This window comes from Pygocentrus nattereri, chromosome 21 (genome assembly GCF_015220715.1).
Source record: "Pygocentrus nattereri isolate fPygNat1 chromosome 21, fPygNat1.pri, whole genome shotgun sequence".
In the NCBI taxonomy this organism is placed as follows: Eukaryota; Metazoa; Chordata; class Actinopteri; order Characiformes; family Serrasalmidae; genus Pygocentrus; species Pygocentrus nattereri.
The window spans coordinates 13,855,897-13,920,207 of record NC_051231.1 but is presented as its reverse complement, the minus strand read 5'-3'; the positions used below and the strand labels follow the sequence as shown (position 1 = coordinate 13,920,207).

Sequence of the window (64,311 nt, the reverse complement as noted above, 5' to 3'; positions counted from 1 at the left end):
TGAATTGCGGCTGTAAACCCGCACGGGAGCTGGAAAGCACAGTCTTGCTCCCAGCTTGATAGTTGAGGAGCACAGGCCTTGGGAGAGCTTATGGAGAAAGGATTGATAGGAGACGATTTAGGATGACTGCAGTACCGCAACAGGGCCTAGTCTGCAGGTGCGGAAAATTTGGGCATCAACTATTCTTTATTTTCCTGAAATGATGTATGAGCTTTGATCTGTTTGACTCTTCTAGGTTTGAGCACACTAGACTAATCCCCATTAAGTTTTCAGAAAGACAGTGTTTTGATGAAATAATACATCGTTGTAATAACCATTCAGTGAGACTTAGCGACTCGTTTTGAATCATTATAAAATGCGACTGCTGCACATTATTCTTGATCCGCTTTTGCTTGTAAAATTCCCTCGATTGTGTTTTTCTTTAGCGCGTTTATTATACTTCCCCTCACAAAGAGAATTGATCGTGCCTGTGATGTGAATAACTAATCCTTGATCACTGATCATGAATGCTAATTTAAACGTAATGAATAGTGATTCATATTTAAACTATATTTACTGTTTAAGGACACGAGGACTTTTGCACGTAAAACTGAAGCTTTCCAGTAAAACGAATACACGACCAAATCGAATTATTCATGTACACTTTCATTTGCAAGCCTCCCATAAAATATATATTTAAAATATTTGTACGTGAAATCATCGGCGCTTAAGTGCAGTTGATGTTTGATGAATGCTGGAAAAACATTTAAGTTTGTATTCATTATTTTACAATCCTGCCTTGTTGGGTATTATTGACCAGTCCAATTTTTTACTGAATTTATCACAAAAATTAAGGATTTCCCCTCTTGGCCAAATTTGAAAAAACTTAATAATCCCTCAACACGTTCCACAATTTCAGCTGTGCTCTCCCCGTTTCCAAATAGACTTACTAATTATGCTCCACCGATGCAATTCCCTCATGCCTAATTCAACACGTTATATAACGTTGCAGCAGGATTGCGGTCAAACGAAGTGCTTTGGAACAGAGACTCTTTCAACATGTTTATGATTGTGTGATATTTCTCAAACAACTCATACAATAAACAACATTGTAAAGCCTGCAGTTATGAGCATTCCTGGCATGGTCTGCAATCATTATGGTGAGCAAACCATTTAAAATCATTTGCTGTCTTTGACAGAAGAAAATTAGAGATTTGCACAGATTTAATAGATTGCAACGGAAAGTGATCAGTTTATTTACTTTTATCTCTTTGCACAGCACTCACTCTGCATCTCAGAGCCAAGACACTCCCTTTTTATGGTGAAAATAAAACTCCCAAATCTCTAACAATAGATATTGCGGCTGTATGCTGTACGCTTCAGCCTGTACAGATGCATTTGTTTTCTTTGTTCTCTTTTTGGCTTCCAGACAGGTAGCATGCGCCTATGTCAACAGCTAACACTCTGTGTTGTCTACAATGTTAATATGACGCTGAATGTTGACTAAAATCACTGTATCCTTAAGAACAACATTTTTTATCGGCCGCAATTTTTGTAGTGCAGTGTGACCATTTGAACGATTATAAAATACTGGACGAAAAACTGCCTGTCGCAGTGGCACTTACGTCATAGTCTAGACCACTTTTCAGCCAAATGAAACTTCATGCACTTCTACAAAATCAGCTTTTTGGCAGTAAAAATTCTCGTAATAGGTCAGGGATGTTCAGAGTCAGAGATGAGTATCAATGACTCATATAGAAGTCTTCATTTATCAAGTGATAATATGTTTTCTCTTCTGGTTAGCGGGATAAGAAATCATGCCGCTCAAAATTTACTTTGCTCAGGTGTGAAACGGTTCATATCAGCTCCAGAAGGAGGACATAAAATCGCTGCGTTGAGATTTCACCTCTGACGTGTTCTGAAACTGAAGCTGCGTGTGCTTCATTTTATTCGAATGTCGGTTTTTTTAAAATATCTTTAAAAACGTTTTTATTTCCATTCACATCTTCGTTTCCCTGAACGCACAGGTGCTGATGTGGCTTTCAAAACAAATTTCTTGCATTGGCAACAATGAGTATTGTTGCTATTGCAAGCTGACCCCCTTTAATGAAAAGAGATAGATAGATAGATAGATAGATAGATAGATAGATAGATAGATAGATAGATAGATAGATAGATAGATAGATAGATAGATAGATAGATAGATAGATAGACAGACAGACAATGTCAAGCATGGTTAACATTATTGTTTTTTATTTAAAATACACATGAAACAAAATCCAATCCATCAGCTTCAATCCAGTGACCCATTTTATCATGTGATGGATCATATGGATCTTCATCTTGAAGTTTGCAAATTTATATAATTTATCTACTGCTACATCATATTTTCATAAATATGTTTCATCAGCATTGAGACATGAGGCTGTCATAGACTATCGCACTTAGGTCACATATTGATTGATACTGATATTGACCATTCATTTTTACTTTGACTGAGGAACGATGCCATCAATACTCGAACTAATACCATGAGTAGAGTTTCTTGTGTGGGAGTTTTATTGATCATAACCAGCGGTGCTCTGGCTGAAAATCAAACACTGTTCAATCACAGAGCTACTAAATCTGTGCTTGCATTAATCATGGATAAAATATATTGAAACACAGTAGCCTACGACTGGACTGTGTTGCTTTACACCACCTTTGGGGGAAAAAAAAGACATGACCACTGGCAATACTAACTGAAGTTCAAATAATGAACGTAATTTTGTGATAAAGCCCAACACTGATTTATTGATCGATTATGTCGTATAGCAGAAAACCAATAAACGCTCCAAACTATTACTTCTACTACTATTACTACTACTACTACTACTACTACTACTACTACTACTACTAATAATAATAATAATAATAATAATAATAATAATAATAATAATAATACAATAACACATATAGAGTCTAAAAACATAAAGTTTGCTCTATAAATTAATTATATTAGCAGTTTAGACATTAAAACCATAGAACTAGACTCTTTCAACGCAAAAATGAAACATATATACTAAAATCCTAGAAAAAAACCCTTACTTGTGTATGTAAATCTAAATTACCTGACACATTTTCAGCTGGCCTAACGTGAACAAAAGCACTGATACAGGGCCAGTATTACACTTAATCACTGTCGTATGCACCTCCGTTTTGTTGAAACTTTTCCGCAGCCAACATTTTATGTTTTATTTTTTCGCATATTTTAATTAATTTTTTTTTTACAGCAAATCAACTGCATTCAAAATGTGTAGACTGTGTGTACCTATTTTCAGTCTAACAAAGCATGCATTATTGCATATTAAATGCAAGATTGGGGCTTGAGCTGAAGGCTTTAATCTTGCCCTGCAAAAATATGTTTTTTTCTGTCTTTAAAATGATGTTGCTTGGCTGCTTCAACAATTGAGTTCACTGAACTTCTAATGGCAAGTTCAAAGAATGATCATTCGTGTCTCTCAGTTTTGAATTCAGTAAAATCTCAATTTTAAGACAATCAGCTTAACTAAGCTTTTAACATGAGAACTTCGAATCGTTTTTAATAATGTGGGATGAAAGGTTGACTAAAAATGTATTAAAAATGTAAAATTTACTCGTAACATTATGAGCCACATTATGCCTAAAACAGCACTATTCGAACACATCGACCACTTACATCTTCTTTATGTATTTTTTATGGTAGTCTGACAGAATTTAAACCCAATATCACTAAGAAAAGGAGCAACATCAGTGTTCAGTGTTGACGGTACGTCTAAGGTGGTATCAGCTGATCAGGTGTAAAACAAAACGTTGTTACAATTCTTATTACATTACCACATGCTTGTGTGTTTACATATTTACATACAAGAGTCGTCTTTAATACGGGCTTGGTAGAGACTGTGATTAGAAAGCAGTTAATAACATAGATGAGGGCTTGTTTTGCTCATTTCTAGGCTACACACAAACTTGTTATGGCGAATGGTGACGCCAAAACGTGTAATTACAGCTTACAGTGTTCTCTTCGCCTGTCCTCACACGAATCAGCACTTTCTTTTGAGTCAATGAACAAGAGCAGTCAGCCGTTTAAAACTGCACTTAAAACTAAGTTGTGTGATTTGGAAACCGATGTATATATGACAATATCTCCAAACAATAGTCTACAGGTGATAGGGCTAGTGGGGGCAATTTCATCTACAATTTACGCAAATTTTAGACTTTTGGATTTTTGTTAGTGAAGTATAACTGTAAAGTAGAACATTCGGTGTCAATCTAACAATAGAATAAAACAATAATCTTTTTTTGTCCACTGGATATAAACTTTGATCTTGAAAACCAAGTGCAAGACTATCTTTACAGTCGTCATTGAACACAGAGTCTTTGGGAAATGATGACTAAGCGTATTTAACCAACTGTGTAAGAACATTGGCCCTCATTCATCAACCGTTCTTATGAAGAAATTTCTTCTTAAAACCCACTTATACAGTTTTCACTAAGATTCTTATATTCACTAATGCTTTCTGATTTTGGCGCTTGTTATCAGGTAAGAACAAATATTGGTGAAATAATTCTAATAAATATGAGAAGATGGTGGTAAAAGAGGTGTCGTTCTCATGAACGTACTGAAGTTTAGGTTAATAAGAGCAAGTGCAGCCCTTACACTTTACAGCGTAGGTGAAGAACAGCTTTGACCTCGCTCATGCAAAGAGCACAGAAGTGCGACCGTTAGAAACTGGCTACTTTTTATTAAGATTTTGTTGTTTGTTTTATTGAACAAATCAGAGATATAGACTGGAAGCACATCTGTGGCTGCGGCGGCTTCCTCCCGCCTAACAGTGTTTGGGTGACAATGACTGTTAATCAGGCAGTCGGCCACCGCAGTGCGGAGCTGGCTGTGGTTCCAGACGCTCCTCACGTACACCACAGTGGAAGTTCACTTTCACACCGCCATCCAATAATGATCTAAATGAATTCTTTCCGCTGAGCAAAACATGCAATATGTTAATATTAAATGTGATATTTTCTGGAGAGACTACTTTTCTTATCTTGTTCGTTTAAGACGTACAATCAGAGTAAGCAACCAGGGCTGAGTTTCTCAAAAGCATCATTCTTATCGATGATGATCTTATTTATAATCGGGATAAAATGCCGATGACATCTACGCCTTGTTTGTTTGTTTGTTTGTTGAACGCTGGTTGACTGAGCTGCTAATTCTAACGTTTGTTTCACGCCAATAAGCGCAAAACATTAACCCCTTAAATGGCAAATAAAACCCAACGTTTTATTTCACACTTCTATAAACTAAAAAAAAAACTCAACAACCCTCTGTAGTTACTGAATTACAGGCCTTAGTATATAATAAGCCTTGGATTTTGAGAGCTTAAACCTACATGATTCTCCTAACAAGCTAACAAGATATTCTAGGAAATTTGGAGGAGTGACTTGACGCGTTCTACTGTCCTCTGATACATGCATTCGTGTGTCCTGTGTGGTGATTTTGTCTTGCTGGTTGTGACTTTTAACGAAATCTTTAAAAACTTCATTGAGAGCCATAGCGTCATGAATTATCACCGTGCAGGCTTTTCAATGGGGTATGCTACTTTCTTCAGCCTTTGAAGTAATGTTTTAAGCTTAGTTTGCCACACGATATCTGCCACACGAGCTTCAAATAGTGTGCTTCATACCATGCATTCTATTCATGTCGAGATTCATTTTCCTGCCTTTGAATTCATGGTGTGATTCAGTCAGTTTAGTTCATCTATTTACTTCATTACACGTGTTTGGACTCTTCGGTTGACATTTTAATAACAAATTAAGCCAAAAAATGTCAGCAAAGGCAGTTGACGCCAAGAAATAGTGCCTGAGTGAAAAGGCCAACGTACCTTCTGCTTTAGCAAAGGCTCGAGCGACTCTATATTGGTCAAAAGAAAGAGAATGGCGACAGAGTCGGTCATCGGTCATTTGAGCGGTCAGTATATCAGCAGAGCACAACTTGAGGACCGTTATTATCCAAAGCAAATTGGCGCATTAATCGATGTTTTTTGGAGTAAATATAATCACGTGTCCACCGCCAGCCAATGGCAGCAGGAGCCCCCGGGAGAAATAATTACCTGCCTTGATTGTACTATGAGCACATCAAAAGTACACTTCTGCACTCCATAAAAATCTGATACATTTTAAGGAGGCTAGAGACGTCGCCATGTCGGCCACGGGTCCTATAAGCAATTATTACGTGGATTCTTTGATAAATCACGAAAGCGAGGACGTCCTGACTGCGCGTTTTTCAGCGCCGGAGATGCTTCCACCCGGCTCGCGTCCGTCGCCCCTCGTTGCAGAGTGCTCGGATTTTCCTTCTTGCAGCTTTGCACCAAAAACCACCGTCTTCACCTCGTCCTGGGGACCCGTGCATTCCCAGTCATCAGTGGTGTACCATCCCTACGCCCACCAGCCACATATAAGCGCAGAACCGAGGTATGTGCGCTCGTGGATTGAACCAATCTCAGGGGCTGTGTCTTTCACAGGCTACCCGAGCAACAGCAGACACTATGGGCTCAAGTCTGATGGTCTCCCAGAGCTCAGAGCTGGCGAATGCATTGCCGCTAACGGACGCGCCTACACGGACTATTATTTTAGCCCGTCTGAGGATCCAAGAGAAAAGCCTCTACAGTCTATCAACTCTTCTGTGGACTCGGATGCGTTGGTCTCCGACAAACTTAAGGAGGATAAACCCGAGTTAGATCCAAGTAAGTTAGCCCCCAGTTTACTTCTGTGGTGGTGGCAATAACCGCTTTTCTATGAACTGTTTGAAAAGTCTCATTCAGCTCAGTCTCCTTTGAACGAGAACGTTTCTTCCTGTCGAGACCATTTTGGAGCAAACGCCAATGGCTTTAAGGTTGTAAATAGACAGGAGCCATAAAGCGGCTATAAAATGAACAATCTCGGGAAACAGTCCTGAGATTCAGCAGATCCGAGAACGTGACAGTTCACATTTGGTGAATTTGTTCAAATTCCACATCTAATGTTTCAATTAGTGGAAGCGATTAATTAAAGAGAGTTATATTTAAGTACTAGCTGTAAATAAAAAACTATAACCTACCAATTTAATTGTTATGTTAATATGTAGCAGTAAACAAGATACTTATGGAAACATAACATTCAGCAATCAAAGCAGTTACATTAAAGCATAGATTGCGATCAAGAGCTTAATGTTTAAATTAAGTGTTACATCAGAAAGTAAGGCTTGACCAAGACTAGTGGACACACGAAACTAAGGGCTTTAAGAGTCCTTTTTATGAGCCAATAAAACCAATGGACATAGTCACTTTTTATGACAAGGTCTTTTTAAGCAGTACAAATAGGCTTACTGCTGCTAATGAAACATTCGCGTGCGATTCCTTTTGATTGTAAATACATAAACGCGAAAAATGTGCACTGCGCAGCCAGGATGAATGCAGTAGGCAAAGGAGGAGCTGGCACACAGGCTTACGTAGGGATATGTACACTGTAAAATAAATAAATGATTGCATATTAAATAGGTCAGATTAAGAAAACCTGCATTTTACCTCAGTTCACACAAATTCGACTCAATTTGTTGATTTTACATAATACATAATACGTAAAGGAAAAAACAAATAACAATTGTAACCCAGATTCCATTCTTTTTTTTTTTTTTTTTTACAGATAACCCAGTGGCCAATTGGATACATGCGCGGTCAACGAGAAAGAAACGCTGCCCTTACACTAAATACCAAACTCTAGAACTGGAAAAAGAGTTTCTATTCAACATGTATCTTACAAGGGACCGCCGGTACGAAGTGGCGCGCGTCCTAAATCTGACAGAGCGACAGGTCAAAATTTGGTTCCAAAATCGACGCATGAAAATGAAGAAAATGAATAAAGAGAAGACTGAAAGCAACGAGTAGTGAACGCGCTGTAGCCACGGATCTGGAGGCGCTTCATCAGCAACTGGACATAAAGGCCATCTGAACCTCTTTTTGCTGAAAGCGCGCTGCTTAGGCCTACACACCCACCGTCCCTAACACCTCAGCGCGGACAGTAACTCTGTACTCCGTGGTGTAGTCAGCTTTGAGTCTGTACATAGCCTGTTGCTCTTTTTTATATTGTACAGTTGAAGAAGTGTATCCAGTGAGAATTTCTCTGTGGACGACCGACTAGCTAGAGACATGTCGCTATTTAAAGAACTGTATTTTTCTAGGTGTTGTATCTTTTATGTTATACATTATGTCAATATTTTCTACGAAAAAAACTGAAAGTCTCTAAAGAAATCTTAAATAATAGAACTGTTTTTGTCTCATTGGTAATATATATTTTTAATCTGTACACTGTGAATGTTATTTCTACCATTTAGGCTGGGCATTTTTTTTGGTTTAGCGGTCAGTATATAAGACATCCAGTATACAAGAAATGTGTAGTGCCATGTTACAAATAATTAAACTTTTAGATTCAGTAGAGTGCACAATGTACACGCTTTATTTGCCTGTCATGGCACCACAGAGTTTGAACTATTGCATGCTGACGTGAAAGGAATAGCGCCATTTCCGATAGCTTGTAGAGATTAGACGCTGTAGAACGATCTTTATTAAAAGCAGCTGTGATTTTGGTTAACATCCCTTTCCATTTCCTCCTGTCCATGTCCAAGCTGGTTCTAGGCCCACTGAACAGGCTACAAATTCTCTGTGCCTTCATTTTATATCGCATCATTAATGTTTAGCGAACAGAGTCGCTAAAATCAGTTTTTGAATGCAGAGAAATGAGGTGTCTGGTTCAAAGTCTTTCAGCTGGTAAGCATAGAAAGAATTTCATAAGGGTGAGATATTATGGACTTATGTTATTATGATGTAAATATGTATGGACTATTTCAGTAATGGGCATAACAAAACAAGGGACATTATATACGCACCAAACATGAAGTCAGTTTTTGATTAAAAATGGAAAATATCTTTATTAGACATGAACAAAAATAAATGATTTAACGCTAAATGCTGTTAGAGTGTTTTATGGTGAAGAAACCCACAAATAAAACCATCTCTGAGTAGCAATGTTGCACGGCGCAATATCTGGACAAATGTTACTGCTTTCTTCTTTTCGTTTGGAAGCAAGACGTGAATTAGGCCTGGGGTTCCAGAGACAAACTAGTTCGCTTTTCTCCTGAAGGTGTCACAAAACAATGCTGACAGGATGCAAAGGGCTTTTAGAGCGCAATCCTGGACATTTCCGTTGCGGGGATCAGAGCAATGCAGGTTTACAACCCAGAGAGTATTCGAACAAAGCGAGCCTGAAGAACTGGCTAGACGTCTGGGCTAAATTACTTTATTGTTTTTATTGAAGGCAACTCCTGCGCTGCTTACAAAAGGGGTTATTACACTTGTTTTTTGGTCTAGGGTCCACTACAAACGCGTCTGTCCTTCCGTCTTATCACACCCACGCCACCGGTCAATGGAAAAAGGGTCGCGAAGCCCTTGAAATGCTTGAATCACAATCCAGTCGGTCCACAACATAGTCCCCCTCCAAGAGCCCATATTATTACTTTTTTTTATGTATTACACGTTTCAAATCCATTTAAATAAATACAGCTTTAGATCTCAACTTCATACACACACACACACACACACACACACACACACACACACACACACACATATATATATATATATATATATATATATATATATATATATATATATATATATATATATATACGTTTAATTAATAGTGACAGATAAATTCAAGGTATGTGCAAATGAAAATAAACTTAGACATTGATTAGCATAGACAAACCGAAAAGATGCACAAAAAGTGGTAGAATTTTAAATAAAAGCAAAATTGAAGAGAAATGCTTTCAATAATTTCTTAAAAGCGTGTACCGAGCATTTCTGCCTAATTAAAAAAAAGTTAGCAAGGTTTGGAAATTGTTATACTTATTGGTATGGAGGGCTTTTGTTCCACTAGCTTCTTAAAAGAAAAAAAAACTTCTGGAAGTCATCCAGAATTGCTACCTTCTGTTAGACACGGTCATTTGCATTTGCAAGCCGTTCAAATTGTTTGGATGTTTTAGGGCATTCGAGGAGCAAATCACGCTGTTCTAGTGAATACGTGTTTCTCATCCTAAACAGAGAAAGACAAAAACTAAAAAATCTACAAGTAGTAAAGATGCAGTGCAATATTTCCGTATTTGACAAGAAGGACATTATCTAAAAGTAACTGACTTTTAAAATAACTTCCTTCAAACCATGTGCAAATCTTAAACCTGAGTAGTTCTTCACGTCAGCATAAAAGAAGTGCTTTTACGAGACGTCTAAATGGCTCGTCAATAAAACCGTCCCAACATTGCCTTTCCTCCAAGAGAAAGAGGACATTATTGTGAAAATTAAATGAACGCTAGAGGTCGCTGACTTTCCACCGTTGGCCTGTTGTTCGTCTCAAAAGACAGAGAAGCTGAAATGCTAGCTCAATAGCCAGAGGTCATTGTTGGTCCTGCTGTTAGCTGAACCTGAGCATGCAAGAGCAGAAATCGTGCGGTATATATGTTCAGGCTCTAAAGCTGTTCCATAATTTAATGAAAAAAAATCTGAGGCTAAATGTAAATAACATGTACTAGAAGATGAATGTTCCAGATGCACTTCACATAGATGTGTGGGCATTGCTCAAGTGAAAAACATGAACGGAGAAGCTGAATCACTTGCTCTTTTTGAACAAAATACAACGTGATGCATTTATAACGCTCATTAAAAAGATGGTTCGTCAAGGGTTCTTTAGTAAAGACAATGCTTCTACATAGAGACATGATGTTAGGACCCCCTTTTCACTGTCCACACAGTGTACATCTACCAAGGCTCTAATCTAGGGTAATGACATAAAACAAATAGACCAATTCGATTTGCATGCTTAAACGGTTCTTTGCGTTGTGAAATGGTTCTTCAGGTTGATGGAGAATATGTTGTACAAGGTTCTACAAAGCACTCTTTTGAAAGTGGTTCTATGTAGCGCCCCTTCTGTATAAAAAAAGTTCTGTATAAATCCATATACAACACTGTCTCCATCAATCTGAAGTAAAGACAACTTGAATGTTTGAGTGGTTCACCATGCAAAGAACCCTTCAAGTACTATCTTATGTAAGAGTGTAGATAAATGTACTGCTGGGTTGCACTTTCTCATTCTGTACAGACAACAATAACAACAAAAACAAGAAAAAGAAAACAAAGATTCTCTGCAGAAAAATAGTTTATTTACATTAATTCAGAAACTCACATTCAGAAAAATACGGACACTTTTGTATCAGTCAAACATATAAACCAATAGTTTAGTCTATGCAAAATGCAAATTATGCAAGAAACAAAAACTACCATTTGACTTTATAGCTAGTCTGGCAATAGGAATGTCATTATCACACATCATTTTTGAGTGACATTATTTGTAGGTTTATCTCCAACCTAATAACACATACATAAGCATTGAGTGACATGTTTATGAGCTAACAATAAAGAATGCTTGAATATTTATGACACATTATGTTTTATGAAATAAATAACATTGTATTTATGAAAGGGGCCTTACACTAAAGTGAATTTGTTCCCTATAAAGCTTCATTACTAATTACAGTTGTTATAACATTTATGTATGAATAATTTTTGATAAGAAAAGATGTACTTTTGCATTCAAACACAATATATGTAAATGTGATAGTTTTTATTTCGGCATCTGCTTTTTAAACTGAAAACAATTCATGGAAAATCATCAAGTGTAATTTATATATGACTTTATAAAACCTATTGTAAACCATAAACCATGTACTCTTCATAAATGCTTAGTTATTGCCTCATTAATGCTCCATTCAGTGCTCATGTTTGAGGTATGAAGTCTTTTAGTTGGTAGGCTTCTGATAAACTTACCAATTGGTGATTATTCTACGCTACTCACAAAAATGTAGCGCGCAGGCAATTGAAACTAAAGATATACTGAACAATGTATTCAAATGTACTTAATTTATTAGCATAAATAACGCTCTCAGAGCTGCTATTTCGTTTTGCTTGACTTGTTGGACTTGTTTATCTTGGGTGCACTATCACACATCCAACAGCAGGGGGCAGCACGCCTAGCTGGGCCTCCTGCAAAATCCACAAACAGGGAGCAACGTGGAGAAATATTGCTTGTTAGGTATTTGGCTATAAAATAAACAATTACAAAGACAACACGTGCTCATGAAAACAGTGCTATCAACAGAGCATAAACAAAGTGGAGCTTTAATCTAAATGAAATAAGCATGACTTCAGTAAAATTCTAGCCAAAAGTAAGAAAAATCAAGGACAGTAACTTTGTTCGAATGAGACATTTTATTCATGTGGAACCAATAAACACTTTTCAATCCAGTAAATTCAAAGATATAATACATTTCACTAATCGTGTGATTTATTAAAATTCGGCAAAAACATTCATCAAAAAGGATAAGAACATTCTTTAAAAGTGGGGGAAAAAAAATTCACCTTTATTATGATATATCAGATTTGCATTTATTCAGTGCAGGCAATAAACATGAATACAGGTTTTTCAGCACAATGACAGCAAAAAAAAAAAACACACAATGAAAGTAAACACTGATTTCGTTTGCCAGATAAAAATGTATATTCAAAATTTTGAAAGAGTAGAAAGTTTTGCATTTTTAGTCAGTATTTGCGTTTGCAGTCTGACTGCTAATAACATGAGCTTTTACGAAGCCTCCTCACAAGTTTATTTGTTGCTTGTTGTGTCTCATAGAAGCCGACATTTCTCAAGAAACAGAACATTAATATTACTATTGCTTTTATCTTTAGCCTCAAACATTGAGCTAACTGTAAACAGTGAGCAACTCATTGTAAGGTTAAATACTTTACCATCCACTTGATAAGCACTGAAAGAGTAGCCACTGCTAGTTTTTCACCTCAGATTTGACCTCTTTGTTCGTGTGTTATTCGCATTTCATTGTAGGAAAAGGCCTCGCGCGCTTGTTTTTCCGTCATCGGGCTAAACGTAAATTTACGTCGCTGATGTGCCTGAGCGTATTTTAAGCCATAAATCATAAATCGCTTGATGTTATGTCATATAAACGATGAGCCGAGCACCTCTCCCTCTCGATGTATTGTAAATTTAGTACGCTGATATGTAGGCCTGAGCAACTACAGGGACCCACAAAAGTGTTTATTAAATGAAATGTTTAACAACACCGCGTCCCAGTAAATCTATTATTAAAGCCTCCATTGGGGTAAATATTACGTGTTTACTGTAATTCCACACATTTCACCCCTTTAACAATGAGGAAACAAGATAATACCCACTCTTAAAAAAAGATGATTCTTCAAGTGTTCTTTAGTGAAGACAGTGGTCCTATATAGAACCACGAACGCTCAAACAGTGATTTGATTCTTTGCATGATGAAATGGCTCTCCGGACTGATTGAGCATTTGTTAAATAAGGTTCTATCTAGCACTGCTTTATACAGCTATTGTGACAATGATAAACCTGCATAGGAAAGCCCTTGTTGGTGCAATAACACACAACTTATCAATCTGAAGAACCATTTGAGCATGCAAATGGTTCTTTGAGTGTTCATAATTCTTTTTCTTTAGTACAGAACCACTGAGGAACCTTTTTTAAGAGTATATGTGGCACATAAGCGAAATATGTTGAACTATAACTGTTAAAAGAAACGGCAGAGACTGATGGCTCAAGGCTCGCGCTGCTCAAGGTAGACGTCTAAGAACGCAACGAGGAAGGGAGGGGGTTGAAGGTTGGCGAGGAAAAGGAGGGGGGGGGTGGTGGTTGAGGGGCGCAGACACCGTTTGTGGCTGTCTGAAGAGCTAACCAGACCCAGGAACCATTCACGACATGAACTGGATTTAAGATTCCAAATAGAAGGCAAATCAGAACCGGAAGACAGGAGGGAACTGCAGTACAAAGAAAGGAGTAGATGTGTTTTTTTTTTTGGAGGCTGAGAGCTGAAGACTTCCTTGACTCACCTTTATTTTCTAAATAGGTCCACATTTTTGGTGGCACGTCTGGCGTTTTGGGGTAGAGTTGAGCTCGAAAGTAGCGAATGTCACTTGTTTAGCAGCACAAACACCACTATCCTCGGAGGAAGCCCAAACGAGACATGAGCACCTATTTCGTAAACCCGTTGTACTCCAAGTATAAAGGCAGTGAGAGGCTGGAGCAGAGCTACTACGACTGCAGGTTCCCCCAAAGCGTCACTCGGAGCCACGCGATAGTTTACGGGGCTGGATCAACAGCGGCTCCGGGATTCCAGCACGCATCCCATCACTCGCAGGATTTCTTCCAACCGGGACTGTCGACCCCTGGTTATCAGCAGAGCCCCTACGCTTTGGCGTGCCACAGCGATGCCACCACGTTTTATGGCTACGAAGCATTTCCGAGGCAAACGCTTTATGGGGCTCAGCAAGAGGCGAGTGTGGCGCAGTATCCAGACTGTAAATCTTCCTCTGGCACCAATCTAGGAGAACGACAAGGCCATTTGAATCAAAATCCGCCCGGTCTTATGTTCCCTTGGATGAGACCCCACGGTTAGATCATCTATCGCTTTACTTTATTGTCCTTTTCTTTTGGTTTTACTCAACATAATCTGTTCTACTCATCACCAACAATACAGGCTGCATGCAATCAGAAATAAACTCTCGTATGAACACTGAAATAAGCTGATTCCAACGCGTATAACGGTTCCACACAAATGAAATACGTCATTTATCCATAGTGTAACATTTCATTCATGTAGAGTCAACGTGCACACCCGAATCTTATATATTTAAAGCAACCTTTTGGCGAACATAGTTCAGTTAAGCCACACATTTCCATTCAATCCGTTTGAGCACACATATTTTATTACTTCTGCATAAAGTTTAACTATTAATGGAACAATACTGAAACATTTCGGTGCCGTTTTCTCGGGTTTCATGGGAACGGAGTTCTTTTTGGAACAGTTTTCATTCATTGAAATCTACTTTCATTACATTTTGTCTTTGTTTTGACATTAACCAAGTAGTTAAAGTAGGACAATAGAATTTACTCATTGCATGTCGACATATTTCCAATTTTTAAGTAACACATCTCTGTCGGTTCATTTTTCCGTCTGTTTACGCTAGCAGGGAAGCTTTGCATGTTTATTAGCGCAGATGTCTTCTTCATTCAGATATGATGACAGTGAACAATTCACTAGTGCAACTGGTCATATCACCACATAGATGACCTTAAAACCTCTTACAGTTAGTTCCGACTGTCCTGACAAGTGGTGTGGTGATATTTTGGTAGGGTTAGGTTTGACTTATCACTCTCTCTGTGAGTGTATGCTTGATTATATTTATAATAATATCTATGTCTATGTGAATCTTAAGTAAACCCAGACATATCACTATGGATTTTGGCCATTTTTCCAACTTCAAAATTGAGTGAACATAGTTTACTTATAATTTTGAGCCCATTAAAGAATTTATAAGGATGTTGGATATTGGACGGTCGGTCAACTCATAAATTTAAGTCCCCCAGGTTTAATTACTTTTTTTGGTTAAAAAAATTACATTTTTAAGTGGAGATCCACGTTTATTGATTGACAGTCACAAGAAAGCGTTTCTAAACGTTGAAACCTCTCCACCCTTCCATCCGTAGCACCAGGTAGGCGTAGCGGCCGGCAGACATACAGCCGTTACCAAACCCTGGAGCTGGAGAAGGAGTTCCTCTTCAACCCTTACCTTACACGCAAACGGCGCATCGAAGTGTCGCACTCGCTGAAGCTAACGGAGCGGCAAGTGAAGATCTGGTTCCAGAACCGACGCATGAAATGGAAGAAAGAGAACAACAAGGATAAATTTCCGGGTCAGAGAGACGAGACAGAGGCTGAGGGTGAGGGAGATGGAGAGGGAGAGGGAGAAGGAGAGAGCGAACCGAAGGGGGATGAGCAGCGACAAAAAAAGGAAACGGCAGAAGAAGAAGAGTCAAAAGAGTGATTTTATGGCCTGCTTTTTATGGTTATATGACTTCAAGTTGAGCCTCTGTGTGCATGTGTGGAGAGAGAGAGAGAGAGAGAGAGAGAGAGAGAGAGAGCGCACTTTTTACGAGCACGGTGGGAAAGAAGTAAAAAAAAAAGTTAAACACACAATAAAAGCTCTTTCCTTCTCACTGATCACCACCACAATGCGAACATCCTCAGCCAAGTGCTAAGGTGCATTTTCCAAAAACTCCTAATATGTAAGCCACTCCTAAGGATGCACTTCAGACTTTTATTCTTTTATTCTGTAGCCAGATCTGTGCGAAGTTTGGTGGGGGAATCGCAAATTTGGAGCATGATAAAATTAAGCCCTTGGTTAACATGTTTAAAGACTTCTGCATAAACATTGGTCTACATACTCAGATTAACCTTGAACCAATATGAGGCTTAAATCAGCCCTGAATGTTTAGGCCTGTGAGCTTTGTTTGTGTACCAAAACATTCGCACATTACGATTGAGTTCGACCCACAATGTGTTGGAACAGCTAATAAGCTGAACAAAATCAAGATTTTACATCAAACCAAACCTCCAAAACCTCTGCCCTGTTTCACTTTTTACTGTGCTGTAAAATGATTATTTTTCCGTACTTTTTTTCATAAGTTAGCTGTAGGCTGTAGAGTGCTTGTGTCTTTTTAGGAAAGTAGTTCTTATAATAATCGCCTAATCATTTTTGCATGTGATGCTACCTAACAGGGGGGAATTTGCAGTGCTTCTTTTCAATGTGTTATTCGAAAAATTGACGCAAACATCCAAAACAATGATCTAAACGACCTCATGCATCTGGTTCTGTGTGAAATGTTTGCCACCATTCATCCATTTCTCACTTGCTCATTTCACACTTTCTCATATAACCACTTTAACTCAGATTTATATAAACCTTAGCTGGTAGAGCTGACTTTACTTGATCTGTGAAATTGACCACACTATTTATATAGCAAATGAAGGAGTTTTCGCGCTGATCAACTTCGACTACCTATCGACATGCGTTTGGTGTAATGAATGTCAGTATTTCCAAAACGTTTCTATAACATTATGATGTTTGTGCATTTGACAAGTTGTCATAAAAGATAAAGGGTTGTTTTGGCTGTATATGGAAGCAATGATAACATCAGTCACTGAAATATTTCTGCAATTGTTTTCTATATTTTATTAGAATGTGTGTCTTTCACGCTGAAACATAAATAAAGCTGAAAAATTACTGTTGACGGTTTTCAATCAGCTCACTATGGAATGTCAAATCTACAGTAAACACGTGCAGTGATCATCTGTTCATGCATTCGAAATAACAGGCGTGACTCTACATGCGAGAAATCCCTCAGTAATATAACATCAGCAAATTTATTCTACACGGTTCGGTTCTATCAGTGATGCTATACTTTGCAGCGCAAATAGAGAAGTCTTGGTAATTCTTGGTAATTCTGAGCTCGTCTCGTGCTAATGCACACTCACTGTTAGTACTGTACGCGGTAATGTGCCCATGTGCCAAGTGACATGTGCTCGCAGGAAACGGCAACCGTATCAAAAGCAGAGCACCATAATCATTGCAAGTAGTTTTATTTTTATTGTTTGTATATTACTGTGCATTGTTTGATAGACAGTAACAGTTGTATGTAGTACTTCTTTCACAAATAGATTATCTAAATAAATGGAACATAGCAGTGAATACCAAATTTCAGCACAAGAAACAGCTACATTACATATCTAATATATATACATACATAGATATCTATCGCATATTATTTACAAAACGACTTTTACAGCGCTGTCCTAACAACCGTTAATAAAAGCACAAGAACCAAGCCAGTACTCTGTATTTGGACACGCGCTCATTGCCTCACAATATTCAATAGAAATAGTACCTAAATATATTAACCAAAAATAAAGATTGAGACTTCTTTAAATAAACCAACAAACCAAAACAATGTGATGGCATTGTACACGTTTCAAACACATCTATAAGAAAAGCTTAGGCCTACCTGCAGAGCTCCGGCTCAGGAGGGAGATGGGCGAATCGAGCAATCTTCTGGCAAATGCGTCTGTGGTCACGACTGACATTCCGGAAGTTTTCTGAGGAAGTGGCAGTTGTATTAGAGTATTGTCTACCCGCCAGACCTTTGTACTTTCATGTTGTCAGTGAAGGAGAAGTCCTAAAATGGCTGTAATCGCCTGTAAACTTTATTGCTGGCCAATAAACCCATTAGCGTCTTTAACATTCTCCCAAACAGCCTATTGCCCTGATTCAGACAGCGCTCTTCCCATGCCAGCTAAAGTGTAGCCGGAGCAAGCCTGCAATTGGAAAACAACTTAGGAACGTTCTTTGGGAAAAACTCGTGAAATAAAATGAAAGACCAGGCTAATGATTTGGGGAAGAGGCTGTGGATTGTGTTGTTGTGTACTACTGGCTAATAGCGATTTTATCAAGACGAAAAATATGTCGTTAGTACTTTTCAATCTTGCTAGGGCTATTTTTTCCACAATGAAGGATTTCTCGTACAGATCAACTTAAGCAGTTCTCAGCACACAGCAGGTGAAGAGGTAAGGGCTAAGCTAGTGGACAGCCACGACCGATAAATAGGTCTACTTTGGGGAAAGATTCAGTTCACATCGTTAGAACAAGAAAAGCAGATGGATATTTTCAATTTTTTAGAACAATACATAAAACAACCCTAAAGAATAAACAGTTTGTACCATCATTGTGGATTTTTTTTTACATAGTGATCATTTGAGATTTGAAATAGGAGGAAATATTAAAATAACTGCATGGTTTAAAAAACGAATGATTCGTGTATGAGATCTCGAACATGTTTGTCTGTCGTTTATTTCTTAGTGAAAACTTAAATGTGTGCTTTTCTGCTCTTTTTTTAGATCACCATAACTTTTTTAAGGTGAACGTAATGGAAAAGATAAAACGTAAAGTAGAGCAAAACATGAAATATAAAATTTGCCATAACTTTTGTACATTTTATGTTTTGCTTATTTTTCCCACAATATGTTAAACTCAACACATAAATAATAGTCGTGCATTAAAATTTGAAAATGTGTTAACTTATTTTCACAATAACATGTCATTTTACCACATATTTGTGTTTTTTTTTATTATAGTACACATTATATTTGTTTTTAATTCAAGTTTCATTGACAATCCCCAATGTGTTGGCACGCATAAAAGGACGCAATTAGAGATAACGCTCACTTAAGTATAGTACAGGTTCATTTTCATTTTACATAGAGCGAGGAAACTGTGCAATGTTCTCCACATAGGCCTATAGTTTTAGAACTACCGTCATTTTATTGAGTCTTCGGCATCATTAATGGAACAGAGAGTGTAATTCTTGGGAAATGTGTATTAACTGTCCTCTTTTAATGTTTTCTTTTGATTCAATTGCATTAATGATGGATTTAAAGCATGGTGGGTTCAAGTAACCTTCATAATGCTACAAGTCTCAAAGTTTAGTCCATTCCACGAAACTCCGAGATACCATTCCAACCAAAGCGCAAATAAAAACTGTAATTATTTTGTCAGTGATTAATATCTTCACTGAACACATAAACAACTTAAACCTAAGTTCTCCGTTTCACGTTACCTCAATAAGAACGTTAATATAGTACGTTGATGGTACAGATGACGCTCCAAACGTTTGGGTGAAGCAGGCGCAAAGGCAAAACCAGACAGAAGAAATATTTGTAGATTTGTGAACAAAACAAAAGCTTTTGAAAGGTGACTGGAACGTTTAGATGTGAATCTTGAGATGGCTTCCTACACTGAGATCCATGGGTCGAGCGGGGTTGGAAGGGGGTGCAACACATTCTTGGTTGTTTGGTGGGAAATTTACAGCTGAGCAATAAAAGTTTACGACTAGGCCGTGGCTGGGATTGGCTGCGTCGAGTCACATGGCATGCTCCATGAACATGAACTTTATACTGTTGTCTTTGCTCCGGTCATATTCGCTCCCCATCTCTCCAGACGCGCGGAAAATGGAGCATGGCGTCCCGCAGCCTTGCACTGAAATATAATAGCGAATAAAAAAGAGCAGGGAAGTCTCGGTCTCCGTTCTAACGCGTATGTGTGCTCCTCTCTTCCTCCCTGCTCCCTCACTTCGTCTCGCCGCCCGTCACCTCTGTCGTGCACGGAGGGCTAGGCTAAAGTCGTTGCAGAGCATGGGACACAACGCAACCGGTCTAGAATACTGGGTTCCTGAACGCCACAGAAATCAGACAGGATATGGAATTTCCCACGAAGTGACTGACTTCACCTCATGCAGTTCAGCGCCACCCCGCCCTCCTTTCAACTGGGCGCTACACTTACTGTGTAGCACAGGAGCGGCTTGAGAAAGCAGGTAAGCTCGCGGTTCTATGTGTTTCTAATTGGTTCACATGGCCATCTAAACTCTAAAAAGATGGTTTTTCGAGGGTTCGTGGGTAAATGCAATGGTTTTATTTAGAGCCATACATTTGATAGAAAACCGTTCTATACTATAAATTAGTATTTGAAATGGTTCTGTAGATTAATGGTTCTATCTACTACCAGAAAGGAATGACGTCGTAACGATAGCAGAACCCTTTTTTTGGCGAGACATAAAACCATTTTCAAAAAGCTTCCATATAATACAACATACAACACATTCACCACCAATCTGAAGAGCAATTTCAACAGGCAAAGAACCATTTAAGCATGAAATGGTTCTACATAAAACTCATGGTTCTAAATAGGAACATTCCCTTTATTAAAACCCTTTATTAAATCTCAAACCCTTGAAGAACCATTTTAAAGAGTTTACGTGGTTTAAATGGACATCTGTCTAAGCAATAATATATATATATATATATATATATATACCCTAACGCGAGCATATTATTTTGAATTTAGATGTTGGGGAAACATTGTAAACACTTTGTTTAAAGCCTTTGTTGTATATTTTGTATATGGACCCACGAGGTGTGCATATGATTCTTATACAGCTGAAAGCAGGAGAAAAGCGAGATATGGGTCGTCAATGGATGTTTTCTCATTATTGTGATTGATAGGCGAGAAATATTAATGAGAAGTTCAACTTGTTTATTCACTTGGAGCGTCCAGGACATTAGAGGACAGTGAGCTTTATTTAGACCATGAATTTGTATGAAATTGGGCAGGCAGACAGATTTCAGACATGAACTGACAAAGGAGGTGACCTCTCTGACATCAGCGTCACAAAGTATCCCATAATAGACTCCAGATAAAGTTTGTTACCTAGGAGTCTGATATTCGAGTACAAGACCGACTATTTCATTCAGATCTACTGATTAGTCTACACTCTTAAAAATATGGTTCTTTAAGGGTTGTTTAGTAAATACAGTGGTGCTATATGGAGCCATGGATGCTCAAAGAACCATTTGCATGGTTATATGATTCATCGCATGGTGAAATGGTTCTTCAGACTGATGGAGTGTTGTATAAGGTCACGATGCCAAGAATCCCTTTTGGTGCTGTATAGAACCATATACAACACGTTCTCCTTTAATCAGAAGAACGATTTGGCCATACAGAGAACCATTTAGGCCATTAAATGGTTCTATATAAAAACGTGTGTTTTTACTAAAATGCTTTAAGAACCATCTTTTTAAAAATTGCACTGAAGAAAAAAAAAAGGTCAAATGTGGAAAAGAGCCAGATTTGATTAAAAACAATCTGTGTATAATTTTAATGAAACATGTGAAATTTTTCACTTACCATGATGTTTATATTTAAATGATATACCAGACTTTTGATGTTCATCTTTAACCATACATAATTACAAAATAAAAGTTTTAATGCAGGGTGGTATGACGTATGTGCATATTTTTTTTGTTATTTACTTGTGGCCACACAAAAAATGTGTATTTAGCTCTGTACTAGTAATTTTTGCCTTATTTTAATAAAGTTGTCTCAAGACTGTAAGAAAAGAAGGACAGCTCGTGGTTCACCTGGTTTTCATTAATATTTCATTATTAAACATGCAGACTATTCTAAGACGTCTTCTACGTGCTTTGTTCAGAAAAGCAATCAGTAAAAACCGAAATCAGATCAATTGTAATTCCGTTACCACCAACTGACACTGACGAATGGAGTCCCTATATTGCTGATATTGCAGAGGTGGATGCTGCCATCTAGTGTTCAGCTCTATGCCATTAGCCTGCCTTCATTGTGTTTTCACAAATCAGACGTTTCTCAGATTAAATTTAGGCGCAGTGTTTGAGCTGAACCCCAACATAGTTTTCTTAAAAAACGTTCTGCAATGGCAGGTGAACGTGCTTAACTTTGAGACACTGTTTACAAATCAGACGCTGATTTTTTTCATTCAGAGTTGGCGTTGTTTGCATTAGTACACTTCCGGAGGATGTATTTGTTTTACAGGAGTTTACAATGGACAGATCAGTTGAATAAGCTCGGTTTGCATGTTTACAGTGGACATATTTGTATCAATTATCCTGAATTAACCCAATATAATGCATACGGTTCAGCTGTTATCAACAATTGTTTTAGCTATCACCTTCATAATCTCCAGTATAATAAAAACAACAAAAACAATCATTCTCTGTGAAGCTGAAGGAAGAAGCTCCAAATACAAAAACTGCATTCAACATCCAACACTTATGAATGTTTCTTTGAATTTTTGTTTTTTTATGAAATTATAAGACAACGGTCTGACATCTTGTTAACTCAAGATTGCGTCAGAACGTATCACTGTTCTTGAAACACCATTGCAGTACAGTGAAGGTTCTGACTTCACTTTGCCTTGAGCCACGTGAGCAGCCTTCATATACGTCATGACGTTATTCCAGGAATTCCTGTGGTCTTTAAAATACCCTGTTTTTTAATCTGGCCCTTCGCGGACATTCACTGATTCATCTCCTTCCAGTTTCTGTAGGCATTCGTTCTGATGTGTTTTTTTTTTTAATCTAATTCCTCAACATTCGTGGCTTAAACAAAGTCGATAACACTGTAAATTAAAGACGGGCTACTTCCAGTGGAACTGCAGCCAAGTCGCAGTGAGGCTTAAGGTGGAGCTGTTGCATTCATGGTCGTGTCAAATGAGTAAGTGAGGTTTATGGTTGTCCCTGGTTTGGGAACACGCAAAACGAAGCAAGCAGAAGTCCCCATTCTCCTTAATTACCAATCCGTTTCTTAAGTTTCCAAAACTGAAATTTAAAACAGAAATTTTAAACTGAATTGTACCATCCAATTGCAAGACAGGCTCTCCCTCACTGAAGTTAGTCTGAATTCATTGAAACTGAATTAATTTTCTGATAATTGTTCACCATCAAACATTAATTCGTATCATATTAATGTTTGTTCTCAAAAGACAATTACAAAGTCTCCGCAGACTGAGAACTACATCTGAATCTCCAGTGAACTAAAGCAGGTTAGAGCTCATGTATTTAACAAGCAAATAAATGCACTAAAATACTCAAGTGTGCAGTGGGCAGCTGATCAAACATTGAATTGTGACTAACTAGTTCTGACTTCAATTTACAAGCTTTAAAAATGACTCCGTGATTAGACGCAATGTGTTCAGCTGCCGAAGCAAATGTGGATCAATTGTGTCTATTTTACAGCCCCCCAAAAGGTCGTCAGCGGAAGTCTCTCTAGTCTTGGAAACATCAGCGACACCTCATAACCATCTAACTGTGAAAGCAACACGAGAGAAACCTCTCTGACTCTGCTAGAATATAAAGGGGCAGAAACATGAAAGGCATTAGAGCTTAAAGAACGTGGCGTCATACCGAAGAGTGGTTTCAAATAATAATAATAATAATAATAATAATAATAATAATAATAATAATAATTCCCCCCAGAAATGAACTGTAGCTGTGTTAGCATAAAATGTTAGTCAAAAATGTTTTGTACTTTTAGTTCATTAATTATAACTGTGGCCTACATTGTAAAAGATAAATTTACTTTTTACTTTAGAAGTTTAAAGAAGTACTTTGAGAGTTATTTAGTTAGTTCCTGTGTTTAACTTTAGTTTTTATACACATACATACATACATACATACACACACACACACACACACACACACACACACACACATATATATATATATATATATATATATATATATATATATATATATATATTTATATATATATTATATATAAAATGTTAGGCTGGTGTTAAAGTTGTAAAGTACGCAATACTGTTTTTGACTGCCAAATGACACATCTTCGGAAACATGTTCTAATTCTCATGGCCCTCGCCAGAAGGACTCAATAAAACACTTCACAGCGCTTCTAATTCAGATCCACCAGAGCTCTACTTTCCCTTTCCAGCTTATATTCACATTACAAATTGTGCAGCGGTAGAATGTCTACTGGTCAGTTGTGATCAAGTAAACGTGTTTAAGCGAGTAGATCGCCAGGAACTCCGTTGCCAGTGTTTGGATGGCTGTTCGCAGCTTTTGGCTTGGCGCTGGCTCAATCGCAGAGCGTGTACAGGATGCGCTCATCACAGTCTGTTTTGCTGCCAACTCAGCAGCGCGACTCATGTGGCCTAAATTATGTTAATAGGCTTCAGAGTTCAGGATCAAAGTGACATGTCAGGTTTGTATCCGACAGCGTGCTACTTAAATGAGAAGCTCGCCATTCAGGCTCAGTGCGCTACACATGACTTCCCTTTATCTTCAGCTGTGCCCTGCAGTTATGCTTGTGGTGAAACGTATTCAGACTTGTCAATGGCCGTTTGTCCTCTTCCAAAGTTTTTTTTTTTCTTCTATATAGAATTGGGTTTAGACACCAGCGTGAAGACAGATGTACTCATTTCTCAAGGTAGAGTGCGGTTTGTTTTATTATGTTGTGCTATGGCATTGAAACGCTCAAAATGAATCAATTTCTGCTCAGCCCAGTCGACCGCATGGTCTACAAGCAGATGAGAAACATACTAAACCGCATGTGGCTAAACAAGTTTAGCGCCGTTTTTCATATTTTGAAATCTGAGCGCAAATCGTCCAACACACCAAGGCAAAATCTTCCATCTCCAGAAAGATAACTTCATGAAAGAAAAGAAGAAAAACACATTTTAACCTTTGAATGGGAGTTAATGGAATCAGATTGTTTTCCAGCTCATTTTAGAGCATTTCAATCGGACCGCTCATCATGAAATGCTAATGCAATGTAACGATCAGCTGGTGCTTTCAATTTCTTTCAAAGAATGACAAGGCTTCGTCTCGACAGCGACGATATGCAAGTAATAATGACAACAGTAAAAGTAAATGTAAATAAAATGAACAACCATTAATAGAGTTTAGTCGCTCGTGCTGCTGCTGAACACGCTGTTGCTGGAAGCTGACATTTGTCTGGTTTTATGACTTCGGCGGCTCAGGCGTTAAGGCATTCTTTAGCAGTAAAACTGCCATAAACGACCCCCCCTTCCCTTTTACATTTCACTCTGCACAAAAGGACACAGACACACAGTAAAGTATGCAGCTAGTTTGAAGAAATCATACGCTGTGAAGCGCTTTTTGGGAAAGTAAAAAAAGGTAAAAAACCGCAAAATGCATGTCAAAATTACAAATTGCGCGACAGTAACTGCCTGACAAGTGCATTTTTTGGTTTCTAAATGGAATACATTGATCAGACTGTCTGTAAATTAAGGAAAAAATAAATAATATTACATAGATCTTGCTACGCTATTATACATAATGGTAGTGAGTTACATTTGAGGAGGTGCAAATGTTCAAACTTTCTACATTGGCGAATTTTTTCCTACATTCGTGATTTTTTCCTAAACTAGAAAGATGTATGTATGTAGTCATAGAATAGGAATATGGATAAAACAATCTGGACATGGCTTTATGAAATCAGGCCACGTTGTAGGCTACTATAACTTAGCATTGACCACGAGAAAAAAAAAACATGAGAATTTGCGCGTGCAGTTTCCCTAAAAGTAAAACAAAAAGTGAAATTATTATCGTTCAAAATAAATATTTGAACACGAGCCAATTGTGTTTTTTTATTCCATTGCTATTAACAGGTCCTTATACACAAGGACACACAACACATTTGCAAAAAGCAATTGTTTGAATTAGTAGCATGATGAAAAACGCACGCGAAGTCCGTTTCTTGAAATCTCAAAGTTTTTTATTGTTATTATATTTTTTTATTGTTTCATCAGCACAATTCTCTTCTGAAATTGGTTGAAATGAACGCGACATATTGAACGACTCAAAAATCTGGTGAAATTGTGTTTTATGGTTGTTGTATTTTATTTTTTGAGAAGTGCTTGGAACCTTTAGGCACTAAATTCAGAAACGTCCTTTGTTTGAGAAGGATCAGGCAACGACAAGCAGACTTCGTGTGTGTGTGTGTGTGTGTGTGTGTGTGTGTGTGTGTGTGTCAGCGAGAGAGAAAGAAAGGGAGAGAGACACTAAGTTACTGAATAAAAGTTTGTGGATTTCCATCCAAGCGCGGCGTACACTCTGACTGGGTAAGCTATGCAGTTACTTGGGCAAAGAATGAAAAAGTCGACTTCATTTTTTCCCCACTTTCCTCATGATGCCCACGCATTTGATTGGACAGAAAGTGGTCAGCTGACACTGTCATCTTTGTCCAGCTTAGAACGAGGCTTTTGGAAACACTCGCCTGCGTACATGGTGCCTTTTATTGTCGTTGCCGAAATAAATGACATAGCGGTTCTGTGTTTTGGAAGAAAAAAATATTAATACAAAGACTGCCAGAGATAGGAAGAGTTGAGCGAGCGAGGGAGGGAGCGAAATAGAGAGAAGGAGAGAGAGAGGGGAATCAGAGAAGGTAAGGGAGGGAGGGAAAGAGTGGGAGAGAGGTTTACAGGGAGAGAGGGACGGTATGAATTCCTATTTCACGAACCCGTCGCTCTCGTGCCATTTAACCGGCAGCCAGGAGGTTCTACCCAATGTGGCCCTGAACTCCACCAGTTATGACCCCGTTCGCCATTTCTCGTCCTATGGCGCCGCCGTGGCCCAGAACCGGATATACTCCACGCCGTTCTACTCACCACAAGACAACGTTATGTTCGGCTCCGCTCGGGCACCTTATGACTACGGGTCCAATGTGTTTTACCAGGACAAGGATGTGCTCCCAAGCTGCAGACAGAGCTTGGGACAGAGCGCACAGGGCTCCCTGGCGCAAGACTACGCTTCAGAACAAGGCAGGAGCGCATCTCAGGAACCAAAGAGCGCCGTTCAGATTTATCCGTGGATGCAGCGAATGAACTCGCACAGTGGTGAGTAGTTAAACACAAGAGATTTTTGGGGGGCTGTTTTTTACGACTTCAAACCCACGTTTTATCACCCCATAAAGCAATGGAGGAGCTCCTCGTCACTCCGCAATAAATGCCTTTTATCTCTTGGGGAAATCCCTTTTGGCCAAAATACACGCGCTGTCAGAAAGAAGGAGCCCATTCAAAACAAATCCCAAGTTCTAGGAGCTTTTATGGATTTATGGGAGCTTGCTTTGAGGATGGAGGTCGATTGGTGAAATGTAAAGTTGTCTAAACTAATTAATATTGAAGTGTGTATATTCTGAGCAGTTATTTTGGATTGAAGCTGTAAGCAGTTCCCCGAAATGTGTTATTAAACCTCTTTTTCCTCTATAGGGGTCGGCTATGGGTCTGACAGGCGGAGAGGTCGCCAGATCTACTCCCGTTACCAAACACTAGAACTGGAGAAGGAGTTTCATTTCAACCGCTACTTGACGAGGCGCCGGCGTATCGAAATTGCCAACGCGCTTTGTCTTACCGAACGCCAGATCAAAATCTGGTTTCAGAACCGCCGCATGAAGTGGAAGAAGGAAAGCAATCTCACCTCCACCCTGAACGACAGCGTCCCGTCGGTTGGCAGCCAAGAAGAAGGCAAGGAGGAAGAAGAAGGGGCGACAAATGAAAAGAAGGAATAAGGACTGGAGTGTTCATTCTTCATGGTATCAAACCGCTGTACGAGTAACTACCTATAAGAAATAAACTACCTATTGAAGTTTGGCACAGTGCTTTAAAGACAAAACTGTTTTCAATGAAACAAACTCTTTTGTGCCATATGCACGCCGGAGATATGTGACCTCTCCATGTTTTCTTATGTTTAGGAACCAAACACTTCATTCCACACTTCATTCCCAAACGTAGCCTCTCAAATTGAGCCCACCAGTTGGCAAAATTTCTGCCATGAATGTATGTTTCATATCACGCTAATACTTAGCTAAGCAAGGAAGAAAAATGTCATGTTGTTTGAGTAAATCAGATCTTGTCTATTTGGCTACGACTTGTGGCATTATAAAGGTTAAAACTTGTCCTTTGTTTTGTTATGTTTTTACGATGTATTGTTTTCACATGGTTTAACTGTATGAAGCATTAAAACGATGCAAACATGAAGTATACTGAATCTGAATTGTGAATGTGTCTGGACGTGTTTATGAATATAAAAGTGTGACGCAACATTCCTAGCATTTGTGTAAATGCCTCAGCTTTCAGGTGCAGTGTTATTAGCCTTTAGATGGAACCGTGTACAGTGAGACTGTGACCACATTGGTCAACATGAAAACAATGTATCACAATAAAATACTTTTGAAGGTGAACCCGACGCTTAGTATTTTTGGAATTCAGGCCAAGCAAATAATCAAAATATTCTCTATACATTACAACATTTAAGAGTCTTTCATGATAACCAATGAAGAATCAGCACATATGACTAAATAAAGCGGCGCAGTTCTTAAACAGCAACAGTTTATAATAACGTAAAATGGGAAAATGCAAATCGCAAAGAGAAGGGAAAACAAGTCTAAACTGTTCCATTTTACAAATATTTATGACCTGTCAGGTTCTCTCATTCATCCCCTGAGCACTAGAGCTACACTGCATGAGACTGAGTCATATCGTAGCCTGTTAATAATTTGAACACTATTAAGCGAGCATACTGTAAATGAGAGTTCGCAGGCAAAATTATAGAAGTAACCATTAAGTTGGAGGTAGCTGTTTGTGTACTGTCTAGTTCTAAGCAAGGCGTGAATTACAAAACAACAGAGTCCAGAGTTTTTGGTTGTAGGAAAAAAGCGAGCGTGACATCAACACAATAACATTCACATGCTGTTCAACCAACAAACTTTATTGACATGTTCAAACTTTGTAAATTACAAAAGGTTTTGTTAGACATGAGCTCTGTAAGTGTTGTCAGAAACGCGTAATAATGCTGTTATATCTCAAGCTAAAGAGCTAGATTTGTTCAAAAGAGTTTACCTCAATGAACTCAAGTTCTCAACTGCAAAGTTAATAAAAGCAAACAAGATGTAGACACTTGCTTGACAGATTTGTGTTCTCTGTGAGTCACTATTTTTGACGGTGGTTCATATATTTTGCCCTTATTAAAAAAAGTGTATTGTGGAGAGTGATGTAAACTTTGTATTTCGTAAGCACGTTAGTAAGTAAAACAGGACAATGTAAATAACACAAGCCTTTGTTTGGTTATAGGGCATGATGCTTTGTTTACTTTAAAAAATTATCTCCTTAAAATTACATTTTTTTCGTTATTTTAACCAGGTCAGAAATCTAAACGCCCGCTTTTGTGTAAAGCCTTGATCCCATCGTGCATTTTTATTAAGGCCCATTTCATTTTATTTTTTTTACTGGAAAAATGGCTGAAATGGTAAAAATAGTATCAGTAGGACGAAAACTTATCTTAATGTAGGTTGTGCACTCTTTAAAAGGATTATTCTTCAAGGGTTCTTTATTAAAGACAATTGTTCTATGCAAAACCACAAACATTCGAAGAGACACCTGCATGATTAAATGGTTCTATGCATGGTGAAATGGTTGTTCAGATTTGAGAATGTATTCTTTATGGCTCTACAGCACCAAAATGGATTCTTGTATGGGTACAAGCTTGACACCGACACAGTAGAAGAACCCTTTTTGGTTCTATATAGAGCTATTTTCAAAAGTGACCACACACAACACTTTCTCGAAAGAACCATTTAATTTATGCCTTCTCAAAAATCACTCCATAACAATAGAATATATGTTAATTAATCTGTTGCTCTTTGCGCTAAATCCTTAATCCTAAATGTTCTCCTTAAAAAATTATATATATATATATATATATATATATATATATATATATATATATATATATATATACATGCTTCGCACGTTTGCTTTCATTCAGTAAATAATCAGTAACACTGGGCTCTGCATTCTGTCTCGAGAGTTAAATGCCATTTCTTGCCCTGTAAAGTCTTGAGCAGCAGGTGACGCTATTGGCCTTCAGTCCCGCTTCTCCCTGCCCGTGCCTCCCCACCCTCCTGTGTCCCTTTACCAACTTATCAAATGTTTTGCCCACCTCCATCAATAACCTGCTGGTACGATCTAACCAAATTTATGACTGGACGACACACGCACGTGATTCCCCTGAAACAATCCATATTTGGGCAATAGAAAAGAAGAAAAAAAGAGAAAAAAACCTTCACCTATAAATCCTGCTCGTTTTAGCATATAAAGCCCTCACGACGTTCAAAAGAGCTACAAATCAAATACATTTACAATAACAAAATTATCGGCTCCGCGCAGTAATTCAACTGCGTAAATGTTTCTCTTCTGCAGCGCGTCGCATGTGAGATGATGACCTCTTACGTTTCCGGTTCGTGGTTCGACAAGTCAAACCACGAAGCGCCCGCCTTCGCTCGCGGCTCCTCGGCGTCCGAGTCGCCTAGTTGTTTCTTCGGTCCGCTTGAGCACCGGAGCGGCTCGATCAGGGGACCGTCAGCGTGGAGCTCGAGGCCCGCGGAAGGCACAGGCTCGGGTCGGTCGGGTAGCGCTGGAGCGGGGCCGCCCATAGCGTCTCCAAAATTCCAAAATCTGGGCGCCCTGAATCGCGGAATTCGCCTGGAAGATCACAGCGGAAGGAAAAGCGCGACGGAGAGCGAAGCGGGAGCTTCCCGATCCGTTCCGGCAACGCGCGAAGCTCGTCAGGCGCCACTAAGCGCGCAACAGCCTCAGATTTACCCCTGGATGACTAAACTGCACATGAGCCACGGTAAAGTTTTCCCTGCAGTCGCAGCGAGCTGTAGCTGCTCACTTTCACTTGCTCCATGTGTTCGTCGACGCTTTTCTCCCCCAACTCCATTCATTGTTTTCTTTTTTCTTTTTTTTCCGGGGTTTTATAGACCGCGTTCGGAAATAATAAAACTGGCGGTCGTAAATTTTATGACAAAGGCTTCAATTGCTCGTAAAGCTGTCCGCTTACGACGAAGAGACGATCTCGGGCCAAATTTATGACGGTGTAATTGGATAAGGGAAACAAACCACCTCCAAAAACACTACTGTATCCGTTTAAAGGGAAATAATCAAAATTTGAATCAAATTTGGCTGAAATTGAGATGTCAGATTAAAGATCAGGTTTTTTTCATAAGAGCAGACGTTCTTTATTTATTTATTTGTTTGTTTGTTTGTTTATATTTCTCATTTCAACCTCTTGTCTGCTTTTCTCATGTGAAGTCGCATGTCAACTCTTCTTCCCACATTTTTGTTAAATGTTTAAAATGTGCTTGACACCACGTTAAAATTGGATTTTGTACTAATTGACAGGACTGAAAAAGTCCATGTAGGCTATATTTTGGGAAGATGCATACATTCTCCATGTATGAGCATTGTATGGCACTCATAAGGCTCCAGCTACTGCATGTGGCCTAGTGTTTTTTTTTTTTTTTTAAGGATTTGTCTTTATCTTATTTTGGTGCCGCTCCAGAATCGGATGGGAAACGTCCTCGGACGAGTTACACCAGATACCAAACCCTGGAACTGGAGAAAGAGTTCCATTTCAACCGCTATCTCACGCGGCGGAGGCGCCTCGAGATTGCTCACAGCCTGTGTCTGAACGAAAGGCAGATCAAAATCTGGTTTCAGAACCGTCGTATGAAGTGGAAGAAGGATTCCAAGCTCAAAGTCAAACAGCAGTTCTAAGCCTCGTCTCCAGTGACCCACACGCGATATTAGATGTGGTTTCTCTTCTTTTTTTTGGTGGTCATGTATTATGTTTAAATTGTGGACCATTGAAGGTGAACTAATATATTAATACACGAATGTACATATGTACAAAATCACTTTGTCTTTTTAGACTCATTTGCTGAAGACTCAACATCTTTGCATCTGTTATGACGATAATTCAGCTGGCCACTTCACTGCGACTTTGTTGTTTTGTTTGATTCTGTGTTCCGTGCCTGTGACTGCGTGTCAGGAAGTTCAGTGGTTTTTGTAAGACACTGATCATGTTTGCTGTACGTCTGGTTGAAATGTTGAAATTAAACGTTTGAGAAGTCTTTAGCACAAAAGATACAATTGTTGAGTGCAATTATTTAACCCAGATGACTTCTTATTCATTTATTTATTTATATTCTGAGGATTCCACTAAGCAAGTGTGCACTAAATGTCCAAACTGGGCTTCATTTGAATGCACTGAAAAAAATACTCGTGTCACTCAGAAGGAGAACGTTTCCATGTTGGTGCTGGAGCTGTTCTGCAGAAGGCCTGTTGGTTTAGTGCAAAGCCTGAAGAGTGCTTTCCGGTCGATGTCACTTGTCCAAATGGGCAATGGCATCCGCAATGCGTCAGGTTTCCCTAAATGTATGTATGTGTGTGTGTGTGTGTGTGTTGTTGTTGTTGTTGTTGTTGTTATTTTTTAGATAAATTATTATTATTATTATTATTAGTAGTAGTAGTAGTAGTAGAAGCAGTACAATAGTCTTAATATGACAGCAAACTACATAATTTATTTAATCATCAAATTTACATTTACATTAATCGCAAAAAATTACATTTATTCTCAATTTCTTAGTCGCAATTTTATACGCCTGAGCAAAAGATCCTCACTCATTGGACCTTATAGAGTCCTTTTCTACTTCTCAGTTTTACTGTTCTCTTAGTCCTGCTCTGATTCGGCCTCACTACGGCTCTTCGTTCCCCTGTAATTGTTTACAGTACGGACGGATGCCTGTAAAACTTTTACGGCCCTGACGCGCAATAAAACTTTATGGCTTCGCCTAGCACCTCCAAAACGACGACAGTTGTTTCCTGTCTAACGAAACAGATGGGAACTGAGATAGCCTTTACCCTGACACATTGCCATGTAGCCTTTGATGTGTGTGCAACTCGCTCCTGCGCGCGAGGTTGAGCCTACAGTAATGAGAAATTGCCAAAATTGCGGCAATCAAGGTAGATCAGACAATGAGACTGTTTGTTTTGCAAGTTTATAAATGTAGTCCTAACTACGGGAATTTGTCAGTTTTAACAACGAATGAGCCATTCCCAAAGTTTCAGTGTTCAATAAGTAGCATTATTACTATTATTTTTCTTTCAAAATTTCATCTAGACAAAAGAATATGCAAGTTTCCGTTCATTCTCCTCATTTGAAATGAGGAAACGAAATGAAATGTTAAACTAGAGTCTTGCACACTGTGTTAAATTCTCACCATACCACAACAACCACGAGGCAAGCATCTAAACTCTCTTACTGACCAATACGATATTATTCAAACTGGCAGAGGATCTCCTCTCATGAATCCATCAGAACATTTAGCACAAGCAGGCTACCACACACAGGTAACAACGTTAAACTCTTAAGCTACTCACCATCTCAGCGTTGTAAACATCTGCAAGGCTCTACTCAAACCAAACCGCCTACAGTGTCGCAAATTTACCACTGACCATAAACTCTGTTCTCCAGAAAGCGCGTGCTTTAATCTCTTTTTGCACACTTTTTTCAACTTTTTTGGAGGTTGAATAAGACGCAGGGCCTAAGGGCAGTGGCCATGAGTGGCTCCCGGCCAGCACGTGACGCTATTAAAGTAAGTTTTATGGTTAGGCAGAACTGACAAACCCCTCAATATATTTACATCAAACACGTTAATTGTCGTAGAGCTGCAGCTTATCTGAGTGCCCCAGTGTCTGGTGGGGATTGTGAAGGTCCAAATGCTCCGCGTGCTCTGTTCACTGGACTCCGGCAAATGGCTCCCGCTCGGTGCAGTAAGTTAATAATCTTATTTCTCAAGCTTGTAATGAAATAGACACCTGCCGCTCTGCCGCCCAAAGGGGGCCTTAATTAATACCGTAATTTAATGTTTCCTTGAGAACAAAAAAGCTCGGGTGTTCTTCGCGCTAATGGGTTTCAATCAGGCTTGTAACAGGGTTTAATCTTATTAGGCTCTTTAGACTTCTCGAAAGAAGAGTGTGCAGTGGTTCTGCTTTAAGGAAAGGGGGCTTATAGCGGTTTGACCAGATCGCCAGAATTTAGCGCTGTTAATAGAATTGTTCCTTTTTGGTGTTATAAAGCGAATCCATGTGTTTTGGTTCTTGCATTGAGAATATCATTTACTACATAAAGAAGCTGACAGCCTGTGCAAGCAGACGCACAATTCCATTCCTAAAGCATGACGTGCTGAGCTACTTTCCAGATTCTTTTGAAAAGTAATGAGCAAGTGAGGTAACCAGAGGAAAGCAGAAGGGGCATTTAGGTCATCCATACTGAAGAAAAATGAGCTCGTTGTTACTCAAACCAGTTTTGATGTGGAAACCTTCCTGTTGCAATTGACTGATACTTTAGTCCATATTGAATGCAATATATTAATGATTTACTAATCATGACTTGTACGACTATTGTTGTTAATAATGATAATAATAATAATAATAATAATAATAATAATAATAATAATGGCCTGTCTTTTGGGGCATCAATACGAAAGTGAAAAGGGATATCAGCGTTAAAAATGACATTTTTTTTTATTTTCGAAATGTTTTTACAATGACTAATGTACAAAAAAGAAGCACTGGTTTCATGTCACCTGAATTCTAAATTCTATATCTATTTTTTTGCAATTTTTCAAATATCTCAAGGGTTTAAACTTGACTTTGTACAGTAACATGTATAGTTCTGAAAAAGGCTCTTTGGCTCGTAACAATAGTTGAACCATTTTATATAGAACCGTGTCTTTAAAAGCTGGTTTTCCATCATAGGGAAGAACCATTTGACCATGCAAGAAACCATTTATGCATTTAAATTTGTGAGCGAAGAACCATGTTTTAGAGTGGGAGCAGGAATAACATTAGCAAGCAGGCTTTGTAACATTTCTTTGACGTTGCTTATTAATGTACGGCCTTCCGAGTTATTGATTCTCAATGAATTTCTGTAGCACTAAGCTAAAATCATGCTGCAGACGTTCTCGTTTGTAAATACTTGTTTGGAAACCCGCAAAAAAGTAGAGTTTTATTATGGTGCCGACAACAGACTTTTCTGCCCACATTAAATGCAACTGTAACCCAGGTGAAGGCAGCACTGAACAACTGAGTCCACTCATCTAGCCTGAGAACACGATGCTAAATGGACAATAGGCCATAAGACAAAAGAATATAACAACTCACAGGAGCTAAATTTAGTCTAAGTTCTCATTTCATAAGCTTAAAACGAAACCTGCATGCCTCTACATCCTCTATGCTGGTGAATAAACATCATGAGCTACACGCGCATGAAGTCTACATTCACCTTTAGCGTAAAACCTCTCACTGATGAGCGCAGGACAAATGGCATTTGTATTGGGACAAATTTCATTGACGGTGTCTCATCAATAACTCCTTGGCAGTGAACTATTGAAACAAATCTTATGCCGAGGTGAAACGCCGGTCAGGCTGTCTAATATTAAAATATGCCCTCAGCAAGAGAGAGGGAGGAGAGAGGGAAATGGGGGATGGGCTTGCAACTTCCTTGGCATCTACGATTTATGGCAGCATGTATGAAAAAAACACTTGGATCTGATTTGAGAGATTTCGCCCTTACGGGACACATTCGCTGATTAAAATGCAGGTAAATATGTTACGATTACATTACTATTACTACGACAAACAGAAGATGTAAAATCTACATCATACACTCCTTAAAAAGATGGGTCTTTAGAAAAGACAACATTATAGAGCCACGAACACTTAAAGAACCGTTTGCATGCTTACATGATTCTTTCTGTAGTGAAACGGTTCTTCAGATTGATGGAGAATGTGTGGCTTGTGTGAAACTTTTTTTGATGCCATAGAACCCTTTTCATAAAGGTTCTATAAAGGACCGTGTACAATATGCTCTCCATTAATCTGAAGACCCTTTTAACGATATGAAGAACCCTTTAAGGATATAAACGACTCTTTGAGTGTGCAGCTTCCTATATAAAACTTGAAGAACCATCTACTTTAAGAGCGTGGTTTAAACACAGGAACACTGTACGAGCAATGGGAAATAGCTCTCTCTCTCTCTCTCTCTCTCTCTCTCTCTCTCTCTCTCTCTCTCTGTGGCGTGCGTGTTTGTATCCCTGCAGGGTATAGTCTACAACTCTTGTGAAGTAGATGTTTGCTTTCACGCTGATGTTATTTGTATTCGAAGTCGTCTATATGCACCCTGTAGAACCGAATTTGCGTGACCGCATAACAACCGCAAATTCGCGTCTACGGGAATACATGGGCGATTCCAGATCCCCTGTTTTGCTACGTTTGTAGGTCCACCAGTGGTCTATGGAACAGTCAGTGACATAAGGCCATGAATGACTTGGACTGGTGGGGGGTAATGAAGATACTGTATAATGCACAGGAGAAGCATTTTTGGGCAAATTGCAGTTGTTTTTCACTGACTACTTGCACCATCAGTGTCAGGCCTAAAAGCAAACTGCATAAACAGAGGCATTAAATTCTGTTTCTGGTCCTGGGCTTTGCAGATACTCACTCAAAAAATGTACTGTCAGGAAAAGGAATCAAGTTTATATTAATTGAATTGACGCGTTTTAAAAGCGTATTGAAACTTACTGAAAGAAGGCAATTATCCGAACATTACATCAGTCAGTCAAAACAAGAAAGGGTTAATTGTGTTTTCCCTGGTGTATCTCCACCTAGTATCTGGAGACGCATGGAGACGCATCATCTTCATCGCCATCAACAGCTTCATCTATTTACAGATTGGACGCGTTTGCCTATATTTTATTAATTGTCTCTATGCTGATTTGGAAATATGATATCGTTAGGGTCAATTTGACCCCAGCAATTTAAACTCCTGGGAAATATGAAAAAGGTCAATTGGGAGTTCTGTCCTCTCTTCCCCCGTTTGGTGTGATCTACCAGTGGTTCTTGCGCTACTACAGGTGTGGTTATATTAGGCTATCCCATAAAGGTGGTGGTGGGGGGAGGGTCTTTTTTGAACATCATAAAATCGCATGTTAGTGACCTCAATATCAAATGTGTATAAAGTGTTTATGTTTATTCTGTTTCATACAGCTAAAACTGTACTGGGTCAAACTGAACCCAAAGAACACCAATGATGTATACAAAATGTACACAGAACACTGAAAGCATATCAGGTTAATTTCATCCTCATGCAATTGTACCAACAAAATTAAAAAAGTCGTTAAATGCGAAGCAAAAACACGTTAATCGTTCATTTTGAGACGGTAAACGTTGAATGGGGTCAAATCCACCCCAAAGACAGCAGCGAGGTTAATTACTTAAGCAAAACATCTAGAACCAGAAACTTCAAAGTCTTTCGGTTTTAAGGTAACTTTAAGGTCTGAATTTTAGTTTATGCAGTCTGCTTTTCTGCATAGTGTTGATGGTAAGTGGATCTTGATGACCCTTATGTATGGGTCATTTGAAGAGTGGCACTAAGCGGGGTTTTAATGAAGACTCATTTAATGAGCCTGGTCTATTCCTCATCTCAGTATAGCTGTTGTTTCAAATCTAAAGGCTTAGTTTAACATGGAATATGCTAACCCGTTGTATTCTCGGCATAGTGCAGGATTCCGGTTCTTTTCAAATGTGCAAAAAGAAATGCTGACAATATTCCTATTAACTAAAACAAGCTAAACTGGGAAGCGGAGTAAAATGGGTTATAATGCATGTTCTACACTGTCCCATTGCTTGATGGTCAATTTATCCCACAGCCAAGCACTGAGAATAGGTGGTTGGCCCTTCTTTCAGATTATAGTCAAGATTATGAGGATGCACCAAACAAATCTAAACGAAAAAATACAGGTAAACATTGGCTTCCGTATCCGGGAATTACCTCACCGCCTGCCATTGGGCTATAACGTGATCACGTGGTCCGAGTAACTTTACGGGGTCCCCTCGCTGGTAGGAGGGCTTTATAGAGCAGAAAAACGACAAAGGTGGGAAAATTTATTTCTCCCTCCCGAAATTAATGACCATGAGCTCGTATTTGATGGAGTCTACCTACATCGATCCCAAATTTCCTCCTTGCGAGGAATATTCCCAAAATAACTACATCACTGACCACAGTCCTGACTATTACAGACGTACACGGGACGCCGGCTACCAGCATCACCACCAGGAACTATATCCTCAGCGCGTGGGCTACCAAGAGCGCCAGTATGACTGTGAAAGCATCCCCGAGCCCGAGCCTCAACAAAGGCATGGACTCGTCCACGGGGGGGACCTGCAGGCGGCTCCGCCGACAACGACGTCCCCTTCCGCGCCGGCGACTGCGCCACCAGCCTGCAGCCAAGCTGCCCCCGACGTGCCCACCGACCCAGCTGGGACTAAGCAGCCCGTGGTCTACCCCTGGATGAAGAAAATTCACGTCAGTGCGGGTAGGCACGGTTGGGGTAATGGTTATTGCGCAGAGGATAGCGACTTAGCGACAGCTCTCCTTCTCCATCAATCCCTCTCTCTCTCTTTCTCTCTCTGTCTTGAGCGTTTTTTTTTGCTCCAGTCCCTTCCCATTACTTTGCCTCAATTGTGTGCCATTAGCAGTCGCGTTGGCCACAACGTTGACGGTGTAAGAGAGGAGCCCTTTGAAGCGACGCATGCGAGGCGGATTTACGACCGCGCGCTGGCAATTACACCCGCCATAAATTTTACAGAAGAGGCAATAGTCTGGGCAGCCTGTTCCGTTATGTATGTGTCGGAGGAGGGAGAGAAGGTGGAGAAGGAGACCAAGATGTGACAAAAACAAAACCTCCAAAATGAGTTTGGTCAACGTTTAATATTTTGGCGACAAATTTCAGTACATATACCACGACTAGCACAAAAAGTCCAAGTGCACAATTTTGGTTCAAAAGATACACATTTTGCAATACATGCCAAAGCGTTGATTACATTTTCAGGTACACTCTTAAAAAGAGGGGTCCTTGGCAAAGGGAATGGTTCTATTTAGAATCACTGGAGTCAAGGGTTTTTGCATGGTGAACTGGTTCTTCAGATACACGGAGAACGTTTTGTGGTTCTGCTATGTCACGTTTGTCACATGCGGTGCTTTTTTAAAGTTTCATATAGAATCATATACAACATATTCTCCATCAATCTGAAGATCCATTTCACCATGCAGAGAACCATTTGCATACAAAGAATCTTCTAGTGTCAATGGAACCTCTGTCTTTACTAAAGAACCCTTGAAGAAACATCTTTTTACTGTGTACTTTATCAGTCTGGGTCCTCATCCTTTTCCATTTTCATCTTTTTTCACCCCCCCCCCCCCTCTCTCTCATCTCCTTTTCCTTTCTCAGTGAACTCCTGTTATAGTGGATGTGAACCCAAGCGCTCGCGCACCGCCTACACCCGCCAGCAGGTTCTAGAGCTAGAGAAGGAGTTCCACTACAGCCGCTATCTAACGCGGCGAAGGCGGATCGAGATCGCCCACGCGCTGCTCCTCTCAGAGCGGCAGATCAAAATTTGGTTCCAGAATCGCAGGATGAAGTGGAAGAAAGATCACAGGCTGCCCAACACCAAAGTTCGACCATCCTCCACTGCTGGCTCGAGCTCGGCGGCCGCCACAGCAGCCCACAACCCACCCGCGAGCGGCAGCGACTCCCCCAACGCACGAGCCCAGGATATTACCAGACTATAGACGAAGCGATGCTTCGTGGACAGAAGGAAAAATAAATAAATAATATTTATACAAAATGCATTGTTTTTATACATCGACCAACACGAAGACATGATGCTCCCCTGGCGCTTTTGGGTTTCATTAAGTTTCATGGAATGAGAATAATCTCTGAGACTGTTCGGCTAGCAGGGTTAATTTATTCAGCGTATTTATTCTTCTTCTTTCTGCTTACTTGAAATCATGGGACAGTTCAGTCCAACATGCACAACGTGATGTATTTATTTAGGCTGTAACTAATTCGTCTCGTATTTATCTGACGTTGTTCGAGGTCTAATGTGATGGGAAAAGATGCTAACATATCTGGATTTTCAGAAATCTAAAATCTGCTCACCTCAAACAAAATTAGAGTTTTTACATTTTTGGTGGTAGGCCTACAGGCGACTATCTCTGTATATTAGAATGTGATTTTAACTTGTAAAGTGTAAAATTCAGTGCCTGTTTTGTAATGTAAGTGATTGTGGTCAATAAATAAAACGGTGTCGAAGCAAAATTGAGGGAGTTTGATTCATTTCAAAAGACGTTTAACGCATTTTTTATACACAACAGAAAGAAGGGGGGAAAAATAAAACCAGAAAAGCTGTATCAGCTTGGAATAAAACGAATAAAATGGAAATGTCAAATATAAAGATCCAACATTTGTTTTATTATTATTATTGTTATTACTATTATTATTATTATTATTATTATTACTACAGTTTTTAAAAGATGGGTTCTTTAGTAAAGACAGTTGATCTACATGAAACCATGAACATTCAAAGAACTATTTGCTTAAAGGTTTCTATGTATGTTGAAAAGGTTCTTCAACTTGATGGAGAATGTGTTCTATATGGTTCTATAGCACCAACACGTGTTCTATTACTGCAGACAGGCTTGACATCGTCTCAGCAGACTCTTTTTTTGGTGCTATATAGAACCACATTCTCCATCAGACTAAAGAACCATGTCGCCATGCAAAGCACCATTTAAGCTTAAGAATGCGCATACGAGTGTTCATTGTTCTGTGCAGAGAACCAGCCTTTTTAAGATGCTGTAAGAGTGTTTGTGTCTGCCAAACGTGTTTTTGTCAAGATGAACAGTCGTGGAAACTCAAGCGCTCAGCTCAAGTTTTAATCACAAACGAAACTCTTTCTGATCATTACGTCACGTAAACGATGTGAAAAGGGGGGCCCGTCTGAGAAATTCTTCAGAGAGCCCGGGTTCAGCTCGAGGCCGAGTGTCCCTAGCTAATGGGTGTTGACCTTTTTTTAAAGATGTAATCCACCACACTGGCTGTGGTATGTGCACGCGTGTGTGCGCGAGTGGGCAACAATTTCGTGTTTTGCTGGGAAAATGCCACACTTTGTTAAATAGCTTTGCTTACTTTTTGCATGATGTGCACGCTTTTTTAAGGTAAGGTCAACTTGAGGAGGTAAGGTTGGAGAAATAAAACGCATCAAAAACAAGTTGCTAACATTAATTAAACAATGCCACACGTTTCACTCAGACTCGAATCTGTTCACGCAGATTTTGTTACCGCAACATGACATTCATCACTGTTTGGATGGAACAAAACTGAAACATTTTGGTACAATTTATCTCAGTTTTGTTGCAATGGAATTTTCTTTGGCTCAACCTAAAACACTTTCTTGTTATTGAAATACGTTTGTTTCTGTCCATTTTATATTAAACAGTTGCTTAAGGACAACATATTCAATGCATGCACTGCCGAAACGTTCTTAGTTTGTAAGTCCAGTTTTTTTTTTGACTGACCAATTTGTGGCCATTTGACTCACAGCAGCATTTTTTTGTGCGTATCCACACTTTTGAAACGTATCTTAAGAATGACAATAACGTTCATGTTAAAGTTAATTTGCAAATTCAACGCATCTTAATTGTTTTCCGAGATTGGGGCTTCGCTTGTAAGCTACTGTCTGGGGTTGTGACCCTGCTTGAGGCAGGAAGGCCGCATTAGACAACAGAAAAGAAGTGCGCTGGGACACAGGCGGCTCCACCTTCCTTCACTTGAGTCCAACGCTTGAGCTGAAAGTGTTATTAATGACATTTTGACTAAGTACTATAAGGTAACATAAATAAATGGACAGGGCCATATTCAAGCAAGTCATAGTTTGTAGACAAATTAGACTGTGCTTTTTAAAATGACTAATAGCCCTGTTTTCATAAAGATGATCTGCATTTCTAATTTTACATGCTGAGTCATACCATCAGGAGGTGATTTCCCTGTAATAGTTATAAAAAGATGTTTCATTTGAAAACCACTCAAACGATTGTGGGTGAATATTTGTCTTTTGACAATCTATAGCCTAACCAAAAATCATAAAAAGTAGGTGGCACTGGTACCAATTTATGTCTTTCCATAAGCAACCTAGAATATCATACATTACTAAGATATCAATTCAGTGTTTATAGCATAATTATTATATATTGCGTTCTAAATTACTTTTTATCACACTATAAACTATTAGGATATTATCTATAATGATTTAAATTACTTAGATGATGTTAATTATATTAAATTAATGAATGAATTATATGATGGGGCTGAAAAATCTGGGGGTAATAATTTTCTGAACAATACTGTGACTCCAATTCAAACTGCCATGGTTATTTCAAGGTCCAGGTTTGTTATTTTGGCCAAGATGACCAACTGATTAGTCTACATTCTAAAAAAAGATGGTTCCTCAAAGGTTCTTCAGTAAAGACAATGGTTATATATAGAGCCATGAACACTGAAAGAAACATTTGCATGCTTAAATAGTTAAATGGTTCTTAGCGTGATGTAATTGTGCTTCAGATTGATGAAGAATTTTAAAAATAGCCCTATATATCAGAAAAAAGGTTCTGCTGTTGTTATGATGTCAAGCTTGTATGCAATGGAACCCTTTTTGGTGTTTTATAGAACCATTTTCTATTTTCTATACGGAACCATGGTCTATGGAACTACCTCACAACAACATTCTAATGACCAGTCTTGTTGGCCTCCGAGAATGTAATGACTGATCTTTCAGATAGACCTATTGATCAGCCTACAAGAGGTCATTACATTCTCTTGTCATTTCCTTCTCATTCTTTTGCCTTTTTTTTACCGCGTACCATACATTCCAGTCCGACACGTGAACTCAGGATCCTGAATGAATGGCTATCTGTAGTTTTCAGTCTAGTGCAACTATGGTACGTTTTTAAAATGTTATTTTTTTTGCCTTAAACGAATTAAGTTTTGAATCAGTTTTTCAAGTTGTTCGAAATCATACAATGAGTTGAACACAATAACACGCATGTTTTCAAAGTTCGCTCTCATTGCTCGTCTTGTTGAGTTAAAATACACTTTTTATAGCACGAGCAACATCCTTAGTTTGAGTGATAACAACTAACTGCGTGAAAAAGTAATTTTATCGTCATATAAGCATAAACGACGTCAGGGCTGTCAGTGTATAAAATGCAAACTCCACATTTTGGGGAAAAAGCTGCTGGGTGTTGTGGAGGTGTGAGTGTACTCCGGGCTCATGGCGCTCCCAAGTTGAAACAGAGGTCATCTGACTATTGACCGGGGAAGGGAGGGCTGCCGTCTAATTTGCTGTGAGCTAGAAAGCTTTTATCTCGCTTAAACCCCAGAGAGCAGCAGGCGTTGCACCTCTACAAGCGTTAAGACAGTGGAAGCAGAGTGGAGGTAATGCAGCATATATTTTAGACTCATTCCAACATGAGTAATAAAAGTGCTATATTGAACATTTATGAAAATGAAGGCTCATAAAATCGTGGTCAATCTTCCCACGCTCTTTGTTCTAGTCCAGGAAAGGACTCTAAAACGTCAGCGTAGTGATCGTTTTGCCTCAAGGCTGAAGGACGCTGGCAAAAACTTTAAACACAAAATGGAATTAATCCTCATAAATAGTCTTATATTTTCTTTCTGCGGTATAAGTAAAAGGAGCCGTCTTCAGAAATGAAATGTGATGAATAAACGAGGATGTAAAGCGGTAACTGAATTGTTTCACTTCTAAATAAAGAATCAGACAATTTTGTCATTTATGTAGCTACTCAGCATTAAATTTACTGTGTGCAGCCAAAACGTCATCACAATATTAAAACACTGGGCTCTTTACCAAATTTTAGATCCTTCACCACAAATTATTATTTAAGTAATGAAGTAATATCAAATTAATTTCTGATAGCTATATATAATTAAAAAAAAAATTTGGACTATTTTTTTAAACATAGCAATAAAATGGTGGAGATGTGGAGTGTATACAACTTAAAGAAATATTTGCACAGTGGCTTATGGTACAGTTATGTCCCCTTACCATAGATATTGAAGACATACCCTTAAGGGTACCACCCCAGTAAGAAGAGTGGTTCCACACCAGTGAGAGTTCAGTACCTTTTTTTCTAAGAGAGCTCTAAATTCTCTGGATGTCGAGAAGTCATGTATGTAGTGTGCTGTGAGGAAAGTAAAGTCATCAATTATAGCCACCACAGTTCATCCAGAGTTCAGTCAGTGGGCTGCCTGTGGCTTCGGGTCTCGCTGTGACCTACATGACCTTTCAACCTATTGTGACACAGCTACAAGGTCATCCTGCAGGCTACAGCTTCAGCTGCATGTCTCCGAAATGGAGGGAAGGGCGACCATGAGTGAGCTAGTGTAAATATTATGAAATATTTTGAAAAATAACCCACACTTGGAAAATAGGCCCAAAACCAGTTCAAGGGGCTTGTTAGAAGGAACAGGTGTTCTAAGTCAGGTGGAGCATAGGACAGCTGGTTGGCTGAGGTCAGGGAAATGATTTCCTGAAGTCAATATGACCATTTGATGGCCAGGATATATAACTGTCCCATACGGAAATCATACACATGGCCATGTATGCACATTTTAAAATATAAACACATATATACTGTAAATATAAGATACTAGATGTATATGGATGATATATGGATCATACATATATGTCTCATATATGGCTGAATACCATGTCATCTGTTTGCTTTTAAATATGAAATAATTTTAAGGAGTCAGGGAACATAATGTAGATGAAAATATGCCAACAAGGTGTTCATGAACAAAATGCACAACCACATCTGTCAAGTTCTCTGTCGCTCTTTCTGTCTATCTATCTATCTATCTATCTATCTATCTATCTATCTATCTATCTATCTATCTATCTATCTATCTATCTATCTATCTATCTATCTGACAGGTTGTCTGTCTCTCTTTCTGTCTTTCTATCCTCCTGCCTGTCTATCTATCTATCTATCTATCTATCTATCTATCTATCTATCTATCTATCTATCTATCTATCTATCTAACTGTCTGTCTGTCTGTCAGTTTGTCTGTCTCTCTGTCTGTATATCTGTCTATCTCTGTGTGTGTCTGTCTTCCTTTCTATTTATCTATCTGTCTATCTGTTCGTCTTTCTGTCCGTCTGTCTGTCTCTTGCTGGATATCATTTAGTTATTGATTGTACACAGGAATCACAGTTTCTGGGCAGTTAAAGTTTTCCTCATGCTTTAGAATCACATCTTGCTGCTGCTGTCAGCCATCATTTCATTAATAAAGAATGTGAGCTCATTCCAGTGCCAACTCTACAAGCTACCATACAGCACTGGAGATGAATATTCTCTGAACTTTATTTTTATTTTAGTAAAATGTAAAAAAAATCTGTTTGCTTTTCAGGCTTTCCAGTGGTAACAACCCCCCCCCCCCCCCCTCCCCCTCCGCAAGTCATGCTGATGTGTTCTGGTCTTTGTGGAAGTATTAGACACACCTGTGCTGACATCCTGGAGAGTATCCTTGATCTATTCAGCTCTTTTTCCTCATAACTCTTCAAAAATGACTTACTTTTATGTTCCGTGGTCTGTCTAGAGTGCACTCTTGCTAAGTTCACCTTCTTAACAATGTACCAAACTGTTGATTTTGGCACATCTAATGTGCTGGCTGTGTCTCTGATTTATTTATTCTGAATTTTTTCCCTGCATTACTGATATTTGTAATTCTTTGGTCCTCATGCAAATGTGAAGATTTGACTATAGAACATTTCTGGAGCATTATAGAACATTTCTGGAACATAGAAAAAATCCTAGGCTGACCAGCGGTTAATCAGCCAAACGCTACCTGAAATTAAGATAGATAATTGCTATATGGCTTACAGTTTTTCTCCATTGCTTTGATACTTTTCTCAGATCAGAATTGAAATTCTGAAAACTTCCTGTTCAATCTTCACATCATTGTGTCACTTGTGCACATCAAAAAAGCAGTTTCTCATTTCTTTGAACATTGCAAATGCTTTGGTACATCTATGCAATGATTACATACAATTCTTTGCTGTTTCCTACATTATCAATTGCTTATATCATGTTGATCAAAATGTATTATATGGGTCTCTGTTGAATAGTCTCACCCCCCACAACATTTAGGCATTAGTTCATAGCATAAGTCTTTACATGCAAAATGGTTGAACAAGTTGTCATAATATGGCAAGCTTTTTTCTAGACATTTCCATTAGACCTTTTTCCTAAATTTGTCCTTAAGTGGTAAATTGCTCCCAGGTGAATCTTGACTTTCTCTAACGAAGGTGCATCTCATGAACCTTCAACTGGCAAGTATATATATATATATATATATATATATATATATATATATATATATATATATATATATATATATATATATATATATATATAGCTGGAGCACAACACAATGTTACAATGTCTGACAATGGAAGGACAAGAAATTGGACAGGGTCAACAGCCAGAGAGAAGAGGAAGAGGAGTGAGGCGGAGGAGTTGGGAGGCAAAACAGAAGAAAGAGGCAGAAGAGGCCAAGGACATATGCATGTTCCTGATGAGACAAGAGCCACACTTGTAGACAATGTTCTCAATCATGGGATTACAGTGGCTGAGGCTGGTCAAAGGGTGCAGCCAAATGTTGGGAGAACAAATGTGTCCTCAATTATTCACACATAACAGGTATGTAATCTAACAATAGGCACTGTACTGTAATGCTGTATACTTTCTGTAATGCATCATACAACAGTATCCCGCTTGCATTTTGCAATATACAGTAAGTGTACTTCATACAGTGATATCTTACTCAATTTTGTGTTTTGCATTACTATTTTTCCACATAGAACTGCAAGGCAACTTCACAGGGGTGGCAGAGGGCCCCTTTTCACACCTGAACAGGAGGGCGCTATTTGCACCATGGTTGTTGAAAACAATGCCATAACACTAAGGGAGATAAAGAGTGCCATTATAGAGGACACCAACATCTTTGAAAACATCCAAACAGTCAGCATCTCAACCATTGACAGGGTGCTGAAAAGACATCAAATGAATATGAAGATGCTGTACACTGTTCCATTTGAAAGAAATGGTGAAAGAGTGAAGGAGCTGCCCTACCAGTATGTACAGGTAAACCATGCATGAGCATGCAGTAACTGTACCTCACAGTAAACAGTACAACATCGTGTAGTGATATACAGTACAGTGAGAGTGACCTTTATACATTTGCTAAGGCTGTAGAAAAGAAGATGCAATATGTGCTGTATACATTTGATGTAACTGTATCTTGTCCAAAATATAAATGCATGTAATTCATAAAATTCATTTTGTGTCTTCTGGATGTAGTGTATAATGGAACTGGAAGCAAGTGAACCACCTCACAGCTTCATCTACATGGATGAGGCTGGCTTCAACCAAACAAAATGAAGAAGGCGTGGTCGAAATATCATCGGCCACAGAGCTACAGTTGACGTGCCAGGCCAACAGGAACATAACCATGGGTGCTGCTATCTCTGAGAATGGTGTGCTAACGCATATTCCCATTATTGGGCCATACAATACAGAGCATCTTGTCACCTTTTTATACACTCTCTATGGGGATCTCATCCCTGAACAAGAGAGGGATTAGATTAGAGATGACTTGCCAAAGTACATCATAGTTGGTACAATGTCACTTTCCATCGCTCCAACATCAGGCAATGGTTTGCGACCCACAGTAGGATGCTGATGGAGTTCCTACCACCCTACTCCCCATTCCTTAACCTCATTGAGGAATTTCTCTCAGCATGGAGATGGAAAGTATATAATTGCCAGCTACATACACAGATGACTCTTCTGGCTGCCATGGATGCAGTGTGTGATGACATCACATCAGATGCCTGCAGAGGCTGGATAAGACACTCTAAAAGATTCTTTCCACGCTGCATCACAAGAGAAAATATTAGTTGTGATGTGGATGAGAATTTGTGGTCCAACAGACTGGAATGTCAGGAGGTGTAGGAAGACTGCCCTGTAATTCCTATTGCACTGCATGTACAGTTTTCCCTAAGGAGATTGTCCCATGTTCACATTTGTACTTTAGTTTTTTTTAGTTTTTTTTCTTTGTGCTCTGTAGAGCTGTCTCTTCCTTTTGGTATCGCAATGACATATGTCAACAAATTACAGTACAAACAATAAAAGAGTAAATGTGAATCTTGTCCAGTCTCTTGCATCAATCTCCCACATACACTAAGGTGTAACCTACAATTTACAATAATTGTCATCAATATTTTAGCCATAGTTTATATCAGAACATCCCTCCAGAGTACACGGTTATATTGACAACATGACTAAGCTATTTGACTGTCTTATCCGTATACAATAACACAAAGACTTGTCATTCTGATGGCACTGACATGTTCATTGACACAGATATTTACTTTTGAGAGATGAACTAAGGCTTTTGAACAAAAGACTGGCTTTTGCAGGTCATCCATGGTGTTTTGCTATTTGTACCAATTGTTTTGAGAAATGCACTTACAGTTTTGCAAATGCCAAGGATGATTTGAGAAATGTACCAAAGCAACTGAGAAAAACTGTAATAAAGAAATAAACACAACATAACAATTCACAACCAAAAGTAACAGTACGTTCACTGACCACTTTATCAGAAACACTGTAGATCCACCATGCTGGTGTACAGTTAGAGACTGTAGTTCATTTGTTGAGGCACAGTTGGTATTTGCCATCCTCTAGTTCTTCATAAGTGGTCAGTTTGTGACCTTAAAGCCACTCTCATCTGGATAGTATTGGTGGTGGTCCACTCTCATCCTAGCAGTGAGACTGACGTCTGTAAAAAACTCCAGCAACACTGCTGCATCTGATACAGTCATAGAAGCACCACACACACTACCATGTCAGTGTCATTGCTGTGTTGAGAATCGACCATCACCCAAATAATATCTGGACAACAGCCATTCTATGGTCAGAAACTGGCTACATATGAATGAAAAAAGGCTGTGCTTAAAAACTGTGCAGATGGACTTCAGTCTGCAACTGTACACCTACCTAGAGAAGGTATAAGGCCTCAGTTTCTAATAAAGTAGCCAGTAAGCGTAAGCACAAGGTAAGTGTTTCTGATAAAGTGGCCAGTTAGTGGAAGGACAAGGTCAGTGTTTCTAATAAAGTGGCCAATGAGTGGAAGCACAAATAGGTATTTCTAGTGTAGTGGCCAGTTAGTGGAAGCACAGGGTAGGTGTTTCAGATAAAGTGGCCAGTGAGTCAAAGTACAAAGTAGATGTTTCTGATAAAGTGGCCAGTGAGTGGAAGCACAAGGTATGTGTTTCTAATACAATATCCAGTGAGTGGAAGCACAAGGTAGGTGTTTTTGGTAAAGTAGCCAGTGAGTGGAAGCACAAGGTAGGTGTTTCTAATAAAGTGGCCAGTGAGTGGCAATCATGGGATGTGTTTCTAATAAAGTGGCCAGTGAGGGGAAGCCCAAGGTACATGTTTTTAATAAAGTGACCAGTGAGGGGAAGCACAAAATAGGTGTTTCTAATAAAGTGGCCAGTAAGTAGAAACATGAGGCTATGGTTTGTTATAAAGTGGTCAGCAAGTGTAACATTCTGATAAGGTTTTCTAACAAGACTTGATTTACAAACAAATGTGAATTGAATTTTGCTGAATCCAAAATCTGATTCCAACACTATTCTTCCTAGCATAGTCATCAAAACCACAGAGCTGCTGTTCGCTTGCTCTGAACAGGTATTTTGGGCCTATGCTGGTGTAAGAATATTTGAGTTTTAGCTTTTCTAGAAGAATGTTTTATGTGTTGTTTTTGTCACATCAATGCTGTATTTTATTCCTGTTTTATCTCACAAATACGCTGCATAATATTTCCTAATGCCAACATACTTTTTATTTTCTTGACATTCACTAAATATTGTGTCACTCTGGAACATAAGGTACTGAATGTGTCCTCTATAGACCTGCAGACTCCAGTCAGGCATTCAGCTCTCTTTGTTTTTGGAATTCAGATTGATTTACAATGAATCTGCTATGGACCGAATGTACCATTTTCTTTCTTGGTAAGTTTTTATGCTGAATTATTTGCTTGACTTCCTATGTGGTCATCTGACTCACCAGCAATGGAATTTATCTGATTAACTGGCACATTTGCATGCAGGTTATGATCATGGGGAAATTACCTTTTGTTTTGAAATGACAACTGCAAAATGACAACATTCCATTTCAGATTCAATTCCAGAGTCTACAGTTCCACGAAATTGGGAACTGATTGCTTTGAAGTCAATTGCCAGATGATCTTCTTCTGTGTTTGTGCACATGTTGTGCCAATCTGATGAAGCTACAGTATAAAAAATAATTCAAATATAAACTTAAAGTTTTTTGTTGTTTTAAAACAATTTTTCTTTTCTCATGTTTCCTCCTCCCCTGGGGAGAGTCCACTTGGACTTTCCCTGGCTTCACCCTCTCTATGCCTCTCCCACACACCTGCTACTCATTCCTAGGACATTAGGACTGCTACTTACACACCTTTGTCCTCACTGTGAGGCTGTAAAAGTTTCTGTTTATAACTTGATTCTGAGCTTCATTCTTGTGTTTGGGTTTTCAAGTATGCATCTGCCTCTTATTTTGCCTACCTGTGAGGTGATCTCTGCCTGCTGTGACTACAAGTATTGGACAGTCCCTATTAAGGCTACTTGCATTTGTAGCCTGCCTCTGCCCCTGTGTTACAGATATCTACTTATGATGTTTGTGTTACCAAACATAATCATAATTGACCTTTTTCTGAATTTATGCGTTAGAATTAAACAGGCTGTTTATGTTACTGCCTTTAGAACTGATGTAAATGAGCTCTGTTCTGATTGGCTGCCCTGCATTGTGCCTCATTCAAAAAGCAGCCTGAGTGTAAAGTACCACAATGTCATTATAAAATAATGGTGCCATAAAGGGTTTTTTGGAGTCATGCCATTGAAGAACCACTTCTGGTTTCCTAGGACTTTTCTATTGGTGAATGGATGTTGAACCAAGATGAGATGTGCGAGTGTGAAGAACTTTTGGAAGTTTAAAGAAATCCTGTAAAATGTGACCAACTGGGAGCCATTATTTTAATGGCGGATATGCAGTCAGGTCCATAAATACTTGGATATTGATTAAGAAATTGCTTGATTTGGAAAGCCTCATATTAAAGCTGAACATCTGCACTTTGAGCTTGCATTTGTGGTGAAATGCTGAAATAACAATAATTGTGTCAGGTGCAAATTTTTATGGACCTGGCTCTGTAAATGACTTCACAAAATGTTTTGAACTTGGTTTTCATATATAAACTCGTCACTGTCAAAGTTTCAAAACATAATCAATGTTCACATGCTATATCAATCTTTGTCAGAGAACATTTGGCTTTATTCAATAAGGGCCCTTTAAAAACTGTAACAAACTGATATGCTGTCGACCATTAAATGTGAAGCTCATTCTTTGAGCGGCATGCGCTCCTCATTGAGTATCACAGAAAGCAGGTTAAACCTCTCATTCAGTGTACGAAGATATAACCATTCTCATAATAAAAACCAAGAGCTATGAGGACAGTCAATACATATAGATTTATTTATAAAATAAATACCCCCCCCCCACCATAAAGCAGTTGTTTGGCCTGTTTGCTATAATGGACACTGAGGATCGAACAACTCCTGGTAATCACATTTCCACAGAAAGAGATTCATTAGCACAGCAAATCTATCTGGAGACACTGATAATAGAATGGAAAACAAGCTCTGTTGTTGGCCTTTGTTACATAGATGAGCAAGCTTGTAGGTTGGTTAGAGGCTAAACTGACAGCAAATCAATGACCTAGGAATCCTCATGACGACAAATGCCTCTCCAGTGGTTCTGAAATCACGCAACCATATTTTTTGCTTTACTGGTGACACACAGCAACCATAAGTAAATAGTTCTTCCTGCCCGTCATGGACGGTCCGTTTGCAGTGATGATGCTGACAGTGATGAGAAAAGGCAGATTAGGGAGAACAGCTGCAGTGCAGTATGATGCAATGGACATAAATTAAAGAAATGGTTTGACAATCTTTCCACTTTGGCCAATTGATCAGCCAAGACATGTTTGCTGTCCATGTTGCCTCTAGGAGCAAGGACGCCAATGCTGCTAACAAACACTAGGCATCAATAGTCACCTAAATCTTTTCTGTAAAAGCATCCCCAAAACTCTCTAACTGCATCCAGCACTTCAGCAAGGAGGCACAGTGTTGTCAATGTGGTTTCGGACATAGTAAGACTTACTGTGGGCTATAATGAGGCCGCCTTAATTAAGAGCTGGATGTGATTTGAGCTGGTTTAGAGAAGTTTTGGGGGTATATTTACAGAAAAGGTTTAGATGACCATTGACTTCTAGTTGTTGGAGATGTTAGCCTCTTAGCTTTAGTTCATAATTAAAGAAGAAACATGTTTTGCTGATCAACTGCAGTTAAAGTAAATGGAAAATTGTGTAAATTTGACTGTTCTCCAAACTATTGCTCCAAACTAATAATTAAATATATTTTGTGTTGTAATTTAGCCACTTTTTTGTCCAAGAATAATAAAGTTTTGGTTATTTTTGTTTAAACCAGCTGAATAGTTGAATGCACAGGGGGAATGTTCCTTGGTGCACTAGCCAGCTAAAATGTTATGACGAACTGTGGTAGGTGAGGATGTGCTAACGTTAGCTAGCTCGCTGTGGCTAATTCAGCCTGTAAGTAATTAGCCAGACTAAGATAAATTTGCGAGCTATTTACTGAATTGTTTAAATGTGCATTGAACTTTAAATTATGCAAATGAGCTGTTCGTGATTTCTTGAGTGCATTGCATAATAAACACAATTCATGATACCGTCATTTTAATACATAAACTTTGAAAAATTGTAAGAAATGCATAGTTTATGAAATTTCTGTTGACTTTCAGCTGTATATTTACATACAGTCTAAACAACTGGTTTGGTCACTATGTGGCATGGTGAAATTTAAATTTCACCCAGAATACTTTTCACATATTTTGGACATTTTGATGCTTAATATATTGCTGGTGGATTTTTGTTTGAAACCTTTGGCACAAAATTAACTTCACATCTTATAATAAAAAAATCTAATTATGCAAAAACTAAAAAAAGACAAAAAAGGGGGTATTTTGTCCCTGCAGTAATTTGAAATTGCAAAAATAAAAACTGAACAAATGAGTGTTCTATACTTTTTTCCCATTATACATTTTTTTCATCTGTTATTTTACTTGATTATCCAGAAAAAAATATTTTCAATTTAGAAGTTTTTGATAGCATTTTGTTTGGGCTAAATAAAATATTCATGATTTTTGAACTTTCTTGCATCAATATTTTATCCATCATAAGTGCTCTGAAAAAAAGAAAAAGCAGTGTTATTACCAAAGATGACTATGCACTTTATTTTTACTCTTAATGCTAAACTGAAAAGGTCTACCATCCCTGAAGAGTATCCCAGAGATCAACAGAGCTAAAGACACATTTTATATGGATCCACCATGTTCTACATTATGGGGTTCTTTCAGTACACTAGCTTACTATTCTGCCTAACCGGTGAACTCATTTCCACACTACTAGCACAACAAGCACATCAAGAAAGATGACAAAAATTTACATTCAAAGCCTTAATAATCCAGTTTCTTCAGGATTTTGTCAAGTACAATCTGATGTGTTATCCACAATAGACTCTCAAGACATGCCATGGAGCCACAAAGCTCAGATGAAGAAGAATTTGCAAAGCATACATTGTGATCTGAATCTTGCATTATGTTTGGTGATGAATATTACTCTCAGTGATGAGTCTATATTTAATTCGTCATGGCTCTATCTAATGAGGAATCGGTATATTTGAATGTCAAATTGTGCCCTAGCTCAAAAAAACCTAGCCAGCAGGTATTGTGGTGTGACTGGCGAAGAGGTAGAGCATCTCCAGGGATGAAAATAAGCTTAAGGATCATGAGCCTGATTAGAAGCTTGTCAGCTCATTTATAACTCCCCCTCTTGCCGAGGGGGCCCAGGTGTCACTTTAGAGCTAGGAGGAGTAACTAGAAGATTGCACACTCTCTCCAGCCACACTAAGCACATGATTAAAGGCTATTTAAGACAACCTGAATGAGTCTTAGTATTAATGTATTTCATTGCTTGTCTGAGTCAGTGTAAGCTTGTTGGTTCTGTTCACCAATTCATGGAAGTTGTATGTCCACTAGTGCCTTTGTTGTTCAAAGATTCCCTGAGTTATGCCCAGTGTTGGAAGTATCATGGTACAAAGTAAATGCATTTCCGAAATGTGAAAATGTTTAGGATGTTCCACTTACTGACTGCATAAGAAGTGTGTTACTTGCACTACTCATATGTCTAAGAGAAGAATGCATTTCAATCCCATTTGTCAAACACAAGGTCCATGGACCAGATCAGACATGCAGCACAACCCTACCCAACCCACAAAATTGTTTTGATTTTCCATTAATATTAGCTCATTTCACAATGTGCAGCACTACAATCCCCAGCATGCAGTGCAATGTAATGTGCACCCCACCCCCTTCCCAAAATCTATGAAGTTGCCCTCTCCCAACACCACAATTCTACACCAGGCAATATCACCAAACACATTAGTTGTTAGTTGCACAGTAGAATGGATGAACATGCAAGGGGGAAAAAATGGAAAGTGTCTATATCCAGCACGTAGACAGGTTTAAAAAAATCACCTGCTGGGGACAATTTAAAGGTTTGACAGTTATTTGTAGCTACGGAAGCAAAATGTTATTTAAAAGTGAAATACATAGGCCTTCTCGGGCCCACAGATTTTTTGAGACTTTTAAATATGTCCCTTATAGTGGTTGAGCTGATCTAAATCATACATTTCCTCTATGTAGATTATCTGTGTGCAATGTTTGTATGAATGTATTCCCTGCATGACTTGTGAGCAGCATATTGTGAACGTGGAAAGCTCTGTAAGCACAACAATCTGTCCAATCATCTAATCACACCGGTATGAAACTTACGGAAAATCTCCATGCTGAAAAAGAAAAGATTACCTAAACAGACTAGATTTACGTCCACAAAGTCAACTCTGTGACATTTACACTTTATTCAGAAAGTTTTCATTCACAGGAGGATGTTTTTGGTCTGATTCCACAGGCTGGTTTCTCCGTTTGAAAAAACAAGTCATTTGTTAATTAATGTACCTAGCTGTATCTGGCTGACCTACTTCATATTAGTTACTTTTAAATACAGTATATTTCCAAAAGTATTCATTCACCCATCCAAATGATTGAATTCAGGTGTTCCAATCTCTTCCATGGCCACAGGTGTATAAAACCTAGCACCTAGGCCTGCAGACTGCTTCTACAAACATTTGTGAAAGAATGGATTGCTCTCAGGAGCTCAGTGATAGGACGCCACCTGTGCAACAAGTCCAGACATGAAATTTTCTCACTAATAAATATTCCACAATCAACTATCAGTGGTATTATAACAATTATACAGCTGGTACAGATGTGTTTGGATTTTAGAGAGTAACTCAGAAGTCAAATAATGAGTATTGAGGCTATTTAAATGAGGTAATCAAAAAGTAATCTTATTACAGTTTGAAAGAAGTAGTTGTTGTTATTATTATTATTTTTTTATTATTATTATTATTATAAGACTTGCCCAACACAGGCTATGCCACATATCAAACTATATATACACTGTCAAACCTGTGTTTACTTGATGTTTTCAGGTGCATCTTAACTTAACTTTTGACACATTTAAAGCCGTTTACAGAAAAAAAGTTTAAAGGGCCCACATCATGGAAAACACACTTTCATTGTTTCCATTTTCTTTTCCTTTTGACATGCAATAATTGTTAAACTTTCAAAATGCATCACTCCTTCCTCAGTGCATACAATTCATATAGGCAATTTAAAGGTGAATCCCATGTATTTTTTTAAATATGCATAATTAGGTTTAAGATGAAAATTAAGTCATTCAGAGTGGTTTGGTGTGAAATGCTCCATTCTAGAGAAACTTAGTAAGTCTGAATCATTACAGTGGTGGGGACAAGAAGCAGATGCCCACTTCTAAAAGTTAGTACATGAAAGAGTTACGAATCCACTGCCTGATGTCTGAGACACTGTTTTACGATAGCTTTATGATAATGGTTTGGCTTAAAATGTATTTTAATTAATTTATTTTGATCTCTTCATAATGGAGGGATACATTCAGGGCATTTTACGGCAAAATATTCCTCAAAGAAAACTTATTATTTTAGATTTTCCTATATTTTCCCATCATCAACATTCTATATAAAAACTCAGAAGAAACATGTTCATTGGTGCTTTTGTATAGTAAATAAAATATCTATATTTGTGTTGTAGTCCTGGTGACCCCTGGTTCCGCTCACCACCACTGTAAAAAAATCTTAACCATTTCACACCAAACTACTCTGAATCACTCAAACACTGATATTATGCAGAAATTTCAGAAAAAATGTGTTAAATTGCCCTTTAAGTTTTAAATTCACTGTTTCTGTGATGTCACAGAAACCAAAACATATTCAGTCTACTGCAGTTTAGCCCTTTGTTTTGCCAGTAGGGAGCTGAACATTATTGCTAAACTCGAGGCATGTGAGTTAACATCTTCTTTACTTTGTAATCTCAAAAATGTAATTATGCAAATGGAGTTTGATGAAAGCCATTAATTAATGTACCTTCACTGGGTGATAATTTTGTATGAAGATGTATAACACTATAATTGCTCTATAATTGTGCAACATCAACAGTTCTAAGCGTTTCAGTTGATCCTACACTTACAAAAAGACAGAAATGGTTTAATTGTGTTTAAAGCATATATTACTGGCTTGCTACTGTGCTCAAGGTTACCATGGTTTTGCTGTAGGCGAGAGAACCTTAGCTCACATCCTGTCCACTGCAGAAAAGAAAATTATTTTCCTAGGTCAAGGACTGCCCTGAGCCTTCATTTCTCATCGCTGTAACAGTCCATACCTGCTGACATTAATAATAATTTTTCTAAATGTTTAATGGTACTCTTTAATATGCATTGCTTGTTATTACCATGGCAATGTACCTGTAGAAACCTTTGATCAGTGAATACTGAACACTTGGGCCTAAATGTGTTCAGTGTCATATTCTGTATGTAAAATACATTAAAAAGCAAAACATCCAGAATACATTTTGAAGAGGCACATGGGAAAAACTCTGCTGTTGTAATGTTCACATAATTCACTCTGTTCCTCACTGTACTATTGGGCTGTTTGGTCATATAATTCTTCTGAGTCATGACAAATTTGCTTATTGTTTGACTATAAATGCCTGAAATTGTCAGCATGTCCATTGAAGAGACCTGTCAATTCGAATTTCTCCCAAAAGACACTGATTTATCAGTCTACACAGGCTTTAGCAGGAAGTGTTTCTAAAGAAGTTCCTCCTTGGAACATGCTCTATTGGGGGCTCATTAGTATTTAATTTAATTTCACACAAAATAACATTCTTTAAGCATTCTTTAGTAAAGGCAATGGTTCTATGTCGAAGTATGAACACTCAAAGAACCACTTGCATGCTTACCTGGTTCCTTGCGTGGTGAAATTCTTCCTTAAACTGATGGAAAACATGTTGTATGATTCTGTATGGAGCCATCTTGAAAATGGTTTGAAAATTTTGAAATTGGTTCTACAGAGCACAAAAAAAGGTTCTACTGTAGTTTTGATAGGGGTGCCCAGTCCTGGTCCTGGAGATGTAACACCCTGCACAGCTTAGTTTCACCTCTAATCATACATCTGGGCCTTCAGGAGCAACTGAATGTAAGAGCCAGGTGTGATGGATCTGAATTCTCCAGGGTGGCAGATCTTCAGGACTGGGATTGAGCACCCATGAGTTACAATGTCAAACCTACACTATATTGCCAAAAGTAATTACACAACCCATCCAAATCATTGAATTCAGGTGTTCCAATCACTTCCATGGCCAGTATAAATCCAATCACCTAGGCATGCAGCCTGCTTCTACCAACATTTATGAAAGATGGGTTGCTCTCAGGAGCTCACTGAATTCCAGCGTGTTACCGTGATAGGATCAAGTGGAACAAATCCATTCATGAAATTTTCTTGCTACTAAATATTCCACAGTCAACTGTCACAGGGAACAGCAGCAACTCAACAAGCGATAAGGAACAACGGCCACTCAGCCACAAAGTACTAAAATGACAGAGCGTTGTCAGCAGATGCTGAGGCGCTGGTGTGCAGAGGTCACCAACTTTCTGCAGAGTCAATTGCTACAGACCTCCACACTTCTTGTGGCCTTCAGATTAGCTCAAGAGCAGAGTGTAAAGATGGAATGGTTTTCCATTATGGAATGGGTTTCCATAGCCAAGCAACTGCATCTGAGCCTTACATCACCAAGCACAATGCAAAGCATCGAACGCAGTGGTGTAAAGCGCCGCCACTGGACTCTAGAGCAATGGAGACGTGTTCTCTAGAGTGACGAATCACACTTCTATGTCTGGCAATCCGAGGGATGAGTCTAGGTTTGGTGGTTGCCAGAACGGTACTTGTCTGACTGCATTGTGCCAAGTGTAAAGTTTGGTGGAGGGGGGATTATGGTGTGGGGTTGTTTATCAGGAGCTGAGCTTTGCCCCTTATTTCCAGTCAAAGAAACTCATAATGCTTCAGAAGACCAAGCGTTTTTTGAAAATTTCACGCTCCCAACTTTGTGGGAATAGTTTGGGGACGGCCCCTTCCTGTTCCGACATGACTGCACACCAGTCGACAAAGCAAGGTCCATAAAGGCATGGATGAGCGAGTAGAAGCGCTTGACTAGTCTACACTGAGTGTTGACCTCAACCCAATAGAACACCTTTGGGATGAATTAGAGCAGAGACTGTGAGCCAGGCCTTCTCGTCCAACATCAGTGTCTGACCTCACAAATGCGCCTCTGGAAGAACGGTCAAAGTTCCCATAAACACACTCCTAAACCTTGTGTAAAGCCTTCTTAGAAAAGTTGAAGCTGTTATAGCTGCAAAGGGTGGGCTGAAATCATATTAAACCCTATGGATAAAGAATGAGACATCACTCAATGTGTGAAGGCAAATGGGCGCATACTTTGGCCATATAATGTATATCAATAGAAGAACCCTTTTTGGTGCTATATAGATCCCATTTCAACATAAAACCATAAAAAGTGCAGAAATCCTGAGAACCATTTATGATCCAAAGAACCCTTTATTCATGCAAATGGTTCTTTGAGTGTTAATGGCTCTATACAGAAGCATTTTCTTTACTAAAGAACCCTTGAAGAATCATCATTATAGGACTTTGTTGTCTTATCCCATTGGAAGATAATTTTGATTGTTTCACCACATTATTTCTTGAAAAGAGCAACATTATCTACCTCTTCTCCCAAAAACAAGTAAACATATCTGCCAGTGAAAAAAAAACACTTTTACTAGACAAAATTACTTTAAAGTAAAAATGTAAATAATCTCATAATATTCATACTATCATATCATTAGAAAAAATCGGATGCATTGACAAGATAGATGTTTTCACTTGGTTAGAAATGTTTCAAATTCTTAAGTCTTGTTAGATTCCAGTCCTGTGCATCAGGCCACAAAACAAGCCTTGAAGTTCAGTTAAAAAAACTCCTGCTGAATTAAAAGTTCTCAAATGATCTAAAAAATCACCGTGATGGCAGAACTATCTTTACAGTTTTAAATGTAGTTTCAGAATTATATTAATTCATGACATCTTTAAATCTCAAATACAAGAACAAACATCAAGATTTCATAACCAGCCGTTTGAATGGCTAAACGCAAACATGGTGCTTTTATTTCACCGAGCCCTCAACAGAACGATCCATTACTGACCTTTCTTACACAATAATCGCCATCTGTCACCCACAACTACTGCACCGCACACCCAATATGGCAAGAGATGAGGATACAATGATGCTTGTTCAGGTCTCAGGGTCATGCTCCAGCCCTGTGACAACTGATCAGGTCATATAATTTCACAGGGTCTGTCAGGAAGGTGAGAACTTAACTCGATCGACTAATGTGCTCCCTTGTTAGCTTTATTGTTCCGACAGATTGTATTTTTGTCATTTTTTTTAAAAAGTAATTTAGAAAAATTGGTTTGGTGTGAAATGGCTCTTTCTGTGAGGGAGCTGTTAGAGGTGGATGTCTGGTTCCTCCACCACTGTGAACTATTCTGACGTGGTTAGTTTCTCTAGAACGGAGCATTTCACACCAAACCACCCTGAATGACTTCAACCCCTTATCAAGCTTTCCCAGTTTTTTGTTTTTTTTTGTCAAAGATGGAAACAGCTCAATTAAACACTGTGACACATTTTAAAAGCATTTAGAGCCTAAACTCATAATGGACATGGGGAACAAATATGTCAACATAAATCATAATTTAAGGCACTTTTACAGCAAGAAGTAAGTCTGCAATATAAATTAGTACTTGCTTTGATAAACACTTTCCATTTTAAGAAAACCAAAATTGCAATCATGTCATTTGATCCATGATATGTGTGCTAGTTATGTATTTTTTATTCTAAATATCAATTGATTATGCTAACGTGGCTCTAACAAGTCTTTGTACTCTAGGGGTGATGCAGTGACAGTGTGGTGTGAGCAGAACAATAGAGAGGATTATGTATTCATCACAAAACAAACACTTGAAGCTATTAAGAATGAAATAAACGAGACAAACAATGACTTCATGGGCGCTTATTCAAGGTGTATGTGGAGAGAGAGAGAGAGAGAGAGAGAGAGAGAGAGAGATGCCAAGCGAATTGATATTCTGAGCATAAACAGAGAAGCTGCAGCAAGAGATTCATCAAGCGGGGGGTGTGGGCGGAGGAGACGCAGCGAGACAGGTGAACCCTCAACGACCCCGAGAAGCTGTCACAGAGAAGGATATGCTTATTATGCAAATATAAAGAGTGCTGCTATTGATTGCAGCCTGTAGCGTGCCATTACCACTCCCAGCTGGGACTGGGAGCGCATATATGAGCATCGGCCCATGTAGGTCCACCATTACAGTACCAATTACTTTTTTCCTGCTTTTTTTTTTTTAACATCTACCTGGTTGTAGATCATATGTCATGAAATAGCAGCACTCATCATATAGAAGAACTTATGAGAGCATGGTTCTCAATCACATTCCTGGAGTGCACTGCATATTTTCGTGTATTCTCTGCTATAAATAAACCTGACCCACTTCATGAAGAGGGAAATAATTACAAGTTGAATCAAGTGGGTTAAGAGCAGGGAAAGCATAATGATGTTCAGTTCAGGAGTCTCTAGCACTGGGACTGGAATGCATATGACTAATAGTGACTTATACTAAGTGTGTGCCTTGTGATTATATATGATTATATACCTCCATATGACAGTTTACCCCCTATGTTTCCAGCCGTATTACATCCTAACCAGTAGCTACTGTGCTTCAGTAACTTAAGTTAAAGGGGTGGGTAATAAAAGTTTGGACCATCTAGCAGGTCCTGACCATATGAGAGGTTGAATGTAAATGAATATAATTTTAAAACAATATAGTAAATAACTATATATAGAATAATATAATAACTAGTGAAAGGTCCAGGATGTGAGTGACAGATTAAAACACAAGGAAAGGATGCAAACGTTCATGATGTTCTTTATCTAGACTCATAGGAATCAGTTCTATGGATTAGGCAATGTTAAGAGAACGTAAATACTGGCTACATTCACATCAGTTGTGTATTCACTCATCCAGCTTGCATGTTAATAACTCAGTGCAGAGCAGATCGGAGCTAATTCCAGGATGTGAGGGATGCTGTAACTGCTCTGAATGACTGAATGCATTTCAATAACTGAATTTTGGAAAATTTGTTAAATTGCCCTTTAAAGACAGTGAAACACAGATAAGTAATACAGGTCCCCTACAGTTGAAGAAAACATGAAGTATGTCAGCGATTACTGATATTTATATATTTTGGTCATAGCAAGTCTGCAGCTGATTCTATCATCTAAAGCAATTCTGGTAAGCTTGTAAAGTTTTGGTGGTCTGCAGTTGAACATCATTAAGTAATCGTTAAGTCAAACTGGGCTCAGTTGGCTATGTCAGTGCAGAAAATAAGAGGTGTGTGGGTATTGAATTTGTCATGGTTGTAAGGGAGGGCCCCACCAATTTTTCAAAATTGCATAATTCATTGTTTGAGGTGTAACCAGAATGATTCAGAGTGGTTTCAGTGGTGGTGATAGGAACCAGGGGTTGATCTAAAACCACCAGTACACTCACGTGTGTCTTCTGAGTTTTGTATGGAATGCTGATAATGGAAAAACTGAAAATCTGAAGTAATAAAGTTTTCTTTGAGGACTATTTTGCCTCTTGATACCCTTCATGTATCCCTCCAACATGAATAGATCATTCAAAAGTATGTTTTAGGACAAAGTCTTCTCAAAACTATCATAAAACAGTGTCTCAGACATCAGCCAGTGTGTTTCTAACCATTTTATGTAATAACTTTCTGTGAGGGAGCTTTTAGAGGTGGATGTCTGGTTCCCATCACCATCACTGTGAACAGTTCTGACTCTGTAAGTCACTCTAGAACAGAGTATTTCACACCAAACCGCTCTGAATGACCTTGATTACATCTTAACTACTTAATTGTGCAGGGATTTTGAAAATAAATGGGTGGAATTCCTTTAATGCTGTTAATTGCTGTACTTGGTAAAAGCTTATGTGCCAAATGTAGAGCTAAAATCTCGGATTTTCTGTGACGTAGTTCCCTTGCCCTCCGGTCCTGATCGCTGTCCATTCGTTCATTGTCAGCTTTTTGTTTCATTTCGCGGCCTGGTTAAATCGATCAGCTCGCTCTTGATCAGCAGTTCAAACTCCGCGAGACACAGCGGTGGAAGTCGTACATCCTCTACAGAGAACACACTTCGACACATTTTAATACACAATTACTGTTTATTTTCAGACTGTGCCATGAAAAAAAAAATATACGGCCTGCGGTTTATATTTCATGGAAAACTCAGCTAATCAAAAGAAACTGTGCATGAAAATGTCATTATAATATAATAAGAGCGTTCTCTGTAGAGGATGTCTGCTTATTTTCACTAAAAAATCAATTATAGCTACAAGTCATTTTAACACAGGTGCCAAAACTAAAATGTGGGTTCGTAATGCAATTCGAAAACCCCATTATTATTATTATTATTATTATTATTATTATTATTATTATTATTAATAATAATAATAATAATAATTTTATTATTATTATTCAATTATTTAACTCATTTTCTACACAAAGGTAATGCGACATGTTTTACATAGGAAAGCAAAAGAAAAATCAAAAGGGAAAATAAAGACTAAAGTGCTTATTAGTGACACACACTTATTATTATTATTCAATTATTTAACTAATTTTCTACACAAAGGTAATGCGACATGTTTTACATAGGAAAGCAAAAGAAAAATCAAAAGGGAAAATAAAGACTAAAGTGCTTATGAGTGACACACACACACACACACACACACACACACACACGTTTCCTAAACCGCTTATCCTTCTGGGTGGAACAACAAACAATAACAGATCTTTTTTTTATTTAAAGAAGGTAAAAAAGTACACGAAGTAGAATCTAAACAGAAACGGGAACTGAGACAAACGACTAAGTGATATTAAATCGAGACCGCCAGTAAAAACAGCGCGCAAGCCTTCGAGCTCAACCATAGAGGCATGAAGAGAAAATGGTTTAATCTGGCTTTAAAAGCGCCGCGTTTGGAGCTCATCCATCTCCTGACAGGTTGTTCCAGCTGCAACTCCGTGCTGCTTAATTTGGACTCTGTGCTCGGCTAGCTGACCTGCTGGCTTTACATCCTTTAAACACTAAGCCGCTCTGGATAAGAGCGTCTGCTGAATGCAGCGAATGTAAATGTTAGATTTAATCTGTATGATTACATGGCTCTTCAGATTGATGGGGAATGTGCTGTAGGCGGTTCTAGCTTTTTATTGTTACAAGGTTGCCATCGTAACAATAGCAGAACCCTTTTCTGGTTCTATACAGAACCTTTCTCGAAAATTTC

General features: G+C 38.6%; 5 protein-coding genes across 5 annotated transcripts; all 5 read left to right on the top strand.

Moving 5' to 3' along the window:
• Positions 1-6,172: 6,172 nt before the first annotated feature.
• LOC108424628 (homeobox protein Hox-C9-like) lies at positions 6,173-8,944 on the top strand. Its single transcript, XM_017692773.1, has 2 exons — positions 6,173-6,740; positions 7,678-8,944. The coding sequence occupies exons 1-2, from the start codon at positions 6,197-6,199 to the stop codon at positions 7,917-7,919; spliced, it is 786 nt and encodes a 261-aa protein (XP_017548262.1). The 5' UTR covers positions 6,173-6,196; the 3' UTR covers positions 7,920-8,944.
• A 4,775-nt stretch (positions 8,945-13,719) lies between these two features.
• LOC108424624 (homeobox protein Hox-C8a-like) lies at positions 13,720-17,240 on the top strand. Its single transcript, XM_017692768.2, has 2 exons — positions 13,720-14,567; positions 15,664-17,240. Exons 1-2 carry the CDS (start codon positions 14,141-14,143, stop codon positions 15,999-16,001), a joined length of 765 nt encoding a protein of 254 aa, XP_017548257.1. The 5' UTR covers positions 13,720-14,140; the 3' UTR covers positions 16,002-17,240.
• An 8,772-nt stretch (positions 17,241-26,012) lies between these two features.
• hoxc6b (homeobox C6b) lies at positions 26,013-28,601 on the top strand. The gene is made up of 2 exons (XM_017692770.2): positions 26,013-27,258; positions 27,631-28,601. Exons 1-2 carry the CDS (start codon positions 26,862-26,864, stop codon positions 27,927-27,929), a joined length of 696 nt encoding a protein of 231 aa, XP_017548259.1. The 5' UTR covers positions 26,013-26,861; the 3' UTR covers positions 27,930-28,601.
• A 1,930-nt stretch (positions 28,602-30,531) lies between these two features.
• LOC108424627 (homeobox protein Hox-C5a-like) lies at positions 30,532-32,347 on the top strand. The gene is made up of 2 exons (XM_017692771.2): positions 30,532-31,051; positions 31,763-32,347. Exons 1-2 carry the CDS (start codon positions 30,634-30,636, stop codon positions 31,975-31,977), a joined length of 633 nt encoding a protein of 210 aa, XP_017548260.1. The 5' UTR covers positions 30,532-30,633; the 3' UTR covers positions 31,978-32,347.
• Positions 32,348-36,430: 4,083 nt separating this feature from the next.
• On the top strand, positions 36,431-40,424 carry LOC108424625 (homeobox protein Hox-C4a-like). Its single transcript, XM_017692769.1, has 2 exons — positions 36,431-38,639; positions 39,555-40,424. The coding sequence occupies exons 1-2, from the start codon at positions 38,231-38,233 to the stop codon at positions 39,893-39,895; spliced, it is 750 nt and encodes a 249-aa protein (XP_017548258.1). The 5' UTR covers positions 36,431-38,230; the 3' UTR covers positions 39,896-40,424.
• Positions 40,425-64,311: the final 23,887 nt, after the last annotated feature.

Bases quoted from the DNA above. Each gene is read 5' to 3' on its own strand.
- LOC108424628 (XM_017692773.1), top strand. From the start codon at position 6,197: ATGTCGGCCACGGGTCCTATAAGCAATTATTACGTGGATTCTTTGATA. The intron at 6,741-7,677 runs GTAAGTTAGCCC...TTTTTTTTACAG, and splicing joins TAAACCCGAGTTAGATCCAA to ATAACCCAGTGGCCAATTGG.
- LOC108424624 (XM_017692768.2), top strand. From the start codon at position 14,141: ATGAGCACCTATTTCGTAAACCCGTTGTACTCCAAGTATAAAGGCAGT. The intron at 14,568-15,663 runs GTTAGATCATCT...TTCCATCCGTAG, and splicing joins CCCTTGGATGAGACCCCACG to CACCAGGTAGGCGTAGCGGC.
- hoxc6b (XM_017692770.2), top strand. From the start codon at position 26,862: ATGAATTCCTATTTCACGAACCCGTCGCTCTCGTGCCATTTAACCGGC. The intron at 27,259-27,630 runs GTGAGTAGTTAA...TTTCCTCTATAG, and splicing joins GCGAATGAACTCGCACAGTG to GGGTCGGCTATGGGTCTGAC.
- LOC108424625 (XM_017692769.1), top strand. From the start codon at position 38,231: ATGACCATGAGCTCGTATTTGATGGAGTCTACCTACATCGATCCCAAA. The intron at 38,640-39,554 runs GTAGGCACGGTT...TTCCTTTCTCAG, and splicing joins GAAAATTCACGTCAGTGCGG to TGAACTCCTGTTATAGTGGA.
- LOC108424627 (XM_017692771.2), top strand. From the start codon at position 30,634: ATGATGACCTCTTACGTTTCCGGTTCGTGGTTCGACAAGTCAAACCAC. The intron at 31,052-31,762 runs GTAAAGTTTTCC...GTGCCGCTCCAG, and splicing joins TAAACTGCACATGAGCCACG to AATCGGATGGGAAACGTCCT.